Source organism: Apodemus sylvaticus, chromosome 10 (genome assembly GCF_947179515.1).
Source record: "Apodemus sylvaticus chromosome 10, mApoSyl1.1, whole genome shotgun sequence".
Taxonomy (NCBI): Eukaryota; Metazoa; Chordata; class Mammalia; order Rodentia; family Muridae; genus Apodemus; species Apodemus sylvaticus.
Window position 1 is genome coordinate 81567851 of NC_067481.1, and position 72089 is coordinate 81639939.

General features: G+C 43.5%; 1 protein-coding gene across 12 annotated transcripts; it reads right to left on the minus strand.

The window, feature by feature from the left end:
• Nucleotides 1-6953: 6953 nt before the first annotated feature.
• Nucleotides 6954-44123, minus strand: Pwwp2a (PWWP domain containing 2A). 12 transcript variants are annotated; one of them, XR_007979673.1, is made up of 4 exons: nucleotides 43477-44123; nucleotides 23445-24385; nucleotides 20563-20698; nucleotides 6954-9172 (listed from the first exon to the last, which is right to left on the minus strand). XR_007979673.1 is itself a non-coding variant. In XM_052193903.1 (4 exons), the coding sequence occupies exons 1-4, from the start codon at nucleotides 44013-44015 to the stop codon at nucleotides 9159-9161; spliced, it is 1614 nt and encodes a 537-aa protein (XP_052049863.1). In that variant the 5' UTR covers nucleotides 44016-44123; the 3' UTR covers nucleotides 6954-9158. The 12 variants fall into 12 exon arrangements, 10 of the variants coding, with proteins under 10 accessions (XP_052049863.1, XP_052049869.1, XP_052049870.1 ...); XM_052193903.1 differs by lacking the exon at nucleotides 20563-20698 and adding an exon at nucleotides 12201-12320; XR_007979674.1 differs by lacking the exon at nucleotides 6954-9172 and adding an exon at nucleotides 12256-12320.
• Between the last annotated feature and the right edge of the window lie 27966 nt (nucleotides 44124-72089).

Sequence of the window (72089 nt, forward strand, 5' to 3'; positions counted from 1 at the left end):
TCCTGTATAGACTGCATGAAGGCCGAAGTTTCAAGGAGATTTTTGTTTACCTAGACATCTGTTGATGCTAGTTTTCAGTTAGTAGTTGAGTGTCACAGTGACATGGGCCTTACTTTGGAGATGAGTTGCCATTTATTTTGTGAGCTGTGTGTGACAATTGCCCTGGAACTTGTGCTATATAAAACCTAAGTTGGCCAAAAATGCGTTAACATCAAGTAGCTTTTGGCCAAAGTTTCTGTACAATTTGTGTGATTTTTTTTTTCTATACATAGGGTTTTCAGGGAAACTAGATGCCAGACTTAACACATAGACCAAAAGCTGAGTACCTGTAAACCCCAGCACTCAGGAGGGCGAGGCAGAAGGATTGCCACAAGCTCCAGACTTACTCAAGTCTCCGCCTGAAAGACAGGCTTGGCAGATCAGTCACCACTGCACACCTTCCCGACTCCCTCAGTCCCTAGGCTGTCAGGTTCCTACAAGACAGGCCCTCCAGGTCTGTGTGTGTGTGTGTGTGTGTGTGTGTGTGTACTTGTGTGCATTTATATACACTGCATTCAGAGACTGGAGTCACAGTTGGGAGCTACCATGTGGTTCCTAGCAACCACACCTGGGCCCTCTGTAAGAGCAATGTGCATCCTAACTGATGGGCCTCACTCTAGCCCTTTCTGAAGGATCTCTGGCCCAAAGAAGAGGAAATGATATTCCAGTTACATTGCCTGATAGACATTGCTGCAGGGTATGGAGCTATCTATGGCTTTTGTGTATGTGTGTGTACATGTAAGAGTGGAGGCCAGAAGTTGATGTCGGTGTCTTCCTCAAGACATAGTTCTTACTGGCCTACAACCCAGTAGACCATGTCTCAGAGATTTACCTGCCTGTGCCTCATGCTTGCTAGGTATTTTACTGAACCATCTCCTAAGTCTAGGTGTAGGAGGTTTAGAAACCCCTCTCCCTGCAGCCCACACACTATTAGAGAATGTGAAGCATTGTGTTGCATGGACCAGACAACAACTGTCGGCTTGCAAAAAGGAAAGGGGGAGTCCTGTGGCTGCTCAGATGTCCATAAACCAGCCCCCAAATCAAAGATTTTGAAAATGTTTGACAATAGCAAAATCCTGAAGTGGAACTACAGCCCAAACCCGAGTTTCAATAAGGTAATTGCATAGTAATTGTGCTAGCGTCTGTGTGTGTGTGTGTGTGTGTGTGTGTTTTGTTTGAGACAGGGTCTGTTATAACCAGGCTGGCCTCCTAATCCTGCCTCCACCTCAACAAGTACATTACAGGCATGTAATATACAGCTAACCCAATGACATATTCTCATTTCAGCAATATTGCAGAAGGTAAAACAAATAATTATTAATCTCCTTTTAGAATTGTTTTGAAAAAAACCCAACACAGTTGCACATGCCCGTAGTAACCAAGCACTTGAGAAGGGAAAACAGACCATTGTAAACTACATAAGTCTCAAGAAATAAAACTCTTTGAGGAGAGACATTCTCTACAGTAAGCTGATAGAGTATATGTATGCCTCAGCACGTGTGAGCCGTTGATTTGACTCCGAGCACTGGAGGAGGCAGGCTGTGATCTGTCATTTCCCGTACCATGGTTCCTAGATTCTCAGCACCAAGAGATTCCACAAGAGATACTAACAATGTGAACCCAAAGGTCATCAGAGTCTGTGTCCATTAGTGCCTATTTGGGTTTACTTTCTTTTTAATATTTATGAGTACACCATAGCTGTCTTTAGACACACCAAAAGAGGGCATCAGATTCCATTATAGATGGTTGTGAGAGCTATCATGTGGTTGCTGGGATTGAACTCAGGACCTCTGGAAAAGCAGTTAGTGCTCTTAACCACTGAGCCATCTCTCCAGGCCTTGGTTTTGTTTTTAAGATTTGTTTAATGAGTGCTCTATCTGCATGTACAGATAAAGCTACCTGCCTCCACCTTCCAAAAGCTAGGATTTATAAAAGTACCACTTCATGCATCTTAAAAACCTAGAAGCTGGGCGGTGGCGGCGCACACCTGTAATCCCAGCACTCTGGGAGGCAGAGGCAGGCAGATTTCTGAGGCCAGCCTAGTCTACAGAGTGAGCTCCAGGACAGCCAGGGCTATATAGAGAAACCCTGTCTTGAAAAAACCAAATCCACAAAACAAACAAACAAAAAACCTAGAAAGTAGTATCAGTCTAGAGGGCTCGTGTTTTTTCACGCTCCACAGATACCCATGGGAGGTAGTGAATTGACATATTTTTCCTATGTATGGCCAAGAACATGGCTGTTGAGTTCAAGGCCAACCTGATCTACATAATGACTTCCTGGTTAATCACAGCCTCATAGTGAGACCTACCTCATTCATGAATGAACAGATAAATGTCCGACTTTCCACCAATGCATTGTTGGGCCAAGTATAATTCTGGCAAATGCGAAGGGCTCCACTAGGATTGCTCAGTAATGAGAATCCAGCAGTTATATTTGTGAACTCACAGACCTGTTACAAGTTGAAGCTATTCTGCTTTGTCTTAGTCACAGAGAACATGCTCAGTTGTTTCACATCTTGGTTATCTGTAAGACTGAGACTGTCAGAAGTTCTATCCTGCAATTTCAGTGTCTCCCATCCCTCTGGCTATAGTTCCTGTATCTGCACCCACACCATATAGTAGAGTGTCTCCAGTGGCTTAGACATACCTAGGGCTATACAGTAAATTCATACCCTTGTGATTCTGTATACCATTCACCATAGATTACTAATTTTATGTACACTGTGGATTTATACCACTCGTATTCACCTTCCACTCTTAGCATCCTGCCTGCCTACATTCTGTGCTAGGAATTGAACTCAGTCTTACTAGGCAAGGGCTCTACCACTGAGTTATATTCCTAAAGCCCTTGTGTCTTGGGCAGTTTAGACTTCCTGTTGGCAGCCTCAGTTGCCAGACGTGAACCACCAGGCATGGTTCAAATCTGTTTCCTCTTTCTGCATGGGCCTATTATTTTCACAGCACTGCCGCCAGTTAGGCTGGTAGTGCTAGTATTGTTAGCTAGTACTTGTACTTCATCCCGACTCTCCAAAATGCCACACAACTGTGCTTTTAAGTAGAGAACATTACACTATGTCCAGATACAGAAGTTAGGCAGTTGCTAAGCCTGCTTAGTGACTCATGTTACAGTAGTGGGCACACAGCTTTAGAAGAATGCCCAGACATGTTTTTTTCGAAGTTGTTCCGGTACAAGACATCTGTGGATGATAAGGCAGGGGACCACTCTAATGTTGGCTATGCTGACAAATTTTTGTTTGTTTTGATGCTGAGTCCCTGATTTTGCCTCTGAAACTACTGGTATCTTGTCACCCAGTATCCAAGTATCCAGGGTGATTTGGGACGACCAGATATAGACTGTTCGGTGCCATTCTGAAGACTGTAGGTGTGAGCTAAAAGCAAGGTCAAACATAAACCTGAAAGATGTGCTTCTGCAGAGGCCATATATTCCCAAGTGCTAAGCTAGCCTGAAAACCCTGCTGTTTACGACAAACTTAGCAGGATCCAGGATGTCAAAATGGAAGAGTATGTACGTTAGGAGCTCAAGAGCCAGACTGTTGAGACAGCTGTGCAAGATAATGGTAGCTTTATTTGCTAGGAGGTGAGGGAGAGCTTTCTTTGAGACAGAGTCTCATGTATCCCAGATGAGTGTTTAATTTAGTAACTAAGGAAGACCTGGAATTTCCTATCCTGCTGAGCTTTTTCAGACAGCAGCTTCCATTTTACCCCAGGCTGTCCTCAAACTCAAGCTCATCCTGTTTGAGCCTGAGTACTGGGACTTGCATGAAAGCGTTACAGGAATATTGTCCAGGCCTTCTAAGGCTGTAGTACAAATCAGACACTACCACCAAGTGGCAAGCCTCTGTGTTTTCCTCGTACCCAGGCTTTCCTCTAGGGTTGTCCTTGGCCAAAAGCAGGGCCAGTTACTGGAGTTCAGCAGAGCTGTCCCAGTACAGCTAAGTCCAGATCTCTGTCCTTTGCCCTCCTGTGGTCACTCCTTTACCCTGCCCCTCTTCTTATTAAGTCCTGCCCTTTTCTCGTCAATCAAGGTTTCCCTATGTAGTCCTGCTGGCTTAGAACTCACTATGAAGACCAGAACAGCCTCAAGCTCAGAGCTCTGCCTCCCAAATAGTCATGTGATACCATGCCTTTTTTCAGCCCCTTCCCCCTCCGTTTTTTTGTTTTGTTTTTCCCAGACAGTGTTTGTGTAGTCTTGGCTGTCCTGAAACTCACTCTGTAGACAAGACTGGCCTCAAACTTAGAGATCCACCTGCCTCTGCCTCCCAAGTGCTGGGATTAAATCAGCCCCTTTTTTTAAGATGCTAAATTTTCAAACAGTCCTGTATATATGTTTTGTGCATCCACACCTTGTTAAAATCTCCCTGAATTAATTACAGTTTGGTGGCTGTGATCTTTTTCAGCCTGTCATCTCCATTCTTGATCAGCTCAATTCTTCTATCATTTGGGTTCCCTTCAAAAAGGACGTGGGAGGCTGAACTTGGTGGCACAACCTTAATCCCAGCACTCAGGAGGCAAAGATAGGGAGATCTGTTAGTTTGTAGCTAACCTGGCTTACAGGGGTCCAGAAAAACCAAAGTAACTCCTTCTACATTTCACTAACGTAGAAGGAAGTTTGTGGGGCAGTGTTGCAGAGATGGCTCAGCAGTTAAGAGCACTTGTCAAACTTGGTGAAGACCCAAGTTCAATTCCCAGAACCTATTTGACAGCTCACATCTATTCATAACTTCAGTTTGGGGGATCTAATGCCGTCCGACTTCTATGGAAATCAGGCATGCATGCATAGCTCAAATATACATGCAGGCAAAGTATTCATTCACCTAAAAGTTAAAAATGTTTAATGATCAGGCATGATGGTATGCCTTTTATCACAGCACTCAGGAAGCAGTCAGACTGAACTGAGTTGAAGGCAGCCTAGTCTACATGAGACCCTGCCTCAAAAGTAAATGAATAAATACAAATCTAAGAAATGAAAATGTCTGTGTTAGAACTACAGCTCAATGGCAGGTTTGCATAGCAGGTATCAGGCCCCATGGTCAGATCGAATATAACAAATGCTGTGTGTGTATGCCACTATACATACATCACTAGTACCTTATCTGGATATAGTAGCTGTTACAATAATCCTTAACTTAAAAGACTGAATGGAGCTACAGTGAACCTCACCCATTGCTCTAGAAAGTGGCTGCGATGCTCTCTTCAGTATATTGTACAGGAAACAGTACTTATTTCTAATCCCTTCCTGTTTGTTTAATGTGTACAGATGACCATGAGCCCACTCCAGAGTTCATTAGTGGTCCTGAAACTAGAAAAATGGACTACTTGAGACCAAGAGGCTGGTCTGAGATAGCCAGAATTACTACATAAAACCCTCCAATGGTTAAAAATACCTTTTATATAAAAAAACTTCAATATCAAAGTTTTTTTTAATTATATTTATGTGCATGTACATGTTCATGCCTGCCCACCACAGCGCATGTGTGGAGGTCAGAGAAAACCTTGAGGGGTCATGCTCTCCCTCGAGCATGTGGGTCACTACAGAGCTGAGGAACAAGTGCCTTCCTGTCGAGCCATCTCTCACCAGGCTGTGCCTTTGCACATCCCTTTCATTGAGATGGTTATAATTTAAGATTACTTTCAGTTTTCCACCCCTCCAAGGTCTACAGCCATGAATAGACAGTCCATCTATTCTATGGATAGACAGTACTATAGAAGTACAGAAGCTTCCCAAGGCAAAACCTAGAAACATCCCCTGCCCCTCCTGCCCTTCACTCTGGCAGAGCAGGGCTTACTTCTCCCCCAGGTCCTGCCACTGCAGCCTACAGAGAACGTGGTGGTGACTGTCAGCAGGCCACTTCTCAGACACAGGCATGAGTTCCCCTTGCTGGAGCTGCTATTAAGCCCTGGGAGTCACATGAAGGGAAACCTCTCTGGAGGAGACAGCAGCACTGGAGGAAGGCACCGTCCTGCTCTGACTGGGGTACCATGCTGAGACCCACACTGGGCCATCATCTGGGCTCACGCTTAGCACATCATGAACCAACAAAATGCAGCTTCCAGTCAGTGCCTTCACTTGGAAGCCAGAAATCCACTAAGGACTTGAAACAAGTTAAAGCAGTCTTCAGAAGCCAAGGATACAAGGACAGATTGAGGAAAAGTAGTTAGAGGTTGAGGATATCTTTCTGTGGGATATGCACACAGTTTGACCACCTCAGAATAAGGTGCTCTTGACAGCTCTGCCGTATTCTGGATAATTAGCTAAACTGAATCAAGCAGTGTTTGACACTGAAGATTCTATACATTCTCTGTAGTGCCAGGCAGCCTTCCAACGACTTGCTTTACTGAAATGGGGAAGTTTGTTAGTCACAAAACAAAACAAAATCCCCTCAATTACCTGACAGGTTTTCATAAACCAATTTTATTCCTAATGACAAAGCATTTCTGGTTTGCAGGTCCATCCTAACAACTATGGTAGGCAGCAGTCTGTCTCGGCGACTCCTCCTTGGGGCTGGGGCTGGGGTATTGAAGTTGGCGAGTGCAGGATGACCTTGAACGATAGCTGCAGTCTCGATGCGCTGAGACTGCGGACCCTACATGCCATCACACCCAGCTATGGACTCCTTAAAAGTAAAACCGAAGTCAGCCCAACTCTAAAGAACAGGCTGCTTAAATCAGAAAAGTAATCTGTTGTTACAGGCTCCTAATTAGACTATGCAGCCAGCTGACCTCTACCTCTAGTCAGAAGAAATCCCATAAAACCTTAGTGACCAAAACCTGTAGGTCTTCCTTAGGAAGCATCACTACTTCCCAGAACACAACTGGGTTGGATTTTAAAGTTTAAATAAAAAACAAAAACCACTTTTAAAGGTAACCCCTATACAGTAAAACAGTTCTTAATAAAAAAAAAAAATCAAAGACTTTATTGGATAACATTACACAACATTCTGTAACATTTAACTCCAAGCAGATGGAAGGGGAGGAACAACTCAAGTCTACAAATGAAACAGGCCTGTGACAGCTTTAACACAGACAAAAGGTAGCATGAAGCAGAGCTTAAATACTAAGCAACTGAAGCAATAAAAATGAAGTTGTAACATGGTAGGCCTAGATTTTTAAATACCTTTCTTTTTTTAATGTCCTTTCTTTTTTTTTTAATGAAAATCTAATTTGTAATAAAAGGCCTTTAAGGATTTGCCATGAGGAAAAAAAAAATACGTAGATTCTTAAAACCTGATCTCTCCCAGTGCTTTTGCCTTTTTAATTTTATTTTTTGGTCAATTCCATCACTCTATAAATAAAGATTTCTAAAGCTTAAAGGTCTTCCTGATACGATCCATGCATAATCCCACATGGCTTGGGAGACACCTGGTTCCTGAGTGAGCAGGAGAGGTACTGCTGGTGGAGGGGTCAGGAAGGGCCTGACCCCAGAGCCTGGAGCTGTGACTCAAGTCTTCTCCACAGCTCCCTGCTGTTACAGTTCCTGAGCCCATTTGATCAGATGATGTTGTCATGATGTGACGTCTCCAAAGAGATCACTGTGAAATGCAGTCAGGACTTCCCAGCACTTGCAGTGTGTTAGGATCTGAATTAAGCTCACTAGACTCCAGACTACCCGGCTTTTCTTCTTGAGTTATAAATCAAATCACAGTCAGGTATAGTGAATGATCTAAAAATCCCACCCAGAGCATTTGCTAATCCTGAGCAATGGGCTGTTGGGCACTCTGACCCACACAGAAAGATCACAGGAAGTGAACTCTTGAGCCAAGTGCTCATTCGTCACTTGGGTTGCTTTGAATGAGCACTGTGAGTTAGTTCTTTTTTTCTTTTGGCTTTTTTTTCTTTTTTTTTCTTTTTTTGTAGTAAGTAATCAATATGATGTTATCTTTCTGGTTTAAAAAATAAATCAGTATTGCCACTAAAAATCTTCAGTTTTATTATTAAAATTACGGCACCATCAAATATAAAATGCTTTAAAAATGTAGTACTAACAGGTCCATCTGATTTTCTCATGTGTTCTCCATTCATTAAACAAGAAAAATTAAGGGGTTTCATAGTATGTATTAGCAAAGACAAGGAAAATCTGTGGTCTCTGTTAAGAATTCATGTTCCATGCACCAAAAGTTTAGGCTGTTTTCATGGATGTTTCTGCCACTTGCTCCCCAGGGCCAAGGGCTCGTGAGACTCTCCCGCACTGAGGAGGAGGGGCTTCTGGCTGTGGAAAGAGGTCCAGACCAACACGGATGCTGTCATCTTTTCTGACCAGCCCCACTCAGTCAGGGAGAGGCAGTAATGAAAGCCTGTCCTGCTCAGAATGATGAGCTGGTTCTCGGGAGTGTATGGTTTCAGTCCAGGTTCAATACTTGCCTGTCCACTTGGGAGTCACAATATGAAAAGGTATGGATGTAGTTATGAAAATGTGCACAAAATGTTAAATACTAGTGGCAAATAAATACATCTTAATATGTTCTAACAAGCAAACATATATTCAAGATAATACAGCCCTGTTTTATTAAGACCCACGTTTAGTTGTGGGTGGGCGGGGCACTTAGCCATCCTCTCGGCAGGATGTCAGATTGCCTTCTTCTTGTTCCCACTGGCACCCTGAAGGAAGCACTGGCCTTAGCACATGTGGCCACTGCTGTTTCACTGGAGCGCCATTTTAAACACACCTCTGCTCACTTCTGATGTCTACAAGGATAGACATCATCCTTGGAGAAAGCATGAAGGTTAGGTATGCAAACAACTCCATGTTTCCACACCACCCCATGCCTGGTAGGCCTGTCCAAATTACTGTTCACATTCAGGAGAAGCTACTGTCAGTGACTGCTCTCACCATGCCACGCAGTGCGGCCTGCACAGCTCACGCCACTCTCTCCACCTCATGCATAACTTATTGCAGCAGTTTGTTTCTTCTATACATATAAAATATTCCCTAATACCTTTTCTTCCCTTCAGTCTACCTTGCAACTGCCCCTGTGTAGACTGACTGGCTTAGTCACTGCCTTTACATTGACTTCTTAGTGCAGCTTAAAGCTCCAATTTCATTCAGTCCTGTTGCTCTGTTGTTCTGTCATCGTGGCACACGTCCAAACCAGCAGTCTGCTAATGTCTTTGTGCTGAAATACAATAAACAAAAGGAAGAAAATGTAGTTAATCATAGGTAACAGGAGAAAAAGAAGTCTTTTGTTATTTAAGTCCTATAAATCATGGCATCGCACATTTCTGTTAAAACAAATACTAACTTTTTAAAGATAGCTTATGGACACTCTAGACCAGTAGAAGCATTCTCTAACTTATCTGAGCACATCTGACCAAATTCCAACACATATGGCTATCACCTGAGTCCTTTTCTTAGGAATATTTGCCTAATAGCAGGAGAATTTGTCTTTATGTTATTTCTAAGTTAAAATCTTAAGTAGCAGAGATAGACTCTTAGGAAACACCAGCCTTTCCCAAGCACAGTTAACCTACAGTCTTTTTAAAATGTTCTTCTAGACAGAGTCTCACCATATAATTCTGGCTAGCCTGGAACTCATGAAGAACTGTCTACCTGTACCTTCTATGTTGGGATTAAAGATATGAGCCACCAAACCCAGCCTTACCCTGGTCCCTTGCCTTTTTTGAGACAGTGTCTCTTGTAGCCCAGAATGACTTCAAACTAACCTAGAACTCCTGATCTTTCTTGCCTCCATCTCTTTGAGTTCTGTGATTAAGGTGTACATCATCAAAGCTAACTGATTAGTCTTAAGCAAACTTATATACAGAACCAAGTTAGGTTAAAAATCTGCCGTACTACTTGCCCAGAGTTGAGAGGGGACCGGAGGGAGCCTCTGCAAAGTCAGACCCATCCGAAGGCACCAAGAGTGCCATGTGATTACTAGTCCACTTCAGCGCACTGACCAGTGAGCACCCCTTATTACACCTGACAGCAGCAAGGCACTCTTCAGTAGCCTTTTGAGCAAAGGCAGGGCCCCAGGCACAACTGACAGTGTGACTTATAGAAAATACTTCCAAGCAGCAAGGTCAGACTCCCAGGGTTAGCACACAGCTAGCACACAAAGTAGTGAGAGCCGTACCATCTAGTCCCTAGCTGTGCCCTCCACATGGGAGCGCGAACCCAAGAAAGATCATTTTTGTATCAAATGGATTTTTAAACCAAAGAGAATGCTATTTCAGTGGAATAATAAAGCACACAAAGAATGCAGAAGGAAGAAAAAGCATTCATCTTTCCCAGTATTTAAAACCTCAAAGTTTGCATCTTTCCCGTGGTTTGACAGAGGTGATTTTTAAGTAAACTTCCAAGGGTTACCATGGTTCATTTGCTTCCTGGGTCAGGGCCTATAAAGAGTAAAATTCCACAGGGCATTCTTTCATGTGTCTTTCAAGCAATGAAAAATGACTTCTAGCTAAAATACTACAAACCTTAAGATGAAGGGTCCATGTATTTGTTACTTCTGAGAAAAAAGGATGACTAATGCTGATTTAAAATTCAACTTTCTGAAAATGAGATAGCTAGCTAACATGACTATAATACTAGCATACAAACTCATATAAAACTTTGGAAGTGAGTGTACCCTTTTATAAACTGAAGGAAATCTTTAAAAATCTGGGGTTTTGTTTTAAATATTTATATGTATACATAATCTGTCTTCACATGCATCCAGAAGAGGAAATCAGATCCCATCACAGATGTTTTTGAGCCACCATGTGGTTGTTGGGAATTGAACTCCAAACCTCTGGAACAGCAGCCAGTGCTCTTAACCACTGAACCATCTCTCCAGCCCCCCCCCCCAAAACAGGCTTTAATGTCAGGCCCACTGAGGCGCAGTTGAAGACCAGAACAAAAAAGCCAAGGACTATAGAACCATGCCTATTTAGCTAAGAGTCCAAAATTCAGGCACAATATTCCACGCAAAATGTTTTATTTTGAACCAGTACCAAAGCTCACATAAAACAATAAAATTCTACAGGAGCTGTACAAACAGCAGGTCAAAATAACTCTAGTATATTTCCTATCCCAGAAGACTAAAGACTTTTTCAAATAAAAGGTAAATTCGGGTGCTAGAGACATAGCTGGTTAAGACGACATTACTGCTCTTGCATAGGACCTGAGTTTCGTTCCCAACATCCACACCAGGGAGTGGATGCTTCTAATTCCAGACCAAAGGACATGAGCCCTCTTCTGGCTTCCAAGGTCACTTACACATATCTAGCATATATTCTCCACTTACACACACACACACACACACACACACACACACACACACACACACACACACACAGACAAATGAAAATAAATGCAATAAATAATAAAATATAAAATATAAAAAGATAAGTTCAAGAGGAACAACTACAATCTCTAAACCAAGTCACACATAGCACTAGATCAATCACAAGCACACTTTGATCCTATCAAAGTACCTCTAAGGTCTGACTCACCTTATGTAGATAGCAATGAGTTTTAAGATTTACTTACTATGTATGCACATACATGTGCACCTCTTTTCCTTTTTGGAGACAGGGGCTCACTCTGTAGACCTGATTTTCTTGAACTCCCTACGCAGACCACGCTGGCCTTGAACTTGGAGATCCACCTCTGCCTAAGTGCTGAGATTAAAGCCATGCACCACCATACCAGGTCTCACATACATACATGTTCTTACACATTTCCTGGGACTCACTAGGATAAGGAGGATGATCCTGAGCATCTAACCTTCCTGCCTTCGCCTCCTGAGTGCTGGGCTTACCAGCATGTGTCACCATACCTGGTTTACTCAGTGCTGCCGATCAACTCAGAGCTTCAGCCACTCTGCCAGCTGAGCCGCATTCCTATATATTATATATATTATATATTATATACAGTAATAAGTAACGAAGACTTTAAAGTGACAAAGATTGAAACTGAAAAAATAAACCAATCCCTGATTTCCAGGCAGCTAATATAAGCTGATAATGTAACACTTGACTTACCACAGGCTGCTCCCAATACAGACACTGGCAGGAGGCTCTACTCTAGAAAAGATCCCAACTACTTAGGTCAATGAAAACTAAGGAGTCTTCTGAAGGCTAGCAATCTAACTCAGGGATGGTTAAGTAATGACATAGTGCCCTTTCATTTTGTGGCAGGGCTTAAGACAGACAGACCTGCCCGCTTCACTGTTAACTTCAATGCTCCCAGTCTGAATCCACAGTGGTCTGTCAGACACTGTAAGGGAGCAGCAGGACTCGTCACTGTCTGATGTAAAAGCTGCCATTTGTTGAGACCTATGGTAGAAAAAACCAAGTTAACAAAAACAGAGCAGACAGTTGAGTTCTTTTTAATCCATCTTAACTAGAAAAAAAGAAAAAATATTTTTTAAAAATGAGACCAAAATTAATTTGAATTTTCCTAATGAGTTTATTCTGGGTAACTTGTCAGCTTCGGGCTGTAGTTTTGATAACAGAGAGCCTTGAAAGCCATGTGGGTACCCCAACCATGGCCAGGATAGGGCATTCTTATGAGTACATCCCATAAGATACAGTATGTAACCTGGCAAGGTGCCTGCCCTCCAATACGTCTATAAATGAAAGAGGGAGTACTAATTCACATTTTATGTCCCTGAGCCAAAAAAAAGAAAGAAAAAAAAGAAAGAAAGAAAAATATTTAAAAAAAAAAAGTTACTATCTAACACTAGCTAGTTCTTGAAGTATTCCTGATCTAGATCAGGGCTGAAGTTTTCACTTCACCCACATCACATCATTCAGAAGCTCAAAGACCATCAAAACCCTTAGTTTCTGGTGACGTAGCTTCAGGTTCTAACCGGCTGAAAACGACTTTTTTTTTTAAACATGGTAAACTTTCTCACTTAGGCTTTCAGTTCTGAACAGAGCCAGAAGTGTTAAGCGTAATTCAACTGGAAAACTATTTTAATAGTATCCTTGTTCTACTCTTGAGGCACGGTCTTAAACCACAGCATGGGGTTGGTCTAGAACTCTGTAAACCAGCCTAGTCTTAAACTCCTGCCTTGGTCTTCTGGGTGCTGGGATTACAGGCATGAGCCAGCACATCCACCATACAGAAGTTTTATTTTTAAACATATTTGGTCGCATACCTACTTGCATAGTTTTAGTATAGACAATTCTCTCATCAGCACAGCCAGCTCTGGGATTACCAATCAGGCCAATGCCAGGCACTGGTGGTGACACGCTTTTAATCTCAGCATTTAGGAGGCAGAGGCAAATGGATCTCTGAGCTCAAGGACAACCCAGTCTACCAAGTGAGTTTCAGGACATCCAGGGCTACATAGAGAGACAAAACAAAACACAATCAGGCAGAGGCATGACTATGCATAGCCTTTAATCTCAGCAGAAGCAGAGGGCAGGTAGATTTCTGAATTCCCAGCAAACTTTGTCTACACAGCAAGTCGTAAGACAGCCAGAGCTACATTGTAAAGCCTTACCTCAATAAATTAATTAAAATACTGGATCAGAAGTAGTAGAGTAGTAAATAAAAAAAAGTAAAGTAAAAAAAAACTTTTAAAGTAAGCTATCCTGACATTATAAACACAATCACTTCTGAATCCTAGTTTGGAGAAAACTAACTCTTTAAAATGAGGCTCGGTAGTAAGTTTTCCTGGGAATCTAAGGTATTGCTAATGGAGGCAAATCCCACCACACAGGAGAAAGGAGCCAACTCGCTAGAGGCTGCTGTAGGGAAGGACTTCCATCACGCTCCCTATCACCCAGAGGCTGAGGGAGCTCATCAGTTTTCTTTTTCCTTTCTGTGTCTGTTTCTTGAGATAAGGTCTCTATGTGGCTATTCTGGAACTTGCTATGTAGACCAGGCTTGCTCAGAACTCAGATATGACTGTTTCTGCCTCACGAGTGCAGGAATTAAAGGTGTGCATCGCCATGCTAAACTCAGTCAGGTAGGTCATTCATGCTCTGTCAACCACAACCCAGTGAGTGAACACCAAGGGTTATAATAAATAATAAATTTTAAAAAGAGGACATGAAGTTGGTGGGTGAATCTGAAAGCAGTTGAGAGATGGGAATGAACAAGATCAAAGTAGATTATATACAGGTACAAACTCAAAAATTTTTGTGATGAGTACTGTGCCTGCACATACGTGCAGCACATCACTGCCTGGTGCCCATGGAAGTCAGAAGACAGTATTGGATCCCCTAGAACTGGAGCTACATAGGGGTACTGGGAACCAAACCCAGGTCATCTACAGGAGTAACAAGAGCTCTTAACCATACTAAGCTATCTCTCCAGCCCCAAATAGCTATACTCTTAAAAAAGAAGATCTGGGATGAGCCCACCTTTCCTGCTTGCCTTCTCCACTACAACTCTTATAATGCTACAGTAAACCTCAGCCTGTCAGTTCCCATACGGAACCTGACTGGAGCTTGGTGCTAATGCTGAAGGTGCACTTCCACTAGATATTCTCAGGGTCTTCACCTTTTCTTTGGGAACTTACCCCACTCCCCCGCGCCCCCACCCACTACAGAATGTCTTCTGTGAAGAGCTAAGGGCCCTGCCTGACATGCAGTAAAGGCAAGGACCCCATGAGAAGGCATCAGTCAAGCTCAATGATGATAAAGTCTAAGTGTGACAATGGTGCTCTCCTCCTTCGAGCAGCAAAGGCCAACCAGAAGAGGGTGGGGTAGTACATAATCTGGTAGAATCAATGAAAGGAAGAAACAGTACAAAGCCCAGAATGAAAAGGAAAGACTCTGACGATATGCATGTACCTATCGTTCCACTAAAGACTCATACATTCCAATGCATACGATGTAATGTGAGCAGAAGGAAATGCGGAAGTGAAGTTTCTTATAGAGACTGTGTTCTAACCACTTACTGATTACATGGCTGAGTTTTAGACTAACCCGCTAGCACACAGGTCTTCCCAGGATGCTTGGGACAGTGCCACTCCTAGACAGATCCTTTACTAAAAAATAAATGGAGGGAGAGGGACTGGCCATGCAGTTATAACAAACAGCATCTCAGAATGAGGCACGAGTAACGGCTGTCTTCGGGGAAATAAGACCACATACTCGGATTAAAGCCAAGCATTTCTCTCCTAAGTCTCCCAGCAATACATGTGCAAACAGATGTCACTCTTCACCACTTGTTGAAATGTCAAAGCCCAAGAACACAGAAGCTGCGTAAACTGGTTAACTTACTTAAAAGATGACAAGCTTATATTGCAGCTTCTTGTAAGGCTCTCCTAACAGGGTTCTGCTGTAGAGACTCAAGCTCAGATTCTCCTCCAAGATCTGGAAAGGATTTGGAATATGCAGATTTGGAGGTGGTGAATGACAACATGCCTGAGTCAGGCGTCCTTGTTTGTTTATGAGTACCCGACATTTCTTTTGTGTGCCTGTGTATGGAGATCAGAGGACAATTTAAAGTTGTCAGTTCTCTCCTTCTACCTTGTCCCCAGACCCCAAACTTGGGGTGTCAGGCTTGGCAGCAAGTTTCTTTACCTACATTGCCATCTCGCCATCTCTAGATAAATAGTTCTTTTTTGTTTGTTTGTTTGTTTTTTCGAGACAGGGTTTCTCCGTGTAGCTCCAGCTGTCCTGGAACTCACTCTGTAGACCAGGCTGGCCTCGAACTCAGAAATCTGCCTATCTCTGCCTCCCAAGTGCTGGGATTACAGGAGTGCGCCACCATTGCCCGGCTAGAAGAACATTTCTATTTATGCCTAAGCTAGCTATGAGCAAAATGGGAGACTACTAGGCAGTCTTTTAAGTATGTTAAAATGTAACTATAAAAAACTTTAATCATGGTTTTTATATCCCATACATGATTCCCATAACCTCCAAGTTAGCCTCTAAAAATGCCATATAAAAGTAGCCAGTTTACCCAGACATGGTGGCTGAAACCGCTAATTTCAGAAGTCAGTGAGGTAAAAAGCAGGATCAACAGTTCAAGGCTAATCTCAAAACAAAACCAAGTGACCTAAACTCCCAAGGAGTGTATGCTACCTCTAGATATTTGTAGCTAATAGCGCTATTACCTATTATTAAGTATTACTTATTAAAGTATTATTTAAGTGCTAAACTTAAATAAAACTTTTCATTTATGCTAAGTACATAGTGTTTGATAGATAGTACCAAAAACTACAAAATGGGGTTTCTCTGGCAAACCTAAGCAGCTGGTAATATGAACAGCATTCACACAGGCCTTGTGCCAGGCAGGTACTCTTCTATTGCTTTAAAATTTACCCTCTGAGGTGGCACTCTTCATTCTCTCCATTCCAGAGGATGACATGAGGTTATGCCTAAACACTGAAAGAAAATACTCTTTGCTTGATAAAAGCCTGCTATTAAGCATGGCTGATACAAAACTGCTAATGCTCGAATCCCCCTGCATCACTGCTAAACTACACACTATTTTCTCTTGTACTCTATCTGGATGACACTCGTACCTTTCCACATGAACAATCTCTTTAAGCAACCAAAAATTTCCATTTCATTTTTCAGAAGGAAAAATATGCTCCTCAGGCTTTCAACAGTTTGGTTTGGTTTTGCTTTACAAGGGAACATGAAGTGAGTCAGTCTTACTGTACACCCTGGGCTAGCCTCAGAGCAGGATCCTCCAGTCTTACTATACACCCCGAGCTAGCCTCAGAGCAGGATCCTCCACAAGAGACTTCTTCAATAGTTTCTAAGAAAATCTTACATGAAAGTTAAAATAAGAGACATCAATGAATGCAAAATACCTTGAACAGTTTGAAAGGACACCGTTGCTAAAATTTACTTCGCATTATCATTTTGATCCCCTCCCTCGCAGCAGGGTTTTCTTTGTGTATCCCTGGCCATCCGAGAATGCCATCTGTAGAGCAGGTTAACCTAGAACTCAAGAGAGCCACCTGCCTCTGCCTCCTGAGTTCTGGGGTTCAAATATTCTGCCCCACTGCCCTGCGGGAGCTTTTTCTTTTTTAAGAAAGTCTAATCATAAAAGCCACACACTCCAGGCCTAGAGGGGCAGATGACAGGAGACAGAGAGAGACAAAAAAGGCAGAGACAAGAAGATGTCAAGTCTGAAGCCAGCCCAGGCTACATGAGACCTGGTCTCAAACAGCAGCAAACCCTAACATACTTATACATACATACACACTTATACATACACACATGCATACCAGGTGGGAGGTGGCACTAATACTTCAGCTATGAAGGACTTGGAGTTCCTTTCCTTGTAGACATGGATACCAGTATAAAAATTATGAGGGTCCCCCACTCTTTTAAAGATAGGATCCATGCAGCCCAAGCTGACCCCAAACCTGCTGTTTACCCAATGCTGACCTTCCTGATTCATCTTCCTTTTTACCAAACTCTCATATAACAAATGTAAAGACTGTCTTTACACTATGCCTTTAGAGCTGGGCACAGTAGTGCAGGTCTACAATCCTGACACTTCAGAGGTCAGAAGTCAGTGTCCAACACCCTGGCACAGGCTGTTGTGAGCTCCCTGATGCTGAAGTGGATACTGAGTACAATATAGTTTGCACTTCCACCTGTTGACCCATCTGTCCAGCCTCCAGTATTATCAAACTAATGTAATGGCTCCATTATTCACAAAAAAAAAAAAAAAAAAAAAATTATCCAAGCAACTGTTACTATTCAAAGATTGTTGTAGTCAATGTAGTCAAATTAATTCACCTAAAACTTTTATTAAGGGGCAGCTGGGCAGCTGTGGTTCTTTAAGTATAAAACATTGTTAGTGCTATTATCTAGCAAATCTTTCCAGGTACACAGCAAGGAATCCTAGAAGCAAACATTCCTGGTACCAATTCTCAGCAAATTTAAAACTCTTATTAAAAATACTGATTATAAGTCACTCTTGTAATCCCAGCATTTGGGAGGCTAAAACAAGATTGTCCTGGGCTAGAAATCAGACTGGGTTAGAGTGACCTAGTTCTGTAAAACCAATGGGGGGGGGTTTGCAGGGGAGCAAGGCAAAGAAAAACATCCGTATTATAGATAGTGATATAATACAAACATATGTAACACCTGTAAAATGTACAGCTGGGAACTGGAGAAATGGCTCAGTTCAACAGCTTGTTGCTCTTATTTTGCAACACCTACCATCAGGTGGCTCACAAGGGCCTACCAGCCAGCTACAGGGGATCTAATGCCATCTTTTACCCTCTGAAGGCATCTGTACATGTGGCCACGAGAGCACACGCGTGCGCGCACGCACGCACACACACATCAGGTTTTAATGGTACAATTACAATTGATTTTAAGATGGTAGGCAAGGGCCAGCTTGGTCTACATATCAAAGCTTTACAGTGTAACCCTATTTTTAAAAACATTTATCTATCTATCTATCTATCTATCTATCTATCTATCTATCTATCTATCTATCTATCTATCTATTTTATGTATGTGAGTACACTGTAGCTATCTTCAGACACACCAGAAGAGGGTATCAGATCCCATTACAGATGGTTGTGAGCTACCATGTAGTTGCTGGGAATTAAACTCAGGAACTCTGGAAGAGCAGTCAATGCTCTTAACCACTGAGCCAGCCCGTTTTTTTGTTTGTTTTTAACGCAAAACTTTAGACTAGTTATGATGGCACATGGCTATGATCCCAATATTAAGTGGCTGAGGCAGAAGGATCACTGCATGTCCAGCCAGCCTGACCCATGTAACAAAATCCTCTAAAAAGCAAATATGGCCCCAAAATGGTTAAATTTTAGGTCATGTCTATTTAAGTATGCATAAAACTATAATTCACTTTAATACGACAATGTTATTTTTAACTAAAGAGACAGGGAAAATAAAGGGGTAAAGTCCTTTTGACTATCACAGCCGAGGTGTGCTACGACAGCAAGCACCACAAAACCAAATTTAAATGGTGTCCCTGTTTGAGTATAAACTTAGAATCTATTATCATGGCAAAAAAATACCCACTGTGCAACTGTGGCTAAAGGAAGGCCTGGGTACAGAAATGCACACAACCCATGGAACCCAGCAGGCGCTTTTCAAGTCAGAACCAGGTGGGAGGAGCACCAAAGACTGACCACTTACTGTCTCCTGGCACGAAATGGAATGGCTCCAGCTCAACTTTAGCTCTCAATTCCAGACTTTTATATTAGAGTGTTAATAGCTACATTAGCACAGCCCCAAAGCAAAAACTGAATTTGCCCCTCCTTAGAAAATGACCTTCACTGACTGACCAATTCCCTATTTGAAACCATCAGAGAATATAACTCTTTGACTAAAATTTTCATTACAAACTTTCTAGACAATGTCAGTGTGCCACTAGTTCAGCCCAAACTACAGAACATTCACAACTTAAATGAGGGGGGGAAAAGTAACTTAAATACTATAAATTTCTGATTTTCTGATTCTCAATTCAGTTACTCAGTATAAAGGAAAACTGGCCACTTTCCAAATGTCTGAACGTGTTTCCTTCAATAACAAACAGTCTCTCTTAATTGAATAAAATCCATACCCTACATGTTTATCTAAGCTGATTTTAGTAGTTCTATGTTGTCTACCTATAGTGTCTTCAGAAAAATTCCTATTTGCTCCACATAGTACTAAGCTAAAATAACAACCATTAACATGTTGTTCCCAGCCACGCGTTGGTGTATGCCTATAACACTAGCACAGAAAGGTCAAGGTCAGCCCAGGCCATGTAGTAAGATCCTGCTCCAAAAAATGAAAAAAAAAAAAAAAACCAAAAATATCAAAACCACTTAGGAGGAAACTGGGGCTGGATGAAAAGCTGTTAGTAGGATGCCTAGCTACAAAAAACACGTGGGTTTGATGATCCTCGTCATCACATAATTTGGGTGTGGTGGAATCCCAGCATGAGAGGCAGAGGCAGAAGCAGGAGGATCAGAGGCTGAGGTAGACTGTAGGTAGGCCAGACTGGTAGGTATACTTGAAACAAACACTTGGGGACACACCATTAAATCTGACTTTAGATAGCAAATCCTATACAGGTCTTCTGTTCTGTGGGAATAAACTAGAATCGAAACCCTTCGATTCTAAGGGACACCTTTCTTCTAAAAGACCAGTCTACTTGAGGATTTCTAAGCTCTGACAAATGAAGAGGGAGACATGAGGTTTAAAGTTCTACGGACACCATCCTGACGGCTCTCCTATGTGTTTCTGCCCTTGCTCACCCTTGTCTTTTAGCTGCTTTTTGTACATTGGGAATTTGACTAAGTCAATTCTCTCTGAAGAGAGAGACCAAACAAAACCAAAAGAAAAAAGCCCATTTGGTTTATTCCCATACTTAGGATGCCTTTTATCTTCTCAGAGAAAACTTTGTATCTCCAGGTGCAGTAGATATCAAATGGTCACCTTGCTTGGAAAATTCTACTGGAATATTTTTAAAAATAGTATCTCACTATATAGCCCTGTCTGGTCTAGCACTCACTCCATAGATCAGATTGGCCTCAAACTCAGAGCATGACATGCTAGGGCTAAAGGCATGGACCAACACACAGAGCCAAATACATCTTTATTTTCTGAATGGGAATCCATTATGTACCCTGGTCGATCTCAAAGTCACTCAATCCTCTTGCCTCCACCTCCCAAATGACAGGATCACTAGAGCACGTCCTCACTCCTGGCTGAGTGTTATTTCCATACTCCACAATCACAGATTATATTTTCCCGTGTAGTTTCTGAAATAGGACAAATGGTTTATGCCATAAAGATACATTGCCAAAAAAATCTGACTATGTTAGCAACACCCACTTTCAAAGTCACTACAACAGCCCAGATCACACACTTCAAATTACTTTTTAGATGACTCTTGTATAAATCAAATTTTCAAAGATAAACAAGTACTCTAAAGTTATTCAGAAAACCTAGAAAGCTGTTTCCCTTATAAACCTTCCATCACGCCATGAGCTTTCAGCCTGTAGTAATCAGATTAGTTTCTGTTTGCAGGAAAGAATATGCATTTTTTTATTGTGTGTTTATTAAAATCAAAAAGCATTGACTAAGTTCCCCAGAAGAAATTCTATTTTCTTTCCCAGAAATAATTAGGTATCAAACTTAAGGAAGCTCATTTCCAAATTTCATTATCTTTATTATTAATTATGTAGTAAGTAACATATCACACTGGATTATTTTAGAAATCCACAAGTTTATCTTTTTGTATCTCAAGTAAGTACCAAACTGAAACTCTATTAAACTTAAGAAAGCAAAAGGCTTGGAAGCAACTTAATGTTGGAGATGACCTTGCCTCTGCAGGCACTCAGGAGGCAAAGTCAGGCAGGCTCTGAACCTGAAATCAGCCAAGCCAGCCAAAGTGACATAGTGAGACTCTTAAAAAACAGCATCTTAGGGACAGGTGGACCATGTAGAATAGGATTAGATTAGTAAGCCCATCAAGCAGTGATGTCTGAGGCAGAAGACCAGAGAGCAAACCAATTACCTAATTTTTAAAAGCATGACAATTTATTAAAGCTAAAACTGGGGGAAAAAAATTAAAATCACTCGAGTGGTTGATAGGAACTAGAGTTCTATCAGATGGCATTACTATAGAGGCTCACTGTACCTCCAGTTATTTGAATTTTGTCTATTTGCCAATAATGTTCCCTGATAGGGCAAATAAAAAAAAAAGTTTAATTTCTCACTTTTTCTAATCCCTATTACAAAGAATAATTTTCTACTATTTTGAAACTGTTCAAAGCTTTTTGAGAAACACACACAAATAATTTGGATTTAGTTGATTTTATTTACAGCTTTTTTTTTTTTACATTTCAATGCATTATACAATTACATTTCTCATTTTCTGACCTGCAAACAGATTACCTTAAACGGAAAATGCTTCTGAAAAACTATCAAGTTAGTTACATCCAAAATGCAACAATTACACATGACATTAATTCACAAAGTGTAAATTGCTAGGGTCTGTCCTAAGAATTTAGAAACAGCCAGCCAGGAGAAATCTGACTAAATTTTCCCTCAATTATTTATATACCCCAAATAAAACCTATCTAAACTTCCCAACCAAATATCTGACAGTCTGTTTTACAACCTCACTGGACAGGAAAGTGCTGACCAAACCTGTCCAGTCTTAATAGCTTTAATCCCAAATCCTGGGCATTGTATATAGCCTGGTCTATAACTAAACAGCAAGCATACCAATTTGTCATAGCAAGCATCGCAGTTTGTCAAACACCCAATATCAAATGTTTATACCCTTATGTGCATAGAAAGTCTAAGTGTTCACTAGATAAAACAAGTAATCATTGAATAACAACTGTTCCCCGAGCTCCAGCCCTTACTAAAACCCCAAATATGCAACCCATGTCACATGGTGACAGAAAATAGTTTATACATGTGTATGTACATGTGTATGTATGTATGCATACATACACACACAATAGCTACAAATGGCAATTAACAGTCCCTGCAAAAATTGTTTCATTTGAAGCTATGGCTTCTATGCCTTAGGATGATTTTAGATTTCAAAACTGGAAAATATTCCTAAAGTCCTACTTCTTTAAGAGAAAATTTGAAGCACATTTCACTTTTAAGCTTAGTCTAAAAATGGCTATATATTACGTATAAAAAGCCAACTGAGTGCAATTTCTCTCCAGTTTGGCCAAGCTAGCTGGTGGAAATGATTCCTAGCTAGCCAGGGATCTGCAATCGCTCCAGTGGTTCTCGCCTACCTTACTGTCCATGTTCACGTTTCAAATTGTGTCAACAAAGCCCGCACCTCAGGGGTCAGCTGCTTAGCAGCCTTAGCTGCCTCTGTGATAGCCCTGCGATACAGACCCTTTCTCTTCTTATTAAACCGTAACTGGAAGTTTTCTAGAAAAGGGGCGAGTTGTGAGAGGGCAAGGGAAGATGTTGTTGGAGATGCAAACCATGAAATACGGGCCTCCTGCCGGGCTAAAAGGCCGCTATCTTTCCTGCTTACAGTGATGGTAAGAATACGGGCTGGCCACCATGGGAAGCCATATATCTTGGCCCAAACAATGTCCCCTACACATATGGTCCTGCCATCTGGTGTGATACATTTAGAGACATTTTTGGAAAAGATTTTCATTTTCAAAGAATTACGGAGGCTTTTCTCTTCCTTTGAAGAGGAGGAAGTAGAGGAAGTAGAAGAGGCAGAAGGTGCATGCATACAGCCTGGAGGAAAAACAAAGCTCTCAGAAGAGCTACACTCAGAGTTGGAGGATTTCAAATCATCCATGCTATCAATGCTACATACTGAAGCACTGGAGGAGTCAGATTTCTCTTCATCTAGGGTCAGGTAAACAGACAGACTGCTTTTGCTGCCCTTTTTGCCCAACATTCGCAGTTCCTCCTGCTCACCAGGCACATGCACTCTGCTTGTGTCCTGACCCTCACTGGCAGACTCTTCCGGGCCTTCTGAGGGACTCGGTTTTTCTGAAGGGGCCTCACCTGCTGAGCGGGTGGAGGTGCATCGAGACTGCGGCTTAGGGGCCAGCTTGCCACTCCGAATTTTCTCCAGTCCCGTCTTCAGAGAAGAGTCATTTTCTTCGTTCCGGTACCTTTGTGGTTTTAAACGCACTCGAGGTGGGAGAGAACCTGAGCTAGGATTCTGATACCGACGTGTGAAATGGACTTTCGAGTGTGCGTTTTTGGAAGTGGAGGTTTCACTTTGCTTCTTCTGTGCCTTTTCTTTGGCAATTTTCAATACTTCCCGAGCTTTTGCGTGATCCATGTTCTTGCTCTGGAGCACTTTCTTGGTATTTAACTGAGCTTTTGATGTATTTGCCTGAGCAGAAACCTTGACGACTCTGCCCCTGCTGTGAGTGACACTGGAGACCCTCACCACAGTGCTCCTTCTCTGGCCTTCGGTTTGGTTTTTCCCATCCACTTTAGGGTCAGTTTTCAGTTTTTTGTTCACAGTAGCTACACTGTCATTTCTCCGCTTTTTATCTTCATACCTAGAAGAGTCACTGCTACCTTTCCTAATTTCCTTCTTTTCTGCAACAACACTGTTTTTACACTTATCACACAGAACCTGCCTGGGCCGTAGCTTAATCGCATTCATTATTGAAGTGGGTTCTTCCCTGTACATTTTTCGTTTGGGTCGCTTAATTTTCCGAGGCGGCGGCTGAGGTATTGATTGGTTATAAGTGTCCCTGATAAACAAGGGGGGAGGATAAGGTGCTCCTTCGTGGAAGAGAGGAGGTGGTTTGGAAGTCCACAGGCGCTCAGGAGGAACAGGAGAAAGGTCATCGGGAACAGCACCATTCACTTCCCGCTTCACATCTATCCCTTCTTGGAATGTGTTACTTTGGAGCTGCATGGCGTCCGGTTTGTCCTTACATTCCCTTTTGGGAAATACTGTCACAGGGATCCCATGGGGCCCAAACCTTTGAAGGAAATGGAAGAACAAAAGGAAGCTAGTGAGTTGGTATCTGTAACTCAACATCTTAAATGTAAACAACTTTGTACACATCTATACAACAAGAATCTAAAATATACTACTGCTGTCTCCGAAGTAACAAAAATCTCCATTTCTTTTGATTCTACATTTTAGAGAAAACTAGAAATAACCCAAATAAATGGTTACCCTAGACAATGCCAGACTAAGTGGCTTTGCATAACATGGAACTGTTATCAGACAGATTAATGTGAGATGCCATGTGGTATTAAACTCACTGGACCATGTACATTTTCCTGTAAATGCACCCATATAGTAGATGTAATCATTTTCCTCTGGTCATAAAATCTTTCAAAAGCTTAATAAAAGGCAGGATGGCAGTACCTGTCTGTAATCTCTGTACTCATGGCTACGGCAGGAAGACCTCAAGTTCCAGGTCAGTTTGAACAGCACAGAATTGAGATGTTCAAATTATTTTCAATGCTGACAGTCACAGAGCTGCATGGTTTCAAAGTTTGTTTTTTATTACTCTGCATATACTGGTATTTTGGCTCCATGAATATCATCTATATATACCATAAGTGTAGTGCCTTCAGAAGAAGCCAGAAGAGAATCCCCAGGAATGGAGTTAAAGACTATTGTGATCTGCTGGAGACTGAACCCAGCTCCAGAAGATTAGTCTGTGCTCTTAACTGCAGACTCATCCTTTCAGTGTCCCTGAGTTTCACTTTTTAAGGTCACATACTACGTTCAGAAATCATTTCAGCTGGGCAGAGTAGCACATATCTGCAGTGGCAGTACCCAGGAGGGTGTGACAAAGGATTCTGAGTTAAAAGCCAACTTGTACAACACATCCAAAGCCTCTTGTCTCAAAGGGAAAAAGGAAAGAAAAGAATAAAAGAAAAGCAGTATGTTCAAGTGTAAGCAAACCAGTTATATAGCCAGTATGCATTATAGATAGATCCCAGCTTCAGTAGTAAGGGGATGAGCAGAAAATAAGAACTGTTTCTCAGACAAACCTGGAAATGCAACTGACTTAATGTAACTTGGTTAAAATAAAGAAACTTTCAGTTAAATTTGCTGTATTCATTGCCTTTGCATAAAAACAAAACCATATTCCAAGTATCTCAGTATGTTAGCATGCATACTTTAAAAAAAAAAAACACTGAGATGGCAGCATCTAGCACAAGACAATGCTGATGCCAGTCTTAGAAGGCAAAGTTACAGAGAACCCACAGTCAGAGGCAGGCTATCAGGTCTTGTAGAACCCTATAAATTATAAGAAAATGTTTTCTATACATCAGTTTTTGCAAAGAACAAATTTTTGGGGTTTTTTTTGCCCATTTGTTTCTGTGTTTTATGTTCTTATCCTCTTAAATGTTCTTCAAAAGGTTCAGAATAACTTGTTAAAAATAAATCTTTGGCCCACTATGGTGGCTCATACCTTTAATCTTAGCAATCAGGAAGCAGAGACAGGAGGATTTTTGTGAGTTCAAGGCTAGCCTAATCTATGTATCAAGTTCTAGGACAGCCAAGACTATAGAGAAAGATCCTGTATCAAAATCAAAACCAAAAAAAAACCCCTAAAAACCAAAAAACAACCAAACAAAAAAGATAGGATCCTTTCATGATCCTCTCTAAAAACTAATAAATCTTTAGACTGGAGAATTTAAGACATAATAATCTTAATGATTTTGTTTACTTTATGAAATTATGCTTCACTATGTATTCCAGGATAGCTTAGAAATTGCTATGTGGTATCAGCTGGCCTTAAACTTAGATCCTCCTGCCTCTGCCCCATAAATGCTGGGATGACAAGCACACCCCACCACACCCAGGCAATCTACAGTGCAGTTTGCAGAGATCTTATCAAGTGTAAATTTTAGTTTTGCACGTATAAAACAAAGTTCTGAGCTTATGGATTCTAGTAATCCTCAACAAAATCATCAACAAATATTAGGCAAAATTTTTCCTTCATTTAAATACTTTTAGACTTTACTTATATCTAGATTGAATTTTTTTTAATGTTTTAATTCATTTTAACTGGAGGGTGGAGGTAATGCACATACGCATGTTGGTGTCTGAGGAGGACAGGTGTCGGATACCCTGGAGCTGGTGCCGCACAAGTTTTAAGCAGCTTACGGTGGGCTTTAAGGAAACAACTCAGGTCCTCTGTAACAGCAGTAAGTGCTCTTAATCACTGAAACATCTTCCTGACCCCAAAAATATTTAAATAATTACAAAATTACCTCGAAGAACCAGAAAAATAAACCCTTTAAGAAATGAGGGTTAACACATCTCACTTATCTCAGTCATCAGGTTGTCGCCTCTCATGGACAGTTGAGACAATAGTTATAAAACCAGTTTCAACAGCTACACTATGATTAAATCAAAATCCATGTCTACTAGCAGTGAGCGTAATACTCAACAGTGCATCTGTATCATGTATATATAGATAAGCAGACATGAGTGTTTCTTCTTGGGAGGTGAAGCAGGATGATGGGAATTCAAGGTCAGTCTCAAGATACCTGAGAACCCCTACCCCACGCAGACACATACTTATTTTTAACTAATCCTAAAACTGATAGCCATTACCTAAGACACCAAAATGTTGCATAATCTGAACTTTTCATAAGCACGGTTGCTTAGGATTTTCTAAAGAAGACATTTATGTCTTACATCAAGGAGCAACCTCAGCAGAGGGAAATGAACAAGAGTGCAAAGGAAAGGTGGAATGGAATCTTGCATGAGCTTCTTCTTCTTTTTTTTTTTTTTTTTGGATCTGGTTTTTCTGAGACAGGGTTTCTCTGTATAGCTCTGGCTGTCCTGGAACTCACTCTGTAGACCAGGCTGGCCTAGAACTCAGAAATCCGCCTGCCTCTGCCTCCCAGAGTGCTGGGATTACAGGTGTGCACCACCACCACCCAGCTGCATGAGCTTCTTCTTAAAACTACTGCTTTGTAGCCGGACAGTAGTGGCACACACCTTTAATCCCAGCACTTGGGAGGCAGAGGCAGGTGGATTTCTGAGTTCGAGGCCAGAAACCTTGTGGGGGGTGAGGGGGTGAGGGGGAACAAATGCTTGCAAACGCTCCAAGAACTAGGAGGTATGCTGAGTATCTTCTCCATGTGTGGCATAGCACTAAGACATTGGTGACTCATTCTAGCCCATCCCATCTTTAGTCTTTAATTACCACAGAAAGATTCTGACAGGGACACAGCTGAGTGGCAGGGTATGTGCTAGGCCCAAGAGATTCAACTTCTGCTCAAAAAATCTGCCAGACATGATGGCACATGGAGGACTAAGATAGGAGAATCTAGATTCCAAGAAATCTTAACTATATTGCAAGTTTCTATCCACCCCACCACCACCTCCTCCAACACACACACACACACACACACACACACACACACACACACACACCATAGGTTATAGCTTACTGATTGCCTGGGCATGCCTGGCATAGATCTCCAGCACCACACAAAATAAGTAAATAAAAATAATTTGTGAGGGAAAAGTAGATAAGGATCCAAGAAACCTCTGTACTGACTTTGCACTTCCTGTGGCTATAATTATCTTAAAATTGTTTTCAAAACTGACTCTTTTGAACAGGTACCAAAGTTAAAGGAGGAAATGAAGATTGGTGTTTAACACTTTTTTTTGTCAGGACTAGAGACATCAGTCTAGGAGTTTAGGGATGTAGCTCAGTTGGTAGAGGACTTCTGTAGCATGATCAAAAAAGCCCTGGGTTCTAGTCCCAGCAATGCAAATGCTGGGCATGGTGAAACGTACCTGGCTTACACTAGTAATCCTAGCATACTTGGGAAGTGATAGCAAGAGGGTCCAAAGTTCATAAACGACTCTCAAACAAACCAATAAACAAACAAATCCCTATCACTTCTGGGAGTAATGATGGTATCAAAGTGGCATGAACTGTGACTGACAGCACACCAGTTAGCCCAGACTAGGTCAAGTGGAAACAGGAAGATCTTCTGTGGTCTGAGTGGGCTATATAGTGAGACCCTGTCTCCAAAATCCAAAAGCAGGACATGGTTTATTTCATTCTAGGTTTTGGATCCCATTTAAGATATAGGAGTATTATTCATGATTTTGCTCACAATTTCTAGTATTGCTAATCAGTCTTATACTTAAACACACATTCTTTCCTGGGTTAAGCTCAGAAACACAATCGAAAAATTACTTTCCTGGAAAAAAACTTGAAACCTAACTGAAATGTTTACCAACGACTATTTTAAGCTAGGTATATTTCTGGACTTAGTTTTGTAATTTTGAGTTTTTTAAGGCTGAGTATTGTACCCCAGGTTTACCTGGGACTCACCATGTAGCCCAAGCTGGCTTTTAACACACGGACTTCTCAGTGCTGAATTATAGGCATGTGTCCCTACTAGTTCCTCTTGTATTTCTAATGCTTGCCTCTGGAAAGTTCAGTTTATTCCTTTTAATGATGGCATCTGCATGAACTTACCAGCACCCTCAATCAACTCATTTCTGACCTCAAATTAATTATTTTCCCTCTGTTCAGAGCACTTCAGCAGAGTATAATTCTCCATTGTTCCCCTAAATTCTTTTAGCCAAGAAGTAAATGTAGGAAGGGATTCTTTTTTTTTTTTATTGAAGGGATTCTTTTAAAAGTTATACACAAAAATACAAAAATGCAAAGGTATTATAATCTATAAGTAAGCATAGGAGTTGGAAGAAACTAATCACTCAGAGAAAAGCTCAAGAGAGTTACCTGAATTAGTCCAAGTACTCTGGATGTACCAAACTACCGTTTTAGCAAAGAGGTCAACGGAAGGCAAAAATGAAGCCCCCTCCCCACCTACAACAGGAAAAAAATGTTTAACCATTTAAATAATATCCAGATTTATTTTATTTCAAGCAGATGTGTTCAGATACCACCTCTTCAGGTACTGAGAAGATACCTCAGTCAGTAAACTAAAACTGCAGAAGCATGAAGACCTGAGTTCAATCTCTAGTTCCGAAGAAAACACTGGGTGTAATGGTATGTATATAATCCAAACGCAGGAGGAAACAGGTAGATCCCTGGAGCTGGTTGGCCTGCTAGCCTAGCCTAATTAGTAGGTCTTGGGTCCACCGAAACCCTGTCTCAAAAGACAAGACAGGGAAAAAAAAAAAGAAAAGAAAAAACAGAAAAAATAATAAAGAAAAAATCAACAGCTCTGAGAATAACACCTGAGGATGACCTTCGGCTCCAACACATATGCCCCTTCACACACATAAACACACACACACACACACAATGGTCTTAAAACCAGTGACAGACTAAGTTATAAAGACAGCAAAGTGTGAAGCAAGCTTGTTTTGCTTCACAGTTCTTTGTAAGATTTTGGTTAAGTCAATATTTAATCCGGACAAATGAAATTAATTCAATAGTACCTAAATGCAATAAAAAATTTTACCAAAATTATATCCATTCCCTTTAAATAGAATTACCAGTTATATATAGAAGTGCACCTGAATCCTAGGACTTAGGAAGCTACATGAAGCCTGTCTCAAAAGACAAAAACACAACTTCATAAATCATGTCACTTCGCTACACCATGTGGGCCTCAAGTAGGTACTCAAGTCCACTTCTAGGATTTCTTAAGTACAGCAGCCTTATATAGCTATGTGACTTTCCAGTTTCAGTGGCCCATATAACAATTTTGTTACAGTATATTGTCCTAGTTATGATAAATCTTTACTTTCTCAAATGTAAAATCTTATGTTAATATATTAATTATAATTTTAGGCTAGACATGGTACACATGTCTATAATCAAATCCCAAAACTTGTGAGGCAGAATCAGGAGGCTCAGGCTGGGTTGGAGAGATGGCTCGGTGGCTAAGAGCGTTGGTGCTCTTCTCAGCGGACCTGACTCTGAGTCTCAGCTCTGTGGCTCAAGCCCCACATCTCCAGGAGATCCCACATCTCCAGGAGATCCCACATCTCCAGGAGATCCTACAGCTTCAGGAGATCCCACAGCTCCAGGAGATCCCACAGCTCCAGGAGACCCCACAGCTCCAGGAGATCCCACAGCTCTGGCCTCCGTGGGCACCCACCCACACAGCCAGCAACACACAACTACAGGGCTAAAAAGTAGACATGGGGGATCAAGGTCACAGGCAAGGGCAGCACAGCAGCTAGACAAGTGAGTGCTGAACAAGCTCTAGTGTGGGGGGGGGCATGGGCGTGGTCGGCACCATTAGGCTGCACAAACAACAAGTGCACAAGTTACTATCAAGTACAACTTGGAAGCTACAGTACAGGCTGGACGTGGAAAAACAGATGGGACAGACACCAGGAGTAGCTGCTGTACTGTGGCAGAATCAGATACGCCAGATAAGGTCAACACTGATGAACTGTTAGAATTGGACAGTCAAGAGGAAAGATGCAAAATCCAGGGGCTCTTGGAGTACTGCACAAGTAACACAGAGGATATCATCCAGGAGCCAAGCTGCAAGGCCTGTATAAGCAGCCGCAGCCCAGTCTCTCAGATGACCGTAGCCTGAGCCCCTGCAAGGACTGGACACACACTGCCCACCCTGACTGTTGCCTGTATCTCTCTACTCCCAATCCCCCAAATCCATATTGTTACTTAATGGACCTTTAACAGTGTTATTTGTATTTAATGGTTCTCTAACAAAAAAAAAAGCACATATATACACACACAGAGATTGGCTACATGAGCTCAAGACCAGTTTGTGCTACCTAGACTCCATCTGAGCAGCAGCAGCAGTAATAATAATAATAATAAAATAACAATAAATAATAAACCCTAAGTAACCTTTAATTTTCAGAGAAGTCTGGAAGACTGCAGTACTGCTGTGACAGGCCTGATCGTGCTGTTTGTTAGAAAAATATGCAAAACTTTGGGATTTTAGACTAGAACGCCATGTTGAATGCTGAATGGGGCTCATTGGGCCATCCTAGCAGAAGCATGGAAAGTGATAGTGCTTACAATGACTTGAACTGTGGGGACCACTAAAAAAGTTTCAGAGGGGAAGAATATTAATAAGTAGCCTAGAGACCATTCTTGTGTTATTTTGGCAATAAATATGGCTGCTTTTTGTCCTTGCCCTGAAAATCTGCCTGACACTAAATTGAAGAGATTAGGATTAATCACAGTGGCAGAGGAGATTTGAAGACAGCCTACCACTGACTATGTCATGTGGTTATTAGTAATCACTTACACAGACCTACAATGAAAAGGAACAATTGAGGCAAGGAGAAATACAAAAGGTACATCTACAAAAGGTACATCTTGAGAAGAAAAGGAACACCAGGAAACGTTTTGTTGGCCAAGTATTTTTTTTTAAAGATTTATTTATTTATTACATGTAAGTACACTGTAGCTGTTTTCAGACACTCCAGAAGAAGGTATCAGATCTTGTTACGGATGGTTGTGAGCCACCATGTGGTTGCTGGGATTTGAACTCAGGACCTTCAGAAGAGCAGTCGATGCTCTTAACCGCTGAGCTATCTCTCCAGCCCCATTGTTGGCCAAGTATTATGCTCCAGGAAATAAAAAGTTTAAAGACAAGCCTGATGCAAAATGGAATAAAGGGCATGGTGGTAACCTCAGGGCAAGATCACCCCACCCCAAGCTAAGCTTCCAACTTGTGAAAATAAAAGGAAAGCTAAAGCAGTGAAGGGACTCATCAACAGAAATCTGAATGTAAATGTCATTGAAGTGGGGGCCAAGTTCCAGTCCCAGCAACCAGCAGAACTTGGTGGCTTTGGCCACGCCCACATGGCCACTTTACAGCCTTTACCAGGACACAAGGAGTTTGTATAATATCCTTTTTGCCTCATGAAAGTTGCTGAGCAGAATGTTAGGGGTGTCCCAGCATGGAAGCCCAGAGAGGCTATTACATGATGCTGTGAAAGTGAAGAACAGATCATGTCGGGAGACCCCACTATGTGGGAAACGCCAGTGTCTTAGGACACCTGCCAACGAATTCTGCAGACCAGAGCCAGCCTGCAGTACGGAGCCAGCCTGCAGTACGGAGCCAGCCCGAAAGAGAGAGGAGTGTGTTGCAGTCAACTAGCAGAAAGGAGCTGGACATCTTAAGAGCATTTTGACATCAGCCCTTTTCCTATTAGGCTGCCTCATTTATCTACAATACCAGGGAATTACCTAGACTTACTACAACTTTATATGCTGTATTTGGTTGATATCCATGGGAGGCCTGCTTTTTTCTGAATGGAAAGGAAGAAATGGATGGGGTTAGAGGGCTGGGAGGGGAAAAGGGAGGAGAAACTGCAGTCAGGATATAATATATGAGAAAAACAAATATTTTCTTTTAAATTGCAAAAGAAACAACAACAACAACAACAAAGGAAAAAACAAAGAGAAACAAGAAAAGAAAAGAAAAGAAAAGAAAAGAAAAGAAAAGAAAAGAAAAGAAAAGAAAAGAAAAGAAAAGCAGGCAGGCAAGCCTGGAGAGTTGGCTCAGTGGTTAAGAGCACTGGTTGCTCTTGCAGAAGCCCTGGGTTTCATTCCCAGAACCCACAAGGTGGTTCCCAACCATCCCTAACATACCAGTTCCAGGAGTATATGTGCTCAGACACACATGCAGGCAAAACAATTACATGTAACATAAAATAAATAATTTAATTTTAAAATTAAAAAAGAAAAGAAAAAGAATGTGGGAAAAATTTCAAGACACAATTATGCAAACACAACTCTAATCCTAGCATTTTTTGGAGGGGAAACGGGGACAAAAGAATAGTAAACCGAAGGTCAGTCTGTATGATACAGAGTAAGAGCTCATCTTAAATAAGACTGGAGAGACAGCTCAGAATCTGACAATGTGAACATGATCTCCAGAAGCCAAGCCACAAAGTTGTCCTTTGACATCACCACATACACTGTGGAACAGTGAGGACTCATACAAACACACACATATACATAACAACAATGAAAATGTCTTTAAAAATCTAGTGTGTGTGGTATGTGGTATGTGGTATGTGTACAAACACATCTGAGAATGATGTTTTCAACCTAATGCTGAACATTTTAGGGAAAGATTCTATCAATAATGATGAGAGCAGGGGCTAGAGGGATGGCTCAAGGTTAAGAATGTGTGCTGTTTCTCCAGAGACCAGCTGGTATCACACTACCCTTATCAGCAGCTCACAACTACCTGAACTCCAGCTCCAGGCAGTTCACACTTGTGGCCTCCTCAGGCAGTGGCACACACATGCATATACCCACACTAGATAGACTTTTTTTTCCTATCTTTCCCCCCCTCCCCCCCCCCCCCCGCCCCCAAGACAGGGATTCTCTGTGTAGCTTCAGCTGTCCTGGAACTCACTCTGAAGACCAGGCTGGCCTCAAACTCACAGAAATCTACCTCCCCAAGTGCTGATATTAAAGGTATGCATCATAACTGCCCAGCCTATACACATAATTTTTAGTATATCTTTTTAATGGTAAGACAGGATGGAGAAATGGTTCAGTGGTTAAGAGCATCTTGCAGCTCTTGCAGAGAACCCAGGTTCATGGTTGCTTACAGATGTCTAAGGAGCCCCACTGGCTACTGCTAGACAACTTAGCACCAAGCATGCATATGGCAAACATATATACATACAAACAAACATTCATACATATAAGATTAAAAAGTATTTTTAAAACAAAGATTGATAAAACAAAAAATTAATTTAAAACTGGGGCAAAGTTTTAAAAATTATCGACTATCTGGGTATAATGATGCATGTCTATAATTTCAGTAGAGAGGTCGGATATTCAGCGCAGTGATCCTTACCTACTTCTCATGTTCCAAACCAACCTGAGCTATTAGATCCTGAGGCAAGACACACACACAAATTAAAGACCCTAGGTAAAAACTTTACAATGATTGAAAATTTCAAAATAAGCCAGGTGCAGAGACACAAGTCTTTAATCCCAGTACTTGCAGATATCTTTTAGTTTGAGGCCAGCCTGGTCTACTGGGAGTTCCAGTACTATATGATAGCCAAGAGCTATCATTAGTAAGACCCTGTCTCAAAAACAAAAACAAAAAGAGAAAAGAAAGTTAACTGCAGAAACACAATTTGGGGACATTGCTTAGTAGAAGAAGTGTTGCCTTACCAATAAGAGAACAGAGTTTGCTCCTGGAACCGTCTATGATCCAGCACTGGCGAAGTGGAGACAGGCAGATGGAGCTCCTAGCTAACCACCCTGGTCTGAACTGCAAGCACCCCGGCCCATTGAAAAAGACTGTCTCAAAAAAAGAAGGCAGGTGGCTAGAAATATGGCACTTACTGCTCTTCCAGGGGTCCCAAGTTCAGTTTTCAGCACCCAAGTCAAGTGGCTCAACAACAATCTATAATTCTAGCTCCAGAGGATCTAACATCTCTGGCCTATACTGTCACTTGTACTCACGTGCAGACACACACATGAGAATATAATTGAAAACAAAGCTAAAACTTTAAAACAAAGTAAACGACTCATGAAGAATGACACCTGAAATTGTCATCTGGCCTCCATATGCACCTGCAAGCACAAGTGTGCACGTATGAAGGCATATGCTCGCTTATGGGTGTGTAAACACATTCTGTCATTTACCAAAGTGTTGTAGGGAAAATAGTGCTTTCAATTAACACACCATTTAGATACCCCACTCCCCAAAATACATTAAAAACAGGTTTCTAAAAGAATCCAATCTTGGGACTAGAAAAATGACTCAAGATTTAAAAGCCCAGACTGCTCCCTCCAGAGGACCAGCATTTGATTTCCAGCACTCACCTGGTGGCTTATAACTACTTATAACTCTAATCCCCAGTGATCCAAAACCCTCTTCTGACATCTACGGGAACCAGTCACACAAATGGTACACAGACATACATGCAGGCAAAACACTCAAACACATAAATTAAAAAACAAAGATTAAAAAATACTATCTTGAGCTAGAAATGTAATCATGATATGTACTCAGCATGTCTAAGACCCTAAATGCAATCCTTAAGCCCCCCCACCACACACACAGTTCTTCTTTTTTCGGGGGTGGGGGGAGAGCTGGAGGGTGGCTCAAGATAGGGCTTCTCTGTGTAGCCCTGGCTGTCTTGGAAGCTCCTCTGTAGACTATGCTGGCCTTGAAGTCACAGAAATCCGACTACCTCTGCCTCCTGAATGCTGGGACTAAAGGTGTACACCAAAACCACCACCACCACAGTCATCACCACCATGCCAAGGAAATAACCTTAATCTTAGTTTCACCAAAACCATTTTTTTTTCTTTCTTTTTGACAGGTTCTCCCCAGCAGGTCAGGAACTAGATATATACTAGACTATACCAAAGCTCTTGAGGAATAAAACAAAGTTTTTTAAATTAAGGCTTATCTAGCAAATCTGAACACCTGAATTTGATCCCCAGGACTCAAGGCAGGAGAGAACAGAATCCCATAAGTTGTTCTTTGACTTCCACACAAACCATGGCATGCACATATATACTTACATGCCCATGCTTACATGCATGCACATGAGCAGCTAAGATACGTAAGTAAACAAAGGTAAGTTTAAAAAAGGGGGGGGGGGGCTCAGGATGCAGGCCAGCTGACCAAATGCCCTCTGGCATGCAGACAACTTTGGATATGCAGCACAACACAAACTGGGTATGGTGGTGTTCTCCTCAGAACTCCCAAGCTCCGAGACTTGGGAGTACAAGACTCTCTTCCCACAGCCTACTAGTGAACTTTAAGGCAGACTGGGTACATGAGACCCTATTCTTTTTATTTTTTAATATTTATTTATTTTGCATATATGAGTATACTGTAGCTGTTTTCAGACACACCAGAAGGCATCACATTCCATTACAGATGGCTGTGAGCCATCATGTGGCTCCTGGGAATCAAACTCAGGACCTCTGGAAGAGCAGTCAGTGCTCTTAACCTCTGAGCCATCTCTCCAGCCCCAGATCCTATTCTTTAACCAGAAAAAAAAAAGAGGATCACAGTTTACACTAATGGCACAGGCCATTCATTAATCCCAACACTTGGACACAGGGAGGCAGATCTTTGAGTTCCAGCTCAGCCTGGTCTACATAGTGAGTTCCAAACTAGCCAAAGCTAAACTTAACAAGACCTTGTTCCTGCCCCACCCCCCAAAACCCCATACACAAACAAATAAAAAAAGAATAAAGGTAGTTCCCAGCTCAGCGGGTAAAGGTGCTGGCCATCAAGCCTGAATTTAAACGCCAGGGTAGAAAAACAAACCCTGCAAGCTGTCCTTTGACTCAGTCTCTAAAACACAGTATCAAATAAAAGAAGCATAGGGTTAGTGGGCTGCCACTGTGGCTACTGGGGTTAGTGGCAGTAACTGGTTAGGACAGGGTAGGAGAACCCTAAGTTTCAGGTCAACCTAGGCAACATATCGACAGTGACAAAATAGTCAGTGACAGAGTACTCCTTTCTAATGTGCATGAAGCCCTGGATTCAATCCCCAGCATTGGGCAAAAAGAAAATCATGTGGGGAACAGAGCATATGTCTGCCATCTTAGCCCTTAAGAATTGGAAGCAGGAGGTTCAGGACTTCAGAACCAGACTCAGCTATCATATTTAAGGCAAGGCCAGACTTTATGAGACCCAGCCCCTATAAAGAATAAAAGAAAATAAATAAATTTAAAAAAATAAAAAATAACAATAAGCACCATATATATTCCTACTAACAGCTACCATTCATAATTTTAAGCAATTTCCTTAATCTGGCACTCTATCTACAGATTTCAGAGTGAAATGAAACAATGTGTATAACACAGATAAATGGCAATTATAGGAGCTCCTGACTGCCTAAGCACAGGAGAAACCTGGACGACTGCACCCTCAACTTCTAAAACCAAGAGGTTGCCATCTATAACTGTAGCACTTGAAAGACAAAGGCAGGAGGATTGGAAGTTCGAGGTCATCTCAACTACACAGTAATTGAGGCCTGCTTAAACTAAAGACCCTATTCTCAAGAAAGTTTAAAAAAAAATGAAAAATAAAAATAAGGAAATGGCAAGTGCAATGTGACTATTAAGTTGAGAAAGCAAAGCCTGCGGCCATTAGAGAACAGGAATGTGAGAAGGAAGCTACAGCCAGGCGACTAAAGAAACTGGCTAAAAGAGATAAAGATTAAAAAGTATGGATAACTTATACAATGGGCAGCTAAAGTTAAAAAACCACTTCCAAGTATACGTACATTTTCAACAAGAATCTGGATCTCTTACCCAAATTGTACATCCTCCAAAGTCATTGTTTAGTTTGTAAATTATATTCTTTCTAAGTTAAAATAACTTCTTATAACAGGACTACACAATTTTGTTTGAACTATCCCTAAAAACTGGTATCTCCTATATGGTCCTGCAGCAGAATCACACTGAGTGAAAGTAAAACTGATGAAGACGAGGTCAGAAATCTATGCATCTTGAATAGTTTATATGTATGGGTGTTCTGCCTGATGTATTTATGTAGACTTTATATACACAGTGCCCTTGGAGATCAGAAAGTTGGATCCTCTGGAGCAGGAGTCAAACAGCTGCGAGCTGTCTTGTGTGAGCTGAGAACTGAAGCTGTATCTTCTAGAAGAGCCCAGACATCTTAGCAACCCCAGAAATTTATATACTTTTGAGAACTACTAACTAAACTGTATTTAGCAAAGTAATTCTATTTAAATCCAGGCATAATGTAACTAAACTTTCACTTACTTCTGTATCTGGCAGTCACTAGAGCAAGCTTCTTTTAGTAATATGCATCTTAATTTAGAAATTTAGGGAGAACCAACCCACTAAGAAATGATGTACTTGATAGGCCAAATAACTAAAAACATCTTTTACCTTTTAGCATCTGAAATCAGCCATAACAGTCAAGATAAGCACTAATATTCAAATTATTTAACAGCTCCCTCCCCCAAGCCTTGGCCAGAAAAAGTTCTTACCAACAGTTTCATCATGACTTTAAAATAATACACAGTAAAAAATGTTCTTATTTACAATGTAAACATCTGAAAATTCACCTTATTAGAAACTTCAGCTAAGCATGGCCATGCCTATAATCCTAGCACTCATACAGTTACAACAGAAAAGATCATGTACAGTCTGAGGCCTGCCTGGGTCACAGAATGAGATCCTATCTCACAGAAAGAAAGGCTTCAAGTCCAATAAGGTATGTCTGGCATAGAGTACATATAATACATCCAGTTACTACTATGCAATATCTGTAAATACATGTGGTGACACAGGCTTGTTATTCTAGCACTCTGGAGAGGAAAACAAGCTGAGAGGAGAACATCTGTGTTCAGAGCCAGCATGGCTATGTAGCAAGCCTGTCCACAAACACTTCTATGGGGGCTGGGGGGGGAGTGTTATATATAACATAAAAATATAGCTAAGACAATTGTTAGGATTTTTAATTGGGAGCCGGGCAAATATATCCCTATAATCCCAGGACTCAAGGAAGTTAAGGCAGAGAAAGTGCAAACTACAGGCCAGCCAGGGCTACACAGAAAAACTGTCTCTAAGCAAAAAAACAAAAAAACAAAAAAAACCCCACAATTCTTTGTGCTCAGATTCAAACTAGATTTTTATTTACCAACAACTAATTATGCCTGCCCACGGAAACAGTGACATTAAAGCAACATGCAATAGAGGAAGTCACACAGTACAGTACAGCACAGCACAGCACAGCGCATCCTAGAAGTTGTCTAGACCAGAAAGTGACTGGCACTTGCCTCTGTATCTGCTACTTTACTTACTATACAAAGCCCTCTAGCACCTTTCAAGTTAAGATATAACCACCAATAAATTCAAACGTTTTTAGGAATGTACAACTCAACCCAGCCTTCATGAAAACTACTCAAGGGCCTATGTCCTCAACCTCAAAGCTTTATATAAACTACTGACACCACTACTCACTGCTCCACCAGAATGGCTGTATATTTTTCCCACCAAAAGTAGGGCTATTGCACCATACGGTCATGTCTCTGTAAAGAAAAGAAATCATTGTCTTGGTTTATATTTCCTTTAAAAACAAGTAAATGTTCTACAAATTTAAGGTCCTAGACAGTAAATGCTGAAGTTTTCAAAAGAAATCATTTCAATTTTTAATAAACAGTCCCCCATATACAGAATATTATACTTATAAAACTACAATATGTATGTGCCACAAGCCTTTTAACATACCAATGCTTATTTCATGATTCCTTAATTCAGGGATTCAGAAATATTTTTCAGGATTTCAAAGTAGCTTTTTAACTTTTTTAAAGATAATACTAAATAAAATAATCCATCTGAACAAGGCACATATCAATAATCCTAATAGAAGTCAAGAGGAGTCCAATCTGGGCTACACAGCTAGAATAAGGCCAGCCAAGACTACACACAAGACCTTGTCTTAAAAAAAGAAAAAGAAAAAAAAAAGAAAGAAAAAGAAAAATCAGACAGAGTGACTCAAGCCTGTGATTCTAGCACTAGGGAAGTAGAAGCAAGAAGAACCAGAGTTCAAGGCCAACTTGGGCTACATTAGACCCATTTCAAAATCAGGCAAACAAACAAAATCATGTAGAGAATATTCTTTCAAGTATTGACTTTCTATGGGAAAATTAGACTTATCCATAACCATATTAACTAATTCGAATTCCTATAATTCTGGGAATTACAGTTATTTGGCAAAGCCCTCATCTGTTCAAATAGCTAAGATGACATAACTGTATAAATGCCTGGGATTTCATTTAAAAGGAACCAATGGAGGCAGTTACATAATTTAATACATTTGACTAAACTGTAATAAATGTTGAGGCAGGGCAGTGTACACATACAGGCTAATATTCCATGATATAAAACTTACTAAAAAGTTCATCAGTAATATTGTCCAAAATAACCAGATAGTTTAGCAAGTAATCTAAAGTATCTAAGAGGAATGGGTATAAAACAGCTAGAGCAAATGAACTTTATGCCTTACTTAAACGTATTCAGCATTTTTTAATGCTATGATAAACAAAACTTGTTTTTAACAAGATATTCAAACTACCCTCATTTTAGGATAATGATGTCATTTAGGGCCAAGACCCCTAGAAGTAAGGGATGGTACAGCTTATGCTACTTAAAGGAAGTGTATACCCTGAGAAGAGCCTTGCTGAAAACATTTATGTTTTCACTTGTATAAATTAGAGAGCTATGAAGTCACAGGATGATATAGTCTTCATCAAAAGTACAGTCAGTTAACAGTGAAGTTTGACCTTTCTAGTAAACCGAGAAATACAATTTTTATGCATTATGCTTGTTTGTACTCATGTGAATTGGCCAAACAAATTACCCTCAAAGGACAATAGGGGTAGAAGCCATTCTTAACATGTTTGAGGCCATGGGCAATGGTGGCGCATGCCTTTAATCCCAGCACTTGGGAGGCAAGAGGCAGGTGGATTTCTGAGTTTGAGGCCAGCCTAATCTACAGAGTGAGTTCCAGGACAGCCAGGGCTCTACTGAGAAACCCTGTCTCAAAAAGAAAAAAAAAAAACGTTTGAGGCCTCTGATTAAATTCTCACAGAAGAAAAAAAAATTACTAAGTAAATAAATGCAATAAGTAACCCTCTCAAAGACTAAACAATAGCACAAATACACTGACACATTCTCCCAATTATCTCAGGGCAAGAATTCCAACTTCTAAAATTATGTTATATGCTCTCCTATAGTCACAGAAAGACTGACTCTCCAAAGCAGCCTGTCTATAAGGGACTATTCAGCTTGGCTTAAGACCCATGGCCCTTTGCAGCACCCTGCCTGCAGCCGCTAAAAATCAGGAAAAGCACTAAATCTGAAAAAAAAAACCAAAAAGCAAAAAAAACCCAAAAAACACAATTCTTTACTTCCTGCCTGGAAGAAAACTTACTAACCCACCTAACTTTTCATACATTTAAATCTTTGCAAGTCATAATCTAACTGGCCAAATTAATTAAGCTTTAATTGCCTCCCATGTAAACAGTATAGCATCACTAGAGTTACAAAGACTCTAACTGATATGATCTAATGCCTATGTTCAACTGGGAGCTCTTGTTACTTTCTACCAGGAAGTATAATTCAGTGGCCAATTCAAACAAGATACAAATTATTTTTTAAAGTGTCTGTTGAATACAGTGTAGCCATGACCTGAACACACTGGATAAAAAGTCTGGACATATATGCTCCAGGCAGGACTCGGCCTGCAGTCCCAGCTACTGGGGGTGCTGAACAGGAGGAAGGCTGAAACAAGAGGATCACCTTGAGCCCAGGAGTTCAAACCAGCAAAACTAAGCAAGACTCCATGTCCTTTCAAAAACTCCTCCGACAAAAATAAATTATTATATACAAGAAGTGAGGTTAGCAAAATAAGAGCGAAACTCAAAATGACAATTCTCTAAAACCGACAGAACGAGCACCTCAACATGAGAAATCATGATCCACTCTATTTCCAAACACTTACCTTTTTGCACCTTTCTTTTGCAGATTTGAAATTCAGATTCTCACAATCACTGGCCTCTTCTTCTGTTTGATTCAATAGCATACACATTAGAGTGTCTCTCTTGCTATCAAAAACACCAGTAGAAAGCAAGCTATTCAGCTTTCTAATTATGAAAATGAAAGCTTCTAATGAAATCACTAACCCAGAGTCAGTCGACAAATAAATGACTAAATAAAAGCAAGGACCCTGAAGACTAACGAAGTGCACTGAGCAACTGAACAGTCGTCCAACATAACACTCTCCACCCCACCCCACCCCACCATGTTCGGATGTAAATTTTAAATAGCTGTTTCCAGGTAGAAACAGATCCCTGTGTCTTGACAGGAGGAGGTCAAGGAATTTAAGAGTAAAGCATAAGCCAGGGTATGGGGCATGATGGGAAATGTCTGTCCTATCCATGCTTGGGAGAGGCTGAGTCAGGATAATTGCAAGGTCAAGGCAAGTGTGAAAGACTTAACCCACACCGTGTCTCAAAAGGAAAGGAAAGGAAATGTGGAGAAAGCTGGGGGTGTGTGATAGTGTGATAGATGGCAGAGCGCTTTGCCTAGCATGCAGTGGGGGGAAGGACTGGGGGGGGGGAGGACAGGAAAAAGAAAAGAAATATATAGGCAAATCAAGCACACTAAGCCATTTCCAAACAGGTGAGACACCCAGTGTGTGTGCTGTTGCAGGAAACAGAATGGAGAGCCATGAGTGGGAGTCTCTGCACTTCCTATCTGCAAAAGAAGAGAATAAAAAGGTTAACTCTAAACTAAAAACAGATTATCTTCTTTACCTGTTTAAAGCAGTGCCCAGGACATTTTAAATCAAAAGGTGAAAATACACTGGATAAGATAGAGAGGTTTGTAGGTGAACTCAACCTTCAAGTCAAAACACAAATTTAAACTGTCAACATAGTCTCAGAAGTCATTTGAGATTCAATCTCTACCGTTGCCAAAGAAAAAGTCATGCGAACATTTCTTTGTAAACCCACCACTTGGATAGTAAAGGTTCAAAAACCAAAGGGCTCATCCCCTCTTCAGTATTTCTTTAAGCTCTAAGTAGAATTAGCAAAAAGGTACCTCCTTATTAAAGAGTGATCCTCCGAGAAACTATTTCCAGCAGTTCTTAATAACAGCAAAGAGGGTTCATTAACTTCGGGGCTCTTCCTCTTCTAACAAAACTGACAGGTAACCTTTTGGGAAGCTCAAAGCACACACCCCTTTCTTCAACCCCGCTAAAGTTAAAGGTTGATTTGAGGACAGGCAAATGCCTCAGCAGCACCTCTCCCCCCCCCCCCACCCCCGCCCAGCACCCGGTTCTCTTGGGGAATCCATCTGCATTTTGCATTAACCCATCTGCCCCAGAGCGCAAGCCAGAGGGTCGCAGAGGGCTAGGGATGAGGAGGCGGGGTGTGCCAGCCATCTGCACCCGCGCGCGTCCCCAGCTGCACACCTGGGGTCGGGGCCGCGCGCGTCTGCCCCACGCGGAGCGCGCCCCACGAGAAGAGCGGCGCGCAGGACCCGAGGGCGGGGTGGGAGCAGCCGGGGTTCGCGCTCTCCCTCGCGGCGGAGCGGACAGCTTGCTGTCGGGGGGCCGGCGGTACCTTTTGGATAGGTCCATGAGGACCCCGGAGAAGAGCTTCTCCCCGAGGCGGAACGACACGACGAGCGCGTCCTCGATGATGTGGTCCAGCGTGACCCGCACCTCCGAGCCGGGGATGAGATGCGACACCGCTGAGTCCCCGCCCGCCGGCGGCACGAGCACCGGAGCTGGCGGCGGCCGCGGTGCGTCCTCCGGCGGCTGCTCGGGGGCGGCCGGGAGCTGCTCGGGCGGCGGCACCGGGACAGCCGCGGGCTCAGGCGGTTTCGCCTCCTCAGCCTCGGAGCTACCGGCCAGCTCCCCCGGAGGCGGCGGCGGCGGCGGCGGTGGCGGTGGCGGCGGCAGCGGCTGCTCGTCGGCCTGAGGGGCGGACTGGCGCCCGTCGGCCTCGCCGTCCGGCACCGCCGCCTCCGTGGCCGTGACCGGGAGGGGGGTGCCGGCCTCGCTGCCGGGAATGGGCTCTAGCTCCGGCTCGGCCTCGCCGGCGCCCCCTTCCCCGGGGGACGCCGCGGTCGCCGCCGCCTCAGCAGCCACGGCCGCCATTTTCTCGCTGGTTTCTCCCTCTCTGACTCGGGCTGCGGCGGCGGCGGCGGCAGCGCGGCTGGGATCCCGAGGCCTTCCCCTCCCTCCCGCTAACACTCTCGTCCCGCCCTTTCCCTGATGCTCGTGATTGGCACCGCGCCATTGGCTCCGCCTTCCACCCCCTTCCTCACTTCTGTCAACCCATTGGTCAGAAGGAGCCGTCTGTCGCATGCTGGGTCCCGCCCCCTCCCTCAGAGCAGGAACTTCCCATTGGTCAGACGAGTTGTCAAGTGGAGAATCTAAAAGGAGTTTGAGGGGAGGGCTGAAGGATGGCAAAAGCGGCGCCCTGTACTTAGAGCCTGTATTTATTGGTCGGGAGGGAAAATACCGCTTTAGGATTGGTTTATGCTCCTGCCCGTACTCGGCCTGTTCTTTGGAGGTGGGAGAAGGGAAGGAAACGCTAGTCGTGCCAGTTCTTTCAAAGACTCCCCAAGGGGGGAATAGCGGGAGAATGCAGAAGGGGAACCACTTCCCAAGAATCTTTGCGCAGAGATCCTTAGAATAAATGTTATTTCTAGGCGTGGATTTGCTTGTGGCCAAGTGTGGGCACAACAGGCTTCTGTGGGAAAGATAACTAAAGTTCCAAGAATAATCTTGAAACACTTTTTTTGGGTGCCTATTCTACTAGTCAGATTGCCATCGTAATCTGGAGCTAGGACGGCGTACTAGACATTCTCCATAACCACATGACAGGAACTCTAGCATGCACACAAGCAGTGTTTTCCTTGATTTCACTTTTTAAGAAATAAAGGACTAATCTCTAGGAACTTGCTAATTTCAAAAAAGGAAAATTCTAACGGGAAAACAAACTACTGGCATGCTGAATTGACTGTAGTCCTTAGGACCACAGAAAGAGTTCACTATTGAAGCCTTTTCTTTCCTTGTCCTCTTCCTTGCTGTGTGAAAAACAAACAAACAAAAAAAAAAAAAAACTCCATTCTAGGCAGAGTTGCCCTTGGGGCAGCATTTGGGAGGCACTGGAAGAAATGGCAAAATTCTATCCACACAGACTTAATACTATTTCAGGATACTCAGCTACTGAGTGAGACCATCTCAACAAAGAAGAAATGAAGGGTAGGGAACTCTCCAGGGTCCTACTGTTTTTGTTTTTCTTTTTGAAAACAATGGTTTGGGTTTTTGATTTGCTTTTTGAAACAGAGTCTCCCTATGTACTTCTGGCTTGCCTGGAACTCAAGGAAATCAGCCTGCCTCTCTGCCTCCTAAGTGTTGAGTTAAAGACTAATTCTGTTTTAAATCTGTAAAATCTAGAAAGATCCATTGTACTCATTTCTTGCAGAATGTTCCTCAGTCACTCCTTCTTGTAGGAGCTATCAGAGGCACTGAGAGCACCTTCAAAAGAGAAAGAAGATAGTTACCAATGTGGAGGGAAAAATGAAATGCCGAAGATTAATTGAATACCATATGTCAATTTCTAGTACAATCTTACATGATCCTTGCGATTAAACAAGGGCTATTATACACATTTTATTTGAAAACTGAGGCAAAAAAGTTTCTAATGTCTTTTAGCTAATACATTACAGTCATAAGTCCAGTTTTTTAATACAAGAGACAAAATGACCATAAGCAAATATCAGCCAATGTTTTGTCTATTTCGAGTCTAGCAGTACTCAAGGAAAGTAAAAATCCAATAGAAGATGCCAATCGGGGAGAATTCAGACTCTCCCTTTAAGGTAACAGGGAAAATGGAGTTTGTTTGTAGAGGTCACTATGTATCCCTGATCTTCCCATAGCCTCTCATTGTAAACCCCACGTTCTGAGGGCTAGAGAGATGGCTCAGCAACGAGGACCATGTGCTACTCTTGCAGAGAACCGCAGTTGGTTCCAGTACTCCAGGGGATCCAGTGCCCTCCTCTAGCCACCTTATGCAAAAACCTACTCTCAGACATATATAGATGAGTAGCTAAAAGTAGTGAAAATAGCCAGGCATGATGGTGCATGATTTTAGTGAAGGAGACAGAGACATATGGATCTCAGTTCAAGGCCATCTAGATTTATATAGCAAGTTCTAGACCAGGTAGGACATCTAGCATAATGAGACTCTATCTTAGTAATCAGATTTTAAAACCCACTACTGTTTTAGCTCTCCTTACAGATGAAAAAAAAAAAACTGTGCTTGCTAACATACACACTGCATTGGCTTTGATACCTAGCAGAGTAAGAAAGCCAAAGACATCTCTTATGGGGATTACATTATGCTTACATTAAACATTACACAGGTCTTGCCTTACAGAAGTTTCATTATGACACTACATCTATGGTTCACCACAATCAGCTAATTAAACAATGACATAGAGTCTACGAAGCCATGACACCCTGAATTCTCACATTGTATAATCTCCCACAGGGAGGAAAATAAGACTGGGGTCCTGGTACCTCATTACTTCTCAACGTAATTACAAAATTCTGCAGTGACTAGTTTAAGCTTCTGATTTATCAGAGATTGTGGCATACGTAGCAGGGCACCCTCCAGAGCCACTGTTTTCATTGTGCAGCTCAAGAGACTCTACTCAACTCTGTTTCCGTTGGGTCAGCTCCTCCACCTTGCCATTAGGACCCCTCTCTCTAGCCCTATCCTATCTAATCTATTCACTACAAAGCTTCAAAGTAATACCAGGAAGGTCAAGTCTGCATCTGTCTCCCATTCATTCAAAAACACTGAAGAACTGCTATGTGTCAGTCAGTAACTGCAAACAGTGAGGCAAACGGAAGACATGTCATGTCTTGAGAAACCAAACCAAACAAACAAACAAACAGAAGAAATGCCATAAGAATATAAAAATAGGATGATATTTTCCATTAAGGAGAGTGGGGTGTTGAAGTCACCCACAATTATTGTGTGAGGTACAATGTGTGCTTTAAGTTTTAGTAGGAAAATATCATCCTAAGTAAGGTAGCCCAATCACAAAAGAACACACAAGGTATGCACTCACTGATAAGTGGATATTAGCCCAGAAGCTTGGAATACCCAAGACACAATTCACATGTCAATTCATGATGTCCAAGAAGAAGGAAGAACAAAATATGAATAATCTGGTCCTTCTTAGAAGGGGAAACAAAATAACCACAAAAGGAGATACAGAGACAAAGTGTGGAGCAGAGTCTGAGGGAAAGACCATCCGGAGACTACCCTGCCTAGTGATCCAGCCCATATACAGTTACGAAACCCAGACACCATTATCGATGCCCACAAGTACTTGCTGACTGGAGTAGGATATAGCTGTCACCTGGGAGGCTTTGCTAGTGCATGACAAATACAGAGGGGGACACTCTCAGTCAGCCATTGAACTGAGCACAGGGTATCCAATAGGAGAGCTAGAGAAAGTACCCAAGGAGCTGAATGGCTCCATAGGAGGAACAACGATATGAGCCACCCAGTACTTCCAGAGCTCCCAGGGGCAAAACCATCAACCGGATAGTACACATGGTGTTACCCATGGCTCCAGACTCATAGGCAGCAGAGGATGTCCTTGTTGGACACCAAAGGGAGGAGAGGCCCTTGGTCCTGGAAAGACTTGATGCTGCAGTGTAGGGGAATACCAGGACTAAGAATCGGGAGAGGGTTGATTGGGGAACAGGGAGAGGGGAGGTGGCTTATGGGATTTTCGTTTGGGGGGGTAACCAAGAAAAGGGAAATCATTTGAAATGTAAATACAGAATATATCTAATAAAATATAATATAAAAATAGGCCCACTTGGGCCTATTTTCTCTAATTTGTGAGTTATAAAATAGTAAGACGAAAGATTCTGAGAAATTCTATAAGAGAATTCTTATAGATTTTCATGCTGGAATAATAAAGTAGTTAGTCAAAGTAGAAGAATGCACCCTTTAAAGAAGATGGGTAAAAAAGGGCCTTTCTGAATCAGGACACTTTAGGATGCAAAGGGACAGATAGAGCCAGATCTTTGCATTGCTGGCTGAACATTCAGGTCACAAAAGAACAGCGGCCTCCTAAAGCCACAAGGCCAAAGTCGGCTTCCCTGGTCAGAAAGAGAAGGAAGACCATTGGTGGTTGAAGACAATGGCCAAGAGGATGAGTAGGTAAAATGAGGTTGGAAAAGAAATCGTTATGCTTTGTAAGAGATTCTCCCAGTGGGAACCCTAGGTCTAGCAGAGAACCCGGCTCTTACATTTGCTCTTCTGCTATAAGGTTCCTTGTGGAATGGAATTGTCGTGGAGAGATCACTGATAGGCATGTGCTCTGTGGGTCTCAGAGAGGTAGGTGGTAAAATGGATGAATGGATAAACAGTTGGAGGACTGGGTACATGTATGGGTGGGAAGAAAAAGAAATTCAGCAGGAGTGCCAGTGCTCCAGAGGAGTGTGGTGTAGACTGTGGGCATCGTGCTTTCATAATGACTTAGCTCTGTGTTGTGGCACAGCCCCCTGGGGAAGATGTGGACCCTCCAACCTGGTTGGGAGCCAGGCTGTAGCAGGCATGCAGAACCTCTGAATGGAAGCTTTGTTGATGTGCAGCACCTGGATAGTGTTGCTCATGTAACATCTGTCAGTCACCATAGTCTGACATCTCATTATGCTCTTGGGCTCAGTGAGCATTTGGCAAGCTGCTGCCGGCCATGGAGATGTGTTCCCAGGCATCCAGGTATGATGGTGGCCTCAAGGACCCTGTACCCATGACTTCTTCTCCACTGGACATGAGCAGCATCTCCTGGAAGCCAGAGACTCCAAATCACACACACCAGCACCTCTTCAAGGAGAGGAAGGAGAAGCCATTGTTACTTCTCTACTGTGTGACAACTCCATCAGTAGCCACTGACAGTGTGGACAAAATTACTATGGTGAAAACTAAAGCTACCTACAGAATAACAAATTATCTTACCACAAAACAGACCTAGGAGAACATCTGGCATTTTGGAAAACAGGCCGGACTGAGAGATACTTGGCGATACACAGCACAAGGGCCTTTTCACTGAGAAGACAGAGTAGCTCTGAAGGGCAGAAGCACTCCATAAGTTAAAGCAGCAGTGTTCACTCCACCACACAAAGCACACATCAGTCATCCAATCAGCAGAAGTCCACAGGCTGCTTCATCTCTGCTTCCTCCGCAGCCTAATCTGGCCCAGATCCTAGCACCATGGACTACGAAAGTGGGAATGACAAGAACTCATCAGATAAACAGAACCCCTTTGGAGCAAGACCAATCTGTAAGTCTGATTGTGGAGGTTTTACCAGCTAGCCCTACAAAGGAGCCCAGAGCCTGAGACATAACCAAGCTATCTGAGGAGCTGAAGATCCAGCAACCTTCAAATTGCCCAAGAAGGATGTCCTAGGGATAGAAGGGAAAAAGCAAACATGAACTCAGACCCCATGACCTGAGTACATTCGTGCTTATTGCTTTCTAGAAGGCTTTGAGCAGTCCCAGGGCCTCCACTGACTAACCTCGGCCCTGAAATAGGGATGCAATATTTTTAAGTAGAGGCTTGAGTGACATCCCCCAAAGCAATTATCCTTTATGAACGAAACTGTTCTGTGCTGGATGAAAAAAAATGTTAGCTGTGCTGATTGGGGGGCCTTGTGACCTCTTTTTGTATCTTTTGTCCTAGAGGGGGATGTTAAGCCTTGCCTCCTCAGTAAATAAAGCTTACACAATTCCCAAACCTAGACTTTCTTGACTCTTTTCCTGTGACCATCATAAGCATGGACAGTAGATGTGCACCTACTAACCTGAACAGCTGTGGCCTCCTGATGTTTTCTAACCTTGTCAGTACGACTATCTGAGAGCCGGGTATACCCAACAGCCAGACTTGGTAGGACCCTGGCTCTGTACACTGAGACTAGAGGCTATGTGTTTTTTATTAGGGTGATGGGCCTCTGCAGTTGGTGCCTTGCTATTAAATGTCACAGAACAAATACTAGTCTCCCAGGGCCTCTCTTGCAAGTGAGATTAGCTTAACTCCAATTTGGTCAGAAATTTCCTATGGGAAAAAGCTGAGTATACTAAGTCCATATTGGTAAATACATCCTAACTGGGCTTGTGGGTTTGTGTTTTTGTTTTTGTTTGTTTTTTTTAAGACAGGGTTTCTCTGTGTAGCCCTGGCTTTCCTGGAACTCACTCTGTAGACCAGGCTGGCCTCAAACTCAGAAATCCGCCTGCCTCTGCCTCCCAGAGTGCTGGGATTACAGGCGTGAGCCACCACCACCCGGCTGGTTTGTGTTCTTTATTCATAGAGCTTGAAGCTCATTCGTGCTAGGTCCATGCTCACTGAGCTCCTGTAGGTGCTGAATATATGTAAGATGGCAGATAAGTAGGTAAACTTGAGGTTCACTTGAAATCACCTTATTTTGATTTCCTTATTTAGATCAAGGCCTGGGATTTTGGTTTGTGAGAGGAAGAGGAAAAATTCTGACCTTTTCTATAACAAACACATTTTCCGGCAAACAAGCTGCATGCTTTATGTTACAAATCTTACTTAGAAGAGAAAACAAGCAAATGCCTTTTTTTTTTCTCTTTTTCCTTGCTGTGCATAGGTCTGATGTCTTGAACACTGTCTCAAATGCTGGATTTTGTTTGGGGCAGTTATGTGTTTACTTAATGAGCTAACCTCACAAAGAAGCCCTGGAGTCTAAAAGTGTCATAAAAATTAATCTATCTGTGTTATCTCCTGTATTGACAATAAGAATCCTTGCTACTGCCTCAGAGGGAGGGAGGGAGGGAGGGAAAGAGGAAGGGAGGGAGGGAGGGAAAGAGGAAGGGAGGGAGGGAGGGAGGTTGGTTTAGAGAGAGAGACACACACACACAGAGAAAGACAAACACAGAGAGACAAACAGAGGTCCAGCTGGGGCTGGGCATGGTAGCACATGCCTCTCATACCAGAGCTAGAAGCCAGGGGATCAGGAACTCTAGGTCTCAAGTCCTCCTCTTTGACTTCACATTGGGTTCAAGGCCAACATGTCAAGCATAACACCCTGTTTCACAAAAAAGAAAAAAAAAAGAAAAAAAGAGAGAGAGAGAAAGCAGCCTGGCCTAGACTAGAGACACACACAACATTCAGAAGATAAAGAGTCAGAAGGATCAGAAGTTCAGAGTTCAAGGCCACACTCATGCATAAGCCCATGTCTAAGTAAGAACCAAAAAGGAGATCCAGATGGATGGAGCAAGACCTCGTGGCTCTCAACCTCAGTTCCAGTACTCAGGAGGCCACAGCAGGAGGGTTTTGACAGATTTGAATTCCAGGCTAAGCTAGGGTACCAGCTGGTCCTGACTGCCAGTGAATTTAGTTTCAAGCTCTATGGGGGTACTATAGAGTCTTGGCCAAGTCTCAAGAATGTTTAAACTTCAAGGCTGAACCTTGAGTGTCTGCTTCCAGCCAACCTGTCTCTGGCGGTACGAAATCTCCAGGATCTCCATGATAAATCATGTCACCTGTTTCTTCAGTTTACAAGCTAACTTTTTAGAAGGTTCATTTTTAATTACGCCTAGGCATGTGTGTTTATATGTGGGTAGTACACACAAGTGCAGATGCATTAGAGGTCACAGGCATTGGATCTCGTGGAGCTGGAGTTACAAATGGTCCCGACACGAATGATAGGAACCAAACTCAGGTCCTCTGGAAGAGCAGCAAGTGCTCTCAACCACTGAGCCATTTCTCCAGCCCTACACAGCTTGCTTAATTTCATATAATAACTACCTATCAAGAAAATGTGTGTGTGCGCGCGTATGTGTGTGCGTGTATACCACGAGCATGTGTGTGCGTGTACACCACGAGCATGCAGCTATCAGAAGAGAGTATGAGTGTTTGAGTCTGCAGAGACCAGGAGAGAGCATTGGACATCAGATCCCATGGTACTGATGTTTACAGAGGATTGTGAGTGTGAGCTGCCATATGAATGCTGGGAACTGAGGAACTGATTCCAGATCCTCTTCAAAAGCATCAAGTGCTCATGAACACCAATCCATCTCTCCAACCCTAGGATTTGATTTTGGGTCTTCTGTTTTTAAATGATGTAAACATATATTTTCTTTTGGGTGTATTTTGGAATACACACCATGTATATTCCTGGCCATAATGAAACTTTTGGCGATCTTCTTGCCTCTGCCTACCACATATTGGGATCAAAGGACCATCCTGCCGTGCCTGGCTGTATAATATTAGGTGTATAACATAGACCTCCAATCATATTCAAAGTTATTTTAAGAATACTAAGTTATTTACAAGTAGGTCCAGAAGCTCAATCTGATTGGTGTATCTTGGATTAATCATATATGGTTGCTGCTGGACCCTGCCCCCACCCTAATAGTGAAACCTGCAGAAGACTTCTGAAAACAAAAGCCCTTAGGGTGTCGGTTCACAGAGGGGAAATGCTTATTTTTCTCTGGGCATTGAGTAATAGGGAGAAGACATCGTGGGGGGCAGAGACCAGGGTAAAGAGAATGGCTTCAAAAGACTCATGGGGCCGGGGGCTGAAGAGATGGCTCAGTGGTTAAGACCACCGAATGCTCTTCCAGAGATCCTGAGATCAAATCCCATTATGATGGATGGCTCACAACCATCCCTAACAAGATCTGATGCCCTCTTCTGGAGTGTCTGAAGACAGCTACAGTGTACTTACATATAATTAATAAATAAATCTTTTAAGAAAGAAATTAAGAAAGAAAGAAAGAAAGAAAGACAGAGAGAGAGAGAGAGAGAGAGAGAGAGAGAGAGAGAGAGAGAGAAAGAAAGAAAGAAAGAAAGAAAGAAAGAAAGAAAGAAAGAAAGAAAGAAAGAAAGAAAGAAAGAAAGAAAGAACATGGGACATATGATCCAGACACAGGAATGGAGTGAGGTGTTTCTCCGCTTCTGGGACAGGCTTCTCTCTGGAAGCCTGTTCTAGAATTAGTTTACCTGCTCCCAGGATGGAATCAGTAAAGCTCAGCTCCTGGCGCATTTGTCAAGCACTGGTTGTTTTTGTGCTTCGATGATTCTCAGTGCACTTTGCAATCTGAGAATCTGCTAAAGCTTCCTGCACAAATGGTATGACCTCATATAGGTAAGGCAGAGACAACCAAGCCAGGCATGGCACATCACACTTGTGGTCCTAGAGCCTGGGAGGCCAAGGAACTAACAGGAAGGGGCCATTCCTAAGCCTTGTCTCTGTCTTGGCCTGGATACTGGTTACACAGGTTACCTTCAGCTTTTTATAATGCCAGCTTTGCTTTCCTGTGTACCTTTCTGAAGGTAAATTGTATTGACTACAGCTGCTAGTGCCATCTTTCTTAAACAATAGTCAGGGTATTTTATGACTGAAAGTCAGGACTCTGACTTAACCCTGTCCTCTTGCCCAGGACTGCTATTGAGGCATCAGCAGGGATTGTGTCCCCTTCTGAAAGTTCAACTAGGGAAGAGGCCTTGCGGTGTTTGATTGGCTTGCCACTGAGCCACAGGGGGAGCCCAGACTGAACATCATTTCCAATGAGTCTGTGAGCATATTTTTAAAAGGGATTAGCATGAGAAGACTGACTTACCGGGTGTGGCTGGGTGTTACCTAGTCCTTCCAAGGCTTGAGGGGCAAGGAAATGAACAATTCACCTTTTTGCTGCTTGTCTGCCTGCTGGGTCTGAGATGCCAGTCTTCCTTGGCCATTGGACTGGCATTTACACCAGTGGCTCGCTTTTTGGGTTGCAGGCTTTGATGTACAGACAGTGTTAACTTGTCTAAGTTTCCAGCTTGCAGCCAGCAGGTAGGGTTACTTTTTTACCTCTATATCAAACAAGATACTTTTTTTTTTTTAAAGAAAAGATTTCATATTGCCCAGACTGACTTCAAACACCTTATTGTGCCAGAGAATGGCTCTGAGCCCTTAGTCCTCCAACCTCTGCCTCCCAAATTGGGATCACAGGTGTTCAACACCATGCCCAGTATATGCTGCCTTTGTCATTATCATTATTACCAATACTATTTGTGTATGCACACACTCGCTTTCACGTGCACTTAGATGTCTGTAGACAACTTCTTGGAGTTGATTTCCTCCTAATGTTATGTGAGTTCTTGGTATTGAACTCAGGTTGTCAGGTTGCTAAGCAAAAGCTTTACCTAATGAGCCATCTCACCAGTCCCACTGTTTTTTTCTTTTTGGAAATAGATTCTCACTCTATAGCCTAGGCTAGTCTAGAACTCATTATATAGCCCAGGCTGTCCTTCACCTCTTGGAGATCCTCCTGCTTCAATGGCGGTCCCGGGATAATGGGAATGAGCCACCAAGCTAATATCAGCTCCATTTCTCTTGAGAATCCAGACTAATACAGATACCTGCGAGCTTCTGTGGACACTAACTACATTCTGTTCCTGGGTGTTGACCAGAGGCAGCCCACAGCCAATGGCCACAGCCATGGGCACCTGCTCCACACGACAGTCTGAAATGTGCACCTAACTCCATAAGACCAAGCTGAGGAAGAAGCATAAATAACAGAGAAGCCACATTTTTGTGCCCTAATCTCACAAGCAGTAGCCTCTCACTTTAGTGCCAGAGTCCCAAGAAAGGGAAGAGGACCCCACAAGGTATCTTGTGAGAGCACAGTAAGAAAAGGCAGAGCCTGAGATTCCTTCAGAAGCAAATGCTGCATGCCTTAAGGTTTAAACAACACAGGGAAGGATAGTTCAAAGTCCCCTCCCCCACACGCCTCTGCGGACTGTTGAGATCTGCCAATGCTCTTGGGAGTGCCCTCTTCCTGTACAGCCTGCTTATGGTAACATAGCCTCACACCAGCAGACAAAAAGGGCCAGCATACTGCACAGAGAAATACTGACAACACTCTCCAGAATGAAAGCCACAATTGGTCCAACCTTTTGGTTAGCACCTACTGTGTGCCAGGCAGATGCAGCCACCAGGTGAGCTTAGAAAATCAAGCACTGTAAACTGTAGGCACTATCTCAAGACTCCTTCATAGCCTGAGTGATCTTTCTTTTTACCTTTCTCCTCTCCCCAGTGCTTTGTCTGAACGCACACAGGCGGGTACACACACACACACACACTTTAAAATAATAGTAATAATAAAAATTATAGTAATAATAATAATCAGAAAATTTGCTTTATTTTTCTTGTATAAAGGTCAAAGGTCAAGCTGGGTGGTGGTGGTGCACGCCTGTAATCCCAGCACCCTGGGAGGCAGAGGCAGGCGGATTTCTGAGTTCGAGGCCAGCCTGGTCTACAGAGTGAGTTCCAGGACAGCCAGGGCTATACAGAGAAACCCTGTCTCAAAAAAACCAAATCCAAACCCCCCCCCCCAAAAAAAGGTCAAAGGTCAGGTGGCTACAGGTTTAGGAGATTCCATTAAAGGTGGTCTTGGCAAAACTTCCCAGGGTGGCAGTGCAGCCCCTGGCCGATATGTAGCAGTCATAGATGATGTGTTTATAAAAGGATAAAGAAGTATAAGAATATGTTCTATGGGGGTGTGGTGAGGTATGGGGGAAAGGGGACATCTCTGAGGAATCAGCCACACAAAGGTATAGTATAGAATAGAACCCCCCCGGGGAGGGGGGTTAAGAGGGTAATAGAGGCAGAGAAAGGCAGAGAGAGCGAGAGAGTAGAGAAATAGAGGCTGGCCACGACCACGTGGAGAGAGGGGGAAGGGAGGGGGAAGGAAAGAGCCCAAGAGAGCAAGAGAGAAACAAGAGGGGAGCAAGGGTAGGAGAGGGAGGAGGGGCTTTTTCAACCAAGGGTCTGGAAAGAAGTTACACCTTCCACTGAACCTTCTGCAAGGTTGGTTTACTGATTAAAACTCCAGTGATGGCACCGGGAGATGGGTCAGCGGTTAAGATCACTTGCTGCACTTGGAGAGGACCTGGGTTTAGTTCTTCTCACCCACACGGTAGCTCACAACCATCTGTAACTCTCTGTAACTCCAGCTGTATGGGATCTGACACTATCTTCTTGGCCTCTTTGGGAACCAGGCACAAAGGTGGTGCACATACACACACGCAGGCAACACTCATTCGCATAGAAAGAGGTAAATAAATCATTTTTTTAAAAAGAAAAACTTAAATGATTTTGGAGAGTCTGTACTGTTGCAAGTTCAGAGCCTAATTACAGTTTATCTTGAACTATCTTTTCAAGACAGGGTTTCTCTGTTTAGTATTGGCTGTCCTGGAACTTACTCTGTAGACCAGGCTGGCCTTGAACTCAGAAATCCTCCTGCCTCTGCCTCCCAAGTGCTGGGATTACAGGTGTGCGACACCATGCCCGGCTTGAACTGTCTTTATCTCCTAAATTTAGCCTCCTAAATAGAGATCCCTTGCCTACCTCTGTATCTGACCTAAAAGCTGTGTGCCTAACAAGAAAAACAAAGTGCCCTTTAAAATGTATTAATGCTAGTTTCTACCACCCACAAAGCTAAGCCTGACATCTGCTAGCATCTGAAACCTATGGCTGAGATGCCCCTGCTGTGCTATAACCTACCCACTCCAAGTTTCCACCAAAATATTTGTGAGAGTACCACATCCTAACCACTAGACCACCAGGGAGACTACCACCAATGTATTTGCACAATGCCTAGATATGTGACTTTCTCTTCTGGTACTATAGAAACTTCATCAAACTATCACCATGTTGAAACATGGACTCTACGGTGACCAGAATCCATGTTCCTGTATCATAGTCACTTATGGATGGCTTCAGAATAAACTATTTCTTATCCTCTTGGAAGTGAGAATCGTTTTATTTTTGTATAACAATCCCAGAGATCCTATTCTGGGGGAGCAGTGTCTCCACTGCCCATCGTGGCTTGCCAGAGAGACAGATGACTGGGCTATATCTCAGGGGTAGAAGGCACCTAGCATGTGTGAGGCCTTAGGCTTATTGTCCGGTGCAAATATAAAATAGACAAGCGGAACTGTCAGGCTAGGTGTGGAGGAACATGCATGTGACTCTAGCACTCAGGAAGAAGATGGAGACAGGAAGATCAGGAGTTTAAGACCAGCCTCAGCTACTAGTGAGTTTGGGGCCATCCTGGACTACCAGAGATCCTGTCTCAAAAAAGAAAAGGGAAATAATGTAAAAAGTTATATACAAGCCTGGCTTTAATCCCAACTCTCAGGAGGCAGAGGCACGTGTATCTCTGAGTTCAAAGCTAGCCTGGTCTACAGAGCAAGTTCCAGGACAGCCAAGGCTACACAGAGAAACCTTGTCTCAAACAACAACAACAACAAAACAACAACAACAACAACCAAAAGCTATATGCAAATCTCTACCTAGAAAAATCCCCTGTGTGGCCAGTGGTGGGTTAGCGAGTATTAGTACTTTCTGTAAAAGCCTGAGGACTAGAGTTCCATCCCTAGAACCCACAGCAGAGAGAGAGAACCAGCTCTCAAACATCTGCCTTCCAATGTATGCACACGCACATGCAAACACTAAGCACAGGGAAAGTACAAAAGTCCCAGGGAACTTTAAACACAGTCTAAATTTTATTCAAAGAAAAAAAGCTCTGTGAAATCTGCCTCGCTCCATCCCTTGCAGGACACAGCCGGGCTGGCATACAGGACCCTTTCAAAACATTTGTGGTGTTAACAAACTGAATAACCGATTTCTAGGTGGTCAATCAATGTGGACTTGCTTTCTGTCCAGGTTCATGGCTCCGGTGCCCTAACTGTCTAACTCTTTACAGTGAACATGGATCTTTTAGGGAGGAAATACACAGAATGCTTGGGGTCTGGCCCAGTGGTAGAGAGCTTGCCTTGGTGTGCTTTATGGCCCCAGGTTTCATAGGGAGCAGGGCTGGAAAGTAGGGAAGAGATGGAAAAAGGAAGATGGGGGGTGGGGAGGGGAGGGAAAATTAAGTGGAGAAAATAGAGCCTGGGCTAGGCTTGGTGGTACACGTCTGATACCCCAAGGCTAGACCTGCCTACAAGAGACTGTCTCTAAAACAAAATGCAGAGTGTTCTGAGGTCATCTTAGAGCAGGAGAATCCCAACCCTGGAGCCCGAGTAAGAAGTAAAGAGTGTGGCCGAGTTCCCAGAATCTCCTTGATCTGATTCATAAGAGAAATGAGAAGTGGGGCGGGGCAGGGTGGGGGTGGGGATGGAGCGGTGGGGGGCGGGGCGGGGGAGCATGGTCCAGCAGCCTGCCCTTGCATTTCTGTGGGTCACAACACATTCTCTGCTGTGGTAAACTTGCTGGATGGAGAGAGTAGCATGTCCCAGAATAGCTTTGCAAGGACTCTAAATGATTCATAAAGCACATTTCCCTTCCAGCAGAGGCAAGGCCTGGGTCTTGGCTGTCTCTTTCGGGCTGCTTTGGAGGTAGCCTCGCTGCTGCCCCTGGAACCTTTAGAAGCAAACCCCTTTCTTTAGAAACTGGCCCTTGGACTGTTGTGTCAAAATCCATATTCCTTCCAGCCCCGGGCTAGCCCACCCAAATCCATGGATGCCGAGGAAGCCAGGAACAGACAAGCAGATTTAGATGTTTCCTTGACCTTGAGGCAGTTAACTCGGCAGAGCTATCATGTGGAGCCCAGCAGAGTTCTGGAATAAAAGGCAGGCGAGACTTTGGAGGCCTGTTGAAGCTGTACTCTTTCCTTCGGCTTTGGTCACCATAGTGACTTCCTTCTGAAGCCGCAACCCTGCTGTTAGTTCTTCATATTCATTCATAAGAAGACCACCCTTGAGTTCTCCGCCCACTGGGGAAGCAAGTACCAGATGCATTGGAAAACGGGAGGCTAACGCGACGGGGCCTTTAAGCTGTGTGGGCCTAGGATGGTAGGGCGGTCCTCCGCTGCGCAGAGGGGCAAAGGTCAGAGCTGGGAGGGAATCCGCGAGCCTCTGGGTTTCAGCCCCTCAGTTTAGAGGGAGCTCTGTGGTACAGCCGGGTTTGGAGCAGAAGCCCTGAGCCCCGGGCCTCGTTCTCACTGCATGTGGTCACCATGGATGCACAGGACCCTTTAGATGGCCTGGCTCTTGGCCTTTTGTGCCAAGCCGGGTTCATATTTAGCAGGATTAGCACAAGTTGTGGCAATCAGATCCTAAGCCTTTCACTAATGGCCTAAACTAGAACTTTTGTAGACAAAGACCCACATCTGACAGATATTTGCAAGTGAATTAGCTCATTTCACCCTAAAAATTATAATGCTGCAGGGTCATGAGGAGCCCAGGCCTGTAGCCTCATCCTTAGGGAGGTTGTGGAGGACTAGAAATTCAAGGGCACCTTGGGCTACTTAGTTGGAGACTGCTTCAGATACACAAGAGCCCGTCGTCCCAGGGATGAGGTAGGGATGAGAGCTAGAGAAACTCAGAGCGTAGTGCCGCCAAGGGGTGGTGGCACACTCCTTGAATCTCAGCACTCAGGAAGCAGAGGCAGGTGGATTTCTGCCTTCAAGGCCAGCCGGGTCTACGGAGTGAGTTCCAGGACTGCCAGGGCTACACAGAGAAACCCTGTCTCAAGAAACAAACAAGCAAACAAACAACACCAAATTTAAAAAAGTCTTAGAATTTTAAATTAAACAAAACTGGAGAGATGACTCAGCAGTTAAAGTATTTTTTTTTGTTGCCCATGAGAGTTTGGATCTCCAGAACCCACTTAAATGGCCACTTAAGGGCTCCAGAGGCAGGGATGAGGATCCCTGAGCAAGCTGGCTAGCTAAAGCAGCCACATCAGTACGTTCTGGGATCAATTGAGAGACCTGCCTTGATGAAGAAGGTAGAAAGCAATCAATTAAGACTCCAGAAATTAACCTTGGACCTCCACAGGCATATGTGGACACACACATATCTGAATCGGTGTCCACATATAAGAGAATACTCAGACACTACACACACACACACACACACACTTTGGGGGATGAAAATCAACCAGTGTAACTCTTTACCATGATATGTATGGATTGGAAGTTGTTTTGTTTTGTTTTCTTTCTGAGAGTCTTTGTATGTAGCCCAGGCTGGCCTTAAACTCAGCATCCCCTTGTCTCTACTTCCTGGGTAGGATTATAGCCGTCAGTCCTGGCCCAGTCCCATTGTTGTTGTTGCTGTTCATTCACTTGGCTTCTGAAACAGGCTCGCCTGTAACCCAGGCTGGCCTTGAACTCCTGGTACTGCCTCCTCAGCCTCCCTAGCGCATGATCTCGATGGGCCATTCCTCACTGGTGATGAGGAGTGTGGCATGTGACTCTTTCATCCCTGCAGTGACTTTGGAGTCTCCAAGCTATGTGGTCAGTTCCTCGCTGAATTCCTTTACACATGTTTATTTAACTTTCCTGAGCCCAGGAGACCGGGGTTCATATGGTGACTGTGAAGATGACCCAAAGATGCACGTGGACGACAGCACTGTGAAGTGGCCTTAAAGCGGTTTCTATCATTGGAAGACCTGAGAGTGGTTTCTTCCCATAACTGCAGGGAGGTCTCCATTCTGCTGTTGCATGACCAAACCTACCCCAAGGTCTTCTTTTACAGAACCGGAACAAACAGTGCTGAAAGGTGAGAGGGTGAAAGATACATTTCAAGGTAAGACCAGTGCCAGGAGAGTACAAAAAGAGACTTGTATCATTCTCCACCAGCTAAATGCAAATTGCGACAGTATATTCACTGGATAGCTCTATAACTTCAACAAAAAGACAAAGGAGGGTTGACTGCACCATTCAAATCAAAGGTCTGAATATGCAAATCCATTGAGACTGAAAGTAGTTGGGTAGTGGCCTAAGGCTGGGGGGAAATTTGAAGACAGTGAATAAACTAAGGCCTCTTTGGAGACACACTGTAGGCCATTAATCCTCCCTAATCTCCCCGGCAGTAGCGCCTCCTCTCCATACTCCTGAGTTATTACTTACTAAAGTCCGTATTCCATCTTCGCTCCCCTAGACCCAATAGTGGGTGAAGAGCTGTTCTTCCCTGGCTCTTACATGACTGGTACGCTACAATCTGCAGCTCTCAAGCCCGCATCTTACTCCTTTCCCAGCCTGGCAATTCTGCTTCTTCTCCTCTGTCTATCTGCCCAACTATTGGCCACTGGCAACTTTATTTACCAATCAGAGCCAACTAGGGGAAGGGACCCTCAGCATCTCACATGAGTGAGCCCAATTAACATAATACAGTTTTGGGAACGCACTTAACATAATACAAGCGTCAAACAAATCCGCAACAGAGAAAGGCAAGTACTTAGCTACATCACCAGCTGCCTCCTTACTTTGTGCTTTGAGACAGGGTCTCAGCAAATTATCTAGGCAGGCCTTGAATTTGTGGTTCCCCTGCCTCAGCTTTCAAAGTGGATATTGCCTGCACCATCACATTATTCCTTGCCCATATGGGCAATTTGTAAAACTTCTTCCTGCCATCGCCCCTTTATCTTTCTGGTGGGATGGAGAGTAAATATCATTTCCCTTCCTGGCAATTCTTCAGTTACAGATACATATAGCCAAGTCCTCATAGAGCCATAGACTAAATACACAGTTTTGGTCCAAATCCCTAGGAATTTCCCATATAACGTTCTATATAAGCTTGATTGATAGATGAGGAATGAAACTGCTCGTTGATGGGGCTGTAGGGAACTCACACTCTGCATGGAGACAGTCCCTTGAGTGTTTTCTTGAGACCACAGCTTTCCCTGTGAGAAACTCATCAGCAGTGGAGCCGGCAATCCAGACCCCCATCTCCCAAGAGTTCACTGAGAGGTAACAGTGAGGGGTTGGGGGTAAGAAAGCTCAAACACAGCAGACAGAAGCACCCAGAATCAGCTGGTATTGTATCTTGTTTTGTCCAATTTGTCTTTTCTGAAGGGAAATGGTGGGAAAGTGGATCTGGGGCAGAGAGAAGGTAGTAGGGCAGAGGTGGGGAACCTGGGAGCAGTAGAGGAAGGGAAAATTGTGGTCAGGATGTATTATATGAGGAAAGAATCTATTTTCAATAAAAAGCAAATAAAAATAGAAACAACAGAGGTGGGGAAAGAGTTTTTTATTAGAGTTGAGAAACTACACATACAGCAAACACACAGAGAGAAAGACCATCCACGAGGCAGGGGTAGGGGGTGGGGTTGGGGCTTTGGAAGCTGAAGCTTCTTCAGGCTCTCCTTGAGCTCTGTGTGTTTTAAAGCCTTTGAAGGGCCTTCCTCCCCTAGTTTAGGGTTGGTCAGTTTGAAGACAACCTGGATGGCCGATTGGCCCACAACCGTCTTGTAAACAAGTCCCCATCTGGCTTTGAACTGGTTGATCCAGTTCATCCATAGGCAGGGGACCCTGGCCACAAGGCCTGTGTTTTAAACTTTAAGGCTTTTGCCTCAGGTCAGGAAGGTGGGAAAGAAGCCAGCCATCTTAGGAGTTCTCTATCTTTATTACCTAGTCTTGGCTACCGGCCTATTAGGGAATTGGTCTAAGTCCTAGTCTCTCAGCATATGGTCAAGCTTAAGTCTGCTAGTTGCCCTGCCACCAGGATCTGAATCAGACAGAAGAGGACAAAGGAGAATGGATCTGCCTATTGCCGAAGCACTGAACTAACCAGCGCCACTGTATCTTACTTCGTACCCATCATTCTTTGGCTTTGATTTTTCTATTTGTGAAGTAAGGCATATGGACCAGTTTTGAGATGCTTGGAGCCAGACCTCTGTTCTAACACACACACACACACACACACACACACACCTCTGCAATAGTGGCTGTCACTTATTGATGCTGTAGGCAGCCTCAGCGTCCCTTGAACTCATAGGTCTCATAGTCTACCACTAACGGACCCAAAGTAGCACTCAGACACATGCTCAAACCATGTGTCTCAATTGGTTTGTTCCTAAGGCCTACTCAGCTCTATTCTGGGTTACTCTGAACCTCTAGGTTTGCAGTCACAGTAGGAACAGGAGTGATAAGAACATGGCACTAGCCAGACCCGGTGGTACCTACCTGTAATGCCAGCTATTAGGGAGCCTAAGTCAGGAGAGTCATAGTTCAAATGTGCACAGGCTACATAACTTCAAAACCGACCTGGACTACGTGAGCCTATGGCTCAGTTAGGAAAGTCCCTGTCCCATAAGAACAGGAACCCGATTCCAATTCCCCAAACCCAACTTACAAAAGAAAAAAGAGTCAGGTGCAGTAACGGATTTGTAAGTCCAGCATCAGGCAGGCAGAGAAAGATGGTTCCTGGAGGTGTGTTTTATAAAAAGCCAGGATATGTTTGGCAGGGCACAGTATGGTGTGGTGGGATGGGTGCCTGGGTAGGCCCATGCTGAGGCATCCTCTGAAGTACCAGGTATAGTGTGGAATAGAGTTTATTTAGTAGGGACGGGAAGAGAGAGAGAGGGAGAAACACGGCCACAAACATGTGCAGAGAGAGTGGGGAAGAGAGAGAGGGGAAGGGGCGAGAGAGAAAAAGGGGCTAGGGAGAGAAAAGAGTCAGAGAGGCGGAAGGGCAGAGAGAGAAGCCAAACAGTCCCTTTTATAGAAAGCCAGGCCTACCTGGCTGTTGCTAGGTAACCACTGGGCGGAGCATAGAAGGAATGCTAACACCTGAAATCTTGCTGGCCATCCAATCTAGACTATTTAGGGATTTCTAGGCCACTGAGGGACTCTGTCTTTAAATAGATAGATAAATAAACAAGGAAACAGGTAGAGCTCTCTTGAGGAGTGACAAGGATAGCAGGAGTTTGTCCTCTGGCCTTCACACATGCATGGTCACACCCACACAGAAGAGGGGGCGGGTATGTGGAAATATAGGTCAGTGGTAGAAGACTTGCCTAGCATGTGAAAGCCATAAATTCAATCCCTAGTTATATAACCCCAATCTCTCTCTCTCTCTCTCTCTCTCTCTCTCTCTCTCTCTCTCTCTCTCTCTCTCTCACACACACACACACACACACACACACACACATACACACACACACGAGCCAAGTGTAAAGGCACTTGCCTGTACTCACATGCTTGTAATCCAAAATACAGATAGGAGGAACAGGGAGTCCACCGCCAGCCTTTGTCTACATAACAAGTTTGACGCCAGCCTGGGTTACATGAAATTCTGTCTCAAAACAACCTCCCCACTAACCCCTAAAAATAACTAAGGGGGAAAAAATATCAAGGGCTAGAGAGATAGTTCACCAGTGTATGAGAGGGGACACAGCGCTGGCATGACCATTCTGTGGTATTGTTAAGGGGGAGGTTTTATTTAGACATGGAAGGGTAGCACCTGGAAGAAGCCATAGCAGAGAGAAAAGAGAGACAGTCTGGACACGACCAGGGCTGACTGTGAGAGAAGGGAGAAGAGACAGAAAACAGAGAAAACAAAGTGAGAATATAGAGAGCTGGTTGGGGGCAGGGCAGAGAGCAGCTCGTGCTTATGAAGAGAGCGAATGGCTATCCGGGAGGAGGCTAGCCTGGTGAGGTGAGAAGGACTGGGATGCTAGTGTGGACTTTAAAATGTCTAACAGGTGTATGTGGTCCTGAGAGAGCTTGCAGGCCAGCATGGGCTTTGAAGTGCTGTTAGGTGCCATGGGTGGCCGTGTGTCCTTTCTGCCAGATGTAAGGGAAATGACTCCTCCTGACAGATGAGAACTGGTTTCACAAGTTCCTAAGAAATGCTGGCTTTTGTCTAACCACAAGAAATCCTCCTATAGTCTAGGTTGCGCTAGACAGATCTATGTACTGCTTCTTGGAGTTTGGGGAAGTGGTTTCCCTTGGATCTGACAACCAGGTAGAGTGTGCACTGCTCTTGCAGAAGCCCAGAGTTTGGTCCCCAGCACTCACGATAGGTGTCGAACTACTACCTGTAACCCAGACTCCAGAGCATCCTTTACCGTTTTCTGGACTCTGGGCAAGTGCACGGATGTGTTCATCATACCTGTGCACAGACACGCATGCATACACCTAACTGAAAAAAAATTTTTTTTTCAAAAATCAGAAAATCTTGGCTAAGCATAGTCACATGTGCCTGTAATCCCAACGAGCTCTAGAGGTTGAGGCAAGAGACTTTAAAGTTTGAGGCCAGCCTGAGCTACATAGTGAGATTCCATGACGAAAGTAAGAGATAAATATGGACAGGAAGAAAGAGGTAAGAAGGGGATTGGGGGGGGGGGGCAGGGGGAGGGCGGGGAGGGCAGAGAAAGGGAGGGAAGGAAGGAGGAAGCCAGGGAGGGTTTGAAATCCAGTAGTGCCGCTTGTTGTCAAATCTAGCCAGGGTAGTAGTTTCATTTTGAGTTTTCCTTCCGTGTCCATCCCCAAAATGCGATCAGAATACCCCAGCACGTTACAGGTAAACATACATCATCCGTGCGATGCAGCTTTAGCTTGGACTTGGCAAGAACAAGTAGAGCTTATAGAAACACACCCAGCATGGGTAAAGAGAACGCTGTACCCTTCCCAGCTCCTGCTACCCTCCCCCATCTGTGAACAGGGAAGCTCTAACTCCTGGCTTACACGGTCCAGCGCGCCCTCATTCCTGGGCTGTCCTTTCTGCCTGCTACAGATTGCTCATCCCTGGCCCTTTGGGAGCTTCCTGGGAGCTGCTCCTGTGTCAGGGCTTCCAGAGTGGAACTCAGTCTTCCCAGCAAGACAAATGTTCCAGAAGGCCACAGCACTTAACCAGCTGTGACTCCCCCCTCTAATCTCCCCAGCTGGCCTGGATTTAACACCCACGGGCACAGAAAGCTGTTTCGACTAGGCATGTTGTTTTCTGGTAGCTGGGCTGTAGCTGAACTGGGTTCCGTTTCTCAGTGTACGTGCCAGGACCATTTCGGGAAAACCCTGTTTATTATCTCTAGGCCCCGAGTGTCAAAGGAAGGGCTCAAGCGTGGATGTGAAGTTCAAGACGAGGACTGCATGTGGGATATTGACTAGAGACGCTTTTCGGGTCAGTAGCCTTGGGATGAGCCTGGTGTAGCACATTCTGAAATCCCTGCCTGTGGCAGGTGGAGGCAGGAGAAGCAGGAGTCATCCTTGGTTTGCCAGAGCTACAGGAGCCTGTTAGGATCCTGTCTAAGCTCCACCCCACAGTTACCTGGCAACAGCCAAGTATGCCCTGCCCCACTGTTACCTGGCAACAGCCAGGTGGGCGTGGTCTACTAGAAAAGGAGCTTCTCAGCCCCTCCTCTCTTTCTCTCCTACATCTCTTATTCTCTCTCAGTTTGTCTCTTGCCCTCTCTTGGGCTCTCCTCCCCTCCCCCCTCTCTCCATGTGGTCATGGTCGGCCTCTGGCCTCTGCTTCTCTACTCTCTCCCTCTCTCTGCCTTTCTCTGCCTCTACTACCCCCTTAACTCCCATCCTATGGCCTGAATCAACTCTATTCTGTACTATACCTGTGTGCATCTGGTCCTTCAGAGGGAAAGGGATACCCTGGCATGGGCCCGCTGAGGGCCCCCCTCTTCCCTCACACCACCCTAGAACATATTCTCACACCTCTTTTTCTTTTTAGGATCACAACAGAAGACCCTATGTCAAAACAAAACTGCAGAAAAACCCTGTCTCGGAAAACCAAACAACAACAACAAAACTAAAAACTAAACTCAAACAAACCAGCCCTAGGGAAAAAGGAGCAGAGGGAAAAGTGGAATTTCAGTATAATCGTAAGAAAGGCCTATAGGGAACTGTCTTAGTGAGGGTTTCCAGTGTGAAGAGACACCATGACTTTTTTTTTTTTTTTTGGTTTTTTTTTTTTTGTTTTGTTTTTTTTTGGTTTTTTTTTTTTTTAGATTTGCTTTTTTCAAGACAGGGTTTCTCTGTATAGTCCTGGCTGTCCTAGAACTCACTCTGTAGACCAGGCTGGCCTCGAACTCAGAAATCTGCCTGCCTCTACCTCCCAGAGTGCTGGGATTACAGGCGTGTGCCACCACAGTCCCGCTGACACCAAGACTCTTATAAAGGAAAACATTTCATTGGGGCTGAAACCAAGTTTCAGAGTATAGCCTATTATCAGCATGGCAAGAAGCAGGGTGGCACACAGACAGATACGGTGCTGGAGAGGTAACTGAGAGTTCTACATCTGGATAGGCAGGCAGCAGGAAGAACAAGTGAGCCCACAGGACTTCTCAGACCACCTATGCTGACTTTTCGACAGTGGAAGAGCTTCTCACAGACCACGAGTCCATCAGCTCTGTTCAGCTAAGAGCAAATCCTGCAGAGGTCCTCCGCTGAGCTTCCCTTCACAGAGCTCCCAGCAGCTGGAGGAGTAAATGCCTCAGTCTAGGAGCAGGGAGCTGGCTGCATTCCCCCAAGATCTACCCCTGAGGTCAACACCCTACTCAACTGATCAGTTGTAGCATTGTCTTTCCCAGCCAAGAAGGGTTCCCAGTTATCCTCCAGACTCTTCTGCTGGCTCTCAGAAGCATTTGATAGGTAGTCCAAGCTGACCTCCAGCTTGTGATCAGTGTATAACCGCAGGCATGATACCACATGTCCAGCTGGACACCCCGCAGTGTTCAGAGCAGCCCTGTGTGACAGATACCATTCAATTGTCCATAGCGTCTGTTGGTATTCTGTCTAAGCTCCAGCCCACACTTACCTGGCCACAGCCAGGTATGCCCCGCCCCATAGACCTGGACCACTATAAAAGGGGCTACTTGCCCCTCCTCTCTCTCATCGCTCTCACCTCTCTGCCCCTTGGGCTCTCCTGCCCTCCCCCCTCTCTCCATGTGGTCATGGCCTCCTCCACTCCTCCACTTATCTACTCTCCTCTCTCTCTCTCTCTCTCTCTCTCTCTCTCTCTCTCTCTCTCTCTCTCTCTCTGCCTTTCTCTACTTCCACTATACCACTAACTCCCATCCTCTGCCCTGAATAAACTCTATTCTATACCATGTCTGTGTGCGTGTGGTCCCTCGGGGAAGAGGTGACTGGGCAGGGTCCCGCCTAAGCACCCCCTTCCCCCTCACCACCATGCCAAATTCTCTAAACCCCCCTTTCTCTCTTTTTAAGCCCCCTTCAGTGTCAGAATAGAGAATCCCAGGTAGAGCTGGGAATCCTCAAGTCTCAAGCTTCAGTCTGACTGTCATGGAGAGACAAAGGCAGCAGGAACAGGTGAACCATTTTATATGCCTCCTTGAGGCCTTTCTGCAGACACTAAAAATTCTCAAATCATATCAGCAGCAGGATAGCTAGGAGAGTAGTAGGCAGGAGGGACTGAGAGGCCTTTGGAGAGGCAATTGATGGATGCAGCCTTGGGATTGGAGAGCTGTGTGGCGGCTCCAGAGCTCGGTGGTCAGCTGTGGTGGACCAGGGAAGCACCTGCCACAGCTATGATTGAATACTGTGTGTAATACTGCTCACTGCCTTTCTTCCCTCCTGCTAGACTGTAAATTCTGAAAGGACAGACAAGCCCCGCCTTGCTTCCCAGTCTGGCTTCTTGCTTCAATCAGACCCTAAACCCACAACACTCTGGAGTATTTATGAATGGTCTGGGCTTTAGGATGTCGTACTGTTATGCAAACCAGAGAGGAAAGCCAGGCCCCTTGGTAAGTGCCTGTAATCCTAGGACTTGGGAGGTAGAAGAAAGAGGATCAGGAGTTCAAGGTTATCAGGCTGTTGCATGCTTGAGATTCCTGTACTCCACTTGGAAGGCTGAGACAGGAGGATCTTAAGTTTTAGGGCAGCCTGGGGTACATGAGACCCTGTCTCAAAACAAGCAGCGAAAAACCAGAGGAGTCAATGTCACGAGACAAAAACCATGGTAAGCCACACAGTACAGGGATGAATGCACCTAATACCACTGAACTGTACACTTAAAAATGGTTAAAACTTGCATGGAAACTATTTCTGATAAAATTGAACAAATATATATAAAAACATGTTGAAATAGAAGATTATCATGGAAAATTGTACAGATAAAATGGTAGGCATAAAAATGATTCTAAATTGATTGAAAGTGAAATTATTATAAATATTTTCAGGTAAAATTGAAGATTTACATGGAAAATATTTCTGATAAAATTCAAGAAATATATATATATAAACACATTAAAATTGATTATTTCATGGAAAATGATACAGATAAAATGGTAGACATAAAACCCTTTTCTAAATTAATTGAAGGTGGAATTAAAAACATTTTGTGATAAAATCAGAGATTTACATGGAAAACATTTCTGATAAAATAGAAGAAATATATAGAAAAACATGTTAAAATTGAAGATTATCATGAAAAATAATGCAGATAAAATGATAGACATAAAAACATTACTAAATTAATTAAAAATAATTCCACTTTCAATCAGTTAGGAATACTTTTATGCCTATAATTATTATATCTATATAAAATTTTCCATGATAATCTTCAATTTTAACATGTTTTTCTACATTTTTTTACAATTTTATCAGAAATATTTTCCATGTAAATCTTCAATTCTATCATAAAATGTTTCTACTTCCTTTTTCAATTAATTTATCAAAGTTTTTATGTCTATATTTTACTCTTTCGTTTTCCAGGAAAATTGTCAATTTTAACGTGTTTCTCTATATATCTCTTCTATTTTATCGGAAATCCCAACTACTAGGGAGACTGGGTCAGGAGGATGTAACCTTCAAGGCCTGCCTGGAGTACCGAGTGAGTTCAGAGCTAACCTGGGCGACTTAGTGAGACTCTATCTGAAAACGAAAAGATAGAGAGGGATTGGGGAGATGGTTCAGGGAGTTAGCAGCTGCCCTACAAGCACAAGGATCTGAGTTGGAATTCGAGTTGGAATCCCCAGACTTCCTGCGAAACCAGGCTGAGAGGAGAAGGGAAGTAGAGAGACAGAATAACAACACAGAAGCTCTAGTGTAGAGTTCGCTAATACAGGTTAAACAGCCCAGCATCATGAATAAGCGAGACTCTGCCTCAGCAAGGTGAAACACAGGAAACAATTCCCAAGTTGTATACACACACACACACACACACACACACACACACAAACTGAAAAGAAGGCTGGAGAGGTAGCTTGTGGGGGAGCACAGGGTGAGCATTTACAAGGTCCTGGGTTCAATCCCTAGTGCCATTCAAAACAGTGAATTTTATATCACATACACTTTACCACAGTGCAGAATCACTTACTAAACGAGATCAGTTTACAAAGCCTCTTAGCACAGAGTCAAATTATCACCCATAGCAATTTTTCTTGCAGTGTGCTCAGTGGGAGAACACTCTAGAAAGGTCTAATCAGATAAACCAGGAACTAAGGGAGCAGCAGAAGCAAGCGTGGGGTTGTGTGTTATCTAGGTCAAGAGCTGCCCCACCATGGGAGCAGCGTGGGGAGGTCCTATGTGGCCTGAGATCATCTGCTTAGACACATCTACCAGCTTGTGTACCCTGAGTGCTAGAATGATTCCATCCACCCACCTGGCTGAGCCTAATCAGCAGGCCCAAGGACCTGCCCTTTGTATAACAGAGGGAAGAAAAGACTCAGTTTTGTTTGCTGTTGTTATCTTGCTATTGACCTATTCCGCAGCAGCTGCTAAACCACAGCTGAGCATTGTTTGAACCCTGCAGGGCAGACAGAAAAATCAGTGAGCCAGGGCTCAGGACTTAATTAGTGCTTTTTACCTAGTGTTGAGACAAAAAGAGGCCAGCTCCTGAGCTCAGAGGAGTCCATGGCGCCTTATCCATGGTCACCATGTAGATGCAAGCAAATCAGTCCATTCTTATCTCCTTGTACAAAGCTCAAGTCCAAGTGGATCAAGGACCTCCATATAAAACCTGAAACTAATAGAAGAGGTGGGGGAAGATCCTCAAACACATGGGCACAGGGGAAAATTTCCTGAACATGTTTGATTTTTATAAGAATGACCTTTAAGAATCCCTTAGTCCAACCTGTTCATTTCACAAGGAAGACAACATGTAAGGCTGAGAAACAGATAACGACACAGTCCCAGTGGGCCAAGCGCGGGGTACTGGGATTGGATAGGTTTTCTAACCTGGGAAACCTCCATCCCCCAGGCAAAAATAAGAATGCCTTCCCTTTAGGGACCTTCTGGTGAATGAGGGCCCATGAAGTTCTGGTCTGTTTGTTTTTGAGATAGTGCATCGTTACGTAGCAGTCTCTCTTTACAAGGAGTCCAGCCCAAGTGAAGTTTCAATAGGAGCTTTTGCTGGTGGTTCCGTGGAGAGAGTGTCTAAGCTACCTGGACACTGATCTTTCACTCAAACTGGGATGTGGATATTTGGATAACGGGTACCTAGAAGCTGCGTTTTGCTTAAAAAGCTCCGACTTCTCACCTGCGTGAGAGAGAGCAGACATGGTGGTGCACACCTTTAACCCCAGCACTGGGGAAACAGATCTCCTAGTTTGAGGCCAGCCTTGTCTAAGAGGAAGTTTCTGGATAGCCAGGGCTACACAAAGAAACCCTGTCACAGGGAAATAAAAGCATGACCTTTCTCTTGGAATCCCTTGTTTTGGATTGGTAACTGACAAGTTATTTCCCACACATATGATAAATCATTTTAAAAATGTTTTCATTAGCCAGGCATGGTGGCCTATAACTTTATTTTTTTTCCAAATCCCATTTTAATGATGGTTCTTAATAGCTTTAGCCTTCTTTGTAACCCACCACCCACCAGAGGCAGTGTAAAAGAAAGGATATGGGGGAAAATAGACCTGTTTAGAAAGGTTCTTTGGAGCAACTCCCATCTGTGCTGTCTGGAAATCAGTTCAGTTCACAGGTTAGCAGGCAGCAGCAGCTCGATCCACTGGTAAACACCTCACAAACACCTCAAGGATACACCAGCAGTCCAGTTCAGTAGAGTCAGGTTAGCAACAGTGGTGGCACGACCTAGCATAGACAACCAGACCTCAGCCTCAGCTCAAGTCAGCAGGGGCGACAGCAGAACATCAGGAGAAGTTCTTGGCTATACATCTCTCAGGGAAGCGAAGATTAGCGAAGACCCACAAGTGTTGCACAGCTAGCTTGTACCAGCAAGCTAAGCTCCGTCTCTGTCACTCCATGGAGCCCTATTTATACCCTCTACACATCATGTGTCCTCCATACGTCTTGCCCCGGCGCATGCATCCAATCAGCCAGAGTCCATGGAAGAGGCAAGAAACTGCAGCACACCACCGGAAGTTTTTTGATGCGTTTCTCTCTATGGTGCCCCAACAAATGCAGCTCAACTATGCAGTGTAAGGCAGACCAATACACGGATGCTGTTAGAAAGAATCCTTCAT

Excerpts from the sequence above, each read along its gene's own strand:
- Pwwp2a (XM_052193901.1), bottom strand. The coding sequence starts at position 44,015 with ATGGCGGCCGTGGCTGCTGAGGCGGCGGCGACCGCGGCGTCCCCCGGG. Across the intron at positions 24,386-43,476 it reads CTCATGGACCTATCCAAAAG|GTTTGGGCCCCATGGGATCC; the intron begins GTACCGCCGGCC and ends TTTCCTTCAAAG.